General features: G+C 53.6%; 3 protein-coding genes and 1 non-coding gene across 4 annotated transcripts; 3 read left to right on the plus strand and 1 right to left on the minus strand.

Moving 5' to 3' along the window:
• Positions 1–5,337: 5,337 nt before the first annotated feature.
• Positions 5,338–17,902, plus strand: LOC138931510 (TRIO and F-actin-binding protein-like). The gene is made up of 7 exons (XM_070292330.1): positions 5,338–5,456; positions 5,692–5,765; positions 5,880–6,019; positions 6,887–7,026; positions 8,328–8,502; positions 9,584–9,755; positions 15,420–17,902. Exons 1-7 carry the CDS (start codon positions 5,338–5,340, stop codon positions 17,900–17,902), a joined length of 3,303 nt encoding a protein of 1,100 aa, XP_070148431.1.
• Positions 13,750–13,822, minus strand: TRNAG-CCC (transfer RNA glycine (anticodon CCC)). Its single transcript has one exon. It is a non-coding gene; the product is annotated as a tRNA-Gly (tRNA).
• A 5,254-nt stretch (positions 17,903–23,156) lies between the features above and the next one.
• LOC138435240 (TRIO and F-actin-binding protein-like) lies at positions 23,157–31,885 on the plus strand. Its single transcript, XM_069579572.1, has 4 exons — positions 23,157–24,171; positions 27,488–27,565; positions 30,074–30,211; positions 31,826–31,885. The coding sequence occupies exons 1-4, from the start codon at positions 23,767–23,769 to the stop codon at positions 31,883–31,885; spliced, it is 681 nt and encodes a 226-aa protein (XP_069435673.1). The 5' UTR covers positions 23,157–23,766.
• A 2,650-nt stretch (positions 31,886–34,535) lies between these two features.
• Positions 34,536–59,048, plus strand: LOC138436079 (TRIO and F-actin-binding protein-like). The gene is given in 15 exon segments (XM_069581584.1): positions 34,536–34,583; positions 34,585–34,716; positions 39,583–39,639; positions 42,312–42,380; positions 42,505–42,594; positions 42,985–43,094; positions 44,718–45,243; positions 45,881–45,991; positions 51,562–51,709; positions 53,441–53,543; positions 54,343–54,502; positions 54,582–54,695; positions 55,648–55,734; positions 56,536–56,699; positions 58,348–59,048. Coding segments are annotated over 14 exon segments (1,917 nt in total). The 3' UTR covers positions 56,698–56,699; positions 58,348–59,048.
• Positions 59,049–69,388: the final 10,340 nt, after the last annotated feature.

The raw sequence follows: 69,388 nt of genomic DNA on the forward strand, positions 1-69,388 counted from the left end.
GGAAACCCGAGCCGAGGTTAGTACCGCGAGCGGAAAGGTGAGAAGGGAGGGGAGGCTAGTGAGGAAAGGTAAAGGAGTGAGGGACACGGGGAGGGACTGTCTGACTAGCTGGATGGAGAGAGGTCCAGGGATCCATTCTCCGGGTGGGGCATGCATGTCCGCTGAAGGTTTCTAATTGAATCCACACCTAAAGTGCATTTTAGAGAAGGGTTCTTAATTGGTTGGGGGTGGGAGGAGGACGCAGGATCGGTGAAGGGCACGTGTAGTTGAGCACCCCACACTCGCCCGCAGAGAAATATGCAGTGTTCTCGTCTGAGGCTCCTTTATGTGGCGGGATCAGGAAGGAACCGCCCAGACTGGGCAAGACCGATGCGTCCCCCCCACCTTCCACCACTGGGAGCAGGGAAGGACAAGGAGAGATAACGGCCCTGGGTGGATTAGAGACCCCGGGGCTAACCAAGGGCCAGTGGGTGCTTCCTAGCCCCCTCAGTGCCCATCTACTTCCCCAGGTCTGATGGTCAAGGAGCCAGGAATCTTCTCCCTGGTTGCCCCAGGGGAGGATGTGAAATCCCCCAGGTCTCCGCTGAGATTGGCAACTAAGGCCAGATCCCCTGGGACACTTTGGAGGAAACTTGACAGGTATGAGCTGCTGACCTGGGGGCACGGTAAGGTGCATGTGTGCTTGGGGATATGGATTACTCTCACTCCACCCTCCTTGATGGAGGTGTGAAGAGCATCTTCAAGTCACACTCTTCTAGTGGGGCTCCCCTGCCCCCCTGCCAGGGCATGGGGTTGGAGCCCTCAGTGGAGCCCGATGGGGAAAGCCCGGTGCTGCTCACAACTCCAGGGTTTCTCTTTGGCTGAGCTCTGCCAGACTTGCTGTGTGACCTTATGTTGTTCACTTTCATCCCTGATTTTGTCCTCAACTCTGAAAATACCTGGCTGGCCACTTGCCTCTCTTCCCAGGGTTTCCCAGGGGATCTGTGTGAGTGGACAGTGGGATCCAGCGTCCCTCATGCCCACCTCTGAGAGTGCAGGGAGACACACAGCCTGGGTTTGAATCCAGTTCAGCCACTGGGACTTTAAGTGAGTTATGGAATCTCTGTGAGACTTAGCTGCCTCATCTGAAATTGGCATTCATTTTATCTACAATGCATGTTAACTGTAAGTCAAGGGCACTGAAACTTTGGGGTGCATTGGAATCACCTAGGAGACTTGTATAAAATGCATTGTATAAATGCCTTGTGTGTCTTATCTCCAGAGATTCTGAATGGGTGGATCAGGGAAGGAACTGGGAATATGCATTTTATAAGCAGCTCAGCTGAGTCTAATGCAGGGTCCTCAAAATACACTTCGAGCAACACTGCAGTAATGAGTAGAAATCACATGTCAAACGCTTGGCAGAGTGCCTGGTGCTTAGGAGGTGCTTAATGAGTGTTTGTTGAGTGAATAAATGAACAGATGAAAGAATTGATGGATAACCTCATTTCCTTGGTCCTTGACCGTCTGGGATTAAACCAGGGCTGGAGTTCAGGTCAGTTGGTCTTTGCCTCCCCCTGCCATTCTTCCCAGGCTGCACCATCGGATTGAAGAAGCTGCCTTGGCCTGACTCAACTGATATGGAGGGGGTGGCTGGAAATGCCCCCTGCGAACACTTTGAAGCTGATGTGCTGGCCCAGAGCTGCTGTCAGGACTGCTGCCACCCTGAGGAGGCCCAGAGAGCAAGGCACCAGGTGGGTAGGCTTCCCAGAGTGGTTGGGGTGGTTTGGGACAAGGCAGTCTATGATGTGGGTGCTTGGCCAGGCCACTAACTTGCAGCTGAACCCAGACACTGACCTTCCTTGTGGTCAGAACCTCTGTCTTCCCAGTCTGTACAGTGAGGCGGTAGAACCATGCTCATGTTTCCCGAATGCCAGTTGTTCTCCTGCTCTGACCATTTTTTGCCAAGCCTCATAACCTATTTCTTGCTGTGTTGCCGCTTCAGTTGTGTCTAACTCTTTGCGACTCTGTGGACTGTAGCTCGCCAGGCTCTTCTGTCCATGGGGATTTTCCAGGCAAGAATACTGGAGTGGGTTGCCATGCTCTCCTCTAGGGGATCTTCCTGACCCAGGAATCGAGTCTGCGTCTTTTAAGTCTGCATTGGCAGGCGTGTTCTTTACCACTAACGCTACCTGGGAAGCCCATTACTTGCTGTATTATTCTTTAAATCCATGCCCTTTTTTAAACTTATACTAAAACAAAAGTTTACATCACCACCACAGATAGAAAACTAGGATCATGTCCTTCATATAGAAGATCAAAAGGAAAGAAAGGAAAAGGAAAAAGAAAGTCAGAAATGCCATTAAATTCTAACCAGGAAGTATCGTTACAGGCTAAAGGCTCTGAGCTTGGGACTTCCCCAGCAGTCTTGTGGTTAAGACTCTGTGCTTCCACTGCAGAGGGTGCTGGTTTGATCTCTGGTCGGGGAACTAAGATCCCACATGCCAAGTAGGGTGACCAAAATTTTTTTCAAAAAGGGGTTCTGAGCCTGGGTCCTGCTGTCTGTCTGTTAAAAGGGAGATTGGTAGGTGTTAGGTATTATAGATACCCCATACCCACTGAGGGCTTTCTCCTTGAAGGTACTGGAGGAGTGAAAGGGGAGGCACTTTCTCACTTTGTGATGGATGAAGTTTTAGTCTCAGCCCTGGTCTGTGTAAACCTGGGGTTATAAGAAGCATGGGACTGTGACTCTTCAAAAGTGCTTGACGCTGACCTCCTAATGACTCTGCTATTCCCAGTGCCCCTCTTGAGCCTGGTGGCCGTCTCCATGCAAGCATTAGGCTCTGAGAAGTGGTCATTATAAGGGAGTTGCTATTCAGCTTTGGAGCCAGGCAGATCAGAGTTCCAGTCCTAGTTTGCCATTCACCTGCTGTGTGACCATGAGTCATTGACCTCTCTGGTTTCACTCTCCTGATGGGTAAAGTGGGGCAACAAATGCTTTCTCTCAGGGCATCCAGCCCTGCGTAGCCCAAGTCACATGTGGCTAATTCAGTACACACTAGTTTCCTTTCTTCCATCTTCCCAACCAGAAAAATAAACCTGGGAGATTCTTTTCTACCTGTCCTGATACTGCCAAAGATAGCTCCCCGGCCCTCAGCCCCAAGTTCAGGAAGCAGATGCTTGAAAGCCCTCTGAGTCCTTCTCCCCTGCAGATGACCTTCTCCCAGTGGGTGGGGGGATGTCAAACTTGGAACAAGAGAAGGAACCTGGGTTCAGACATGTCTGAGTGCTAGTCTCAGTCCTACCCCTTCCCAGATGAGACCTTGGGCCATCTCGTGTGTTCACATGTATTGAAGAGGTGCTTTTTTTCTTCTTTTACTTTTTTAATTTTATGGATGTACCACATGGCATGTGGGATCTTAGTTCCCTGACCAGGAATCAAAACCTTGCCTCCTGCAGTGAAAGCATGGAGTCTTAACCACTGTACTGCCAGGGAAGTCCTGAAGAGGTGCTTAAAATGTGTCAGGCATTATGCTAGATTTGGGGGAAAAGTGCTAAATAGAACAGACAGAGTTTCTGGTTCATGGGTTTGTAGTCAAGCAAGAGAAATGGAGACAAAGTAATCAGGCAAATAGTTCATGATGGCTGAGATAAATGTTGTAAAGGAACAGCAAGTGGCATGAGGATAAATGGTAGGGTATTGGGGAATGTTACTCCAAGTGAATGATATTTTAGCTGCCTGGTGAGGACTATGAGGGCGTGGCCAGTGAGGTTGGGGGAAGAGGAGGGAAACAGTGTGTGCAAAGGCCCTGAGGCAGAAAGTAGGAGGCACACTTGAGAAGGGAGAGAAGCCCAGGATGGAGAGTGGGGCGGGGAGCTGGTCTCACTAGCCTTGTGGGGACGCCAGACTTTTCCCTGAGAGGCATGGGGAACCACTAAAGATTTTAAACACGGGAGCGATGTGATCAGATTTGCATTTTCCAAGGTCACTCTGACTGCAGGACAGTGAATGGACAGCAGAGTGTGAGTGAGCCAGGTGACCAAAGAGGAAAAGGTGCTATTACTCTCATCAGAGATGACGGAGATTTGGGGATGGAGGCAAATGGACACATTTCAAAACTAACTGAATAGGAGAATGTAAAGGATTTGGCCGCTGAGTAGCGTGAGGGGCCAGAACATGGTTGACTGCTAAGTTTTTTCCTGGGGCAGGATTCCTGGGATAAGAGGTTTGTTTGGAGTTGTTTGGGGTGGTAAGTGCGAGGTGCCTGGGGGACACAGTGAGGATGAGGGGGCTTTACTTACTATAACGAGCTCAGGAACCAGACTCAGCGGAAGATAGAGGCTTTCGAGTCATCAGGATCTAGCGCTGATGAAAGCCCTGCTCACAGATGAACAGGTTCAAACATGTGGAGTCACAAAATCTGTGTGTTAAAAAAGCACCCCCCGGCATGGATGGAGCTGCGCATTCCCCAGCTGAATCCTTAATTACACTGTGGAGCAAACTCATCCCTGAGGGGCCTGATAAATGTATCACTTGGGGTTAGAGCCAGTTCTGACGTCTTCACCTATGTTGGAAAATGCAGGGACTTCCCTGAAAGTTCAGTGGTTAAGACACGGAACTTCCAAGTCAGGAGGCATGGGGTCTGATCCCCGGTGGGGAACTAAAGACCCCATATGCCATGGGGCATGGCCAAAAATAGATACATTAAAATAAAATCGAGAATTTTTTTTAAAGGAAATGCAGAAATGGCCCCAGGCCCCAGAACCCTTTCCCAGAGGTTTACTTCAGCTCCCCTAGGCTGCTAGGCTCTGGATGCCTCTTTGCTGTGCTCTCAGCTGAGTCTCCCAGGCTGAAAGGTGCGGGCGGGCTTATCCCTGGAAGTCACACAGTCTTGACCAGGTCATGGCCAGGTTCTGGATGGAGGAGTGAGGGGCTAAGTGCAAGGGTCTTGCTGTATGTCAGGCTCCACGTATTCCTTTTCAATGTATCTATTCTTAAGTGTATTTAACATATCATTGATTTAACACTGATAAAGTTCCATTGATTGTTTTTACATTGTTTATGATATTAATATGTACAGACCAGGCAGCGTTATAAGCCTTTTACTCATTAACTGATGTAATTCTCATAACACCCCTAGGAGGTGGGTCCATTAATTACCTCCACTTTATAGATGAGCAAACCAGTCTCAGAGAGGGAAGTCACTAGGCCGAGATCACTCAGCTGGGAAGTAGAGGCGCCAGGATTGGGCCTGATGTTTGTCTGAGGCCAGAAACAGAGCACGTGCTGACCCGCCAGACAGGAAATCAGAGCTGGGGACTAGCTGCTGGGCCTACTCGTGCGGGTGAGGGGTAGTGATGGGGCTGGAGGTAAAAGCAGGGAGCAGGTACCAGGACAAACTGGGGGTCCTGGTGGCCCCAGCTGGGCTGGGACCCCTTGACGATGCCCCAAGAGCCACTCCCTCTTCATTCACGTGGTAAGGTCCCCAGGGCAGCCAAGGCGCCAGGCTGGGCTGCAGTTCTGACACCTCCTGCCACCGGGCGCTGATCAGAATCTGGCTCTGGGGCAGGGGGTGAAACTGAACCTAGCCGGGCATTCTCTGGCTCAGCTTGGCTCAGCAGACACTCCAGCCCACTCCTTGGCACTGCCCAGGTCCCCGAGGGGTGGCCTCCCTGGAACCCAGAGACTCTGTGCCCACCCTGGGGCTGTAGCCTCCGCCCTGGTTCTGGGCTCCAGGGTCCCCAGGGAGCCCGTGCCCAGGCCCCCCACCCGCCCCTGCTCTCAGGTGAGCCGCGAGGATCGGGTTCCTGCGGTTTCATATCCTGCATTGTTCTTGGCTGGGCCCCGGCTTATGAAACAGTAATGAGGGGCCCCTGCTCCCACAGCTGGGCCCTCTAAGGTTTCTGCTGCCTTGGCCGCTGCCGCCACGGCCCAGAGTCGGGGCCTGGGAGGGCGGCAGCGCGGGGGCCTGAGCTGGAGCCCCCCGGGGACAAAGGTGCTGACAGCCGACAGCCGCCACCGCCGGAGCCCGCCGCCCAGGTAACCCGAGAGGAGGCGGGGTGCAGAGTGCCGCGGCCGCTGTCTCTCCTACTGAGGGAGGGCCCTGCCACCCCAGGAGATGGGGAAAAATGGGGGGGCCATCCCAGAGGTGAGCAGCCGTTCCCCCCGGGTGAGCCCAGCACCTGCCTCCGCAGGTGTGGCCCTGCTTAAGGCTGGAGGCAGCGAGGAGCCGGTAGTTGGTTCAGGGACCCCATCCCCACTCCTGGGACCTTGACCTTCCAGCCCTGGAGCCCCAGACTCTCCTTTTGGAGGGCGTCTCTCTCCTTTTCTCCAAGGTCTCCTTTCCCATCTCTTCCTCCCTTAGACATTTTCCTACATTCTCTGGTCAACTTGATCCTCCCCCTCCTCCTCGGTCCTCATCCATGTCTCTTGGTGACAGAAGACCCTTTGGGATCCTTTTGTGTGCTTCACATCCTCAGGCACACACTCACACATGTGTGCCAACACACAGAGGCTTGCTTGTGTACACAAATCTAGTGGGTATGTTGATGCCTGTGTTTATAAACACGTATAAACAAACGTATATGCACTCTGCAAACAGACGCCCAACATACCCACTGGCCATGCACACATACGTGCACACGCGAATCCTTGCACACACCGCAGGAATTTACACGAACACATACCTACATACTTGTGCGCATGCACACACCCTGTACCTCTGCCAGTCCCCAGCTTGGGTCCCCAGGGGCGCTTCCAGTCTGACGGACAGCTCTCCTTGAGAAGCGGAGATCCCCGAGGAGCTGTCTGGAGACTTCCACACTGCCTGGTGGGGGGAGGGGCTGCGCAGGGGGAGGGGAGCCTCCACGTGGGCCGTGAGCTGCCTCCTCTCCAACTCTGTCTTAGGAGCCTGGGAGGCCTTTGAGCGCTGAGGTGCCCTACTGCGACCTGCCCCGCCGCCGGCCTGCCCCTGAGGACTCGCTCAGCACCCCGACCTCCAGCTGCCAGTCTGTGGTGGGTCCGGGCCGTAGGCCAGAGCCTGAGAGGTGGGTAGGACCCTGGGGCCTGAGGAGGGGTTCCCGGGGTAGGATGCCCTCACCCCTCCCACCCCGCACCCCTTCATGATGGCAGCCTCTGCCTGTGATGGCTGCTGGCGTGGGTCACATGGTCCGTCCACTTGGCCTGGGCACAGGAGCAGTGGGCACGTTCCTTTGGGGGATGAAGCAGCCGTGTACCCACCCTGCGTGGGCATGGCCCAGAGCCTGCTCACATCTCCTGGTTCCTTTTGCTTTAAAAGATTAAACAGTCTCACACCCAGGGGCACTTGTTATCAGGCACCTATCTGACCATGCACTGCTCCAGGCTGTCTCCACTCTGGGCCTCAGTTGGACTGAAGTCCCTCTTTGGGGCCATGGTGCCTTGGAGGGCATGGCTGAGAGTCTTGAAACCTGAGTTCTAGCTTCAGCTCCCTCCCTGATGGGCTGCGGGAACTTAAAAGCAAGTTTTGGCCTCTTTTTATACCTCAGTTTCCCTGTTTTTTTTTTTTTTTAAAGAGTTATTGAATCACATCAGCATTGTTTTGGGACTGTGTGTTCCTATTTAAAAACAAAACAGTGCTGAATTCAAATGTTTCAGAAAGTCTGGGATAAACAAATTTGAGTATCTTTTTTTGCAGGACTTGTCAGAGGTTTTAGTTTGCTAGCATGCATGTGCTTTTGGGTGGGGAAGGTAGAAGTATGTAATATATTTCAAACTTATTTGATCACAGGCCTCTTTTAAAGGTCGTCACCCTTTTCTGTCTCACAGGCTGATCTGTGGGTCACTCTTTGGGGATAAAGCCAGCTCTAACCTACTGGCTTCTTTAAAGCAGGGCTTTCTTTACAGCCCCCTCCCTGGTATCCATACTGGTGGCCCTGTCACTTCCCCTGGAGCCCTGCTACCTCTCAAAGCCCCGCATTAGCCCAGCACGATTCTGTCTGCTTAGTTTTACCGAGCTTGGGATTCTTTCTTCTGCTCCAGGGACATGGTTAGGGCTGGGGCCACAGCCCTGAGTCACAATGCTTTTCTGCCTTTTCCTAGCTCTGTGACCTTGTCCAGCCCCTTCACTTCTGTGAGCCTCAGTTTCCTCATCTGTAAAATGGGAATCATTACACTCACTTAAAAGGGAGGGTTTTGGAGCTAAATGAGATAGGCCCTGTGAAGGGTGGCGGAGCACAGACAGCCCTTGGTGTTAGCTTTCTCCTCCGCCCAAACATGGGCTGTGTGTGTACCTGAGCGGTGGTGGGGTGTTACTCCTTAACTCCTATTACTTTGAGGGAAAAAGTCATGAGTCTGTCTCCTCTCCCAGGGGCCCGCCAGCAGGGCTCCTGGCAGAGGGCTTCACAGCTGCCTCCAGGAGCCGGGAACCTGAGGCAGCTCCCTACTTCGAGGGCCTGGCCTCCTCCCCGTGTGGCAGCTTCAATGAGAGCCCTGACTCTGGCACCAGTGAAGCCCCTGATGATACCAGCGACTCATCATTGGTGGTGAGATGGGGGCGGGAGGCTAGGGCAAGAGCAGGTGTCAGCCCCCGGCCAGCCCTGGGATCCCGCCCAAGCCTCCAGACAGGGCTGAGCCTCTCACACCAGGGAGGGGAGCCCAGGTCCTCTGCAGACTTAGCCAGCATGTTGCACTGCCCATGGAGGGGCAGGGACTCTGCAGGGCCGGCCAAGTGAGGCTGAAGGTCTGGCTATGACAAGATGGAAGCAGGCATTTCAGCTCCCGGTGAATCACCAACGGGCTCCGGCTGCCAAAATCTCTCAGCTCACAGAGGCTGGGATGTTGGGTGTGGTGCCCAGAGCAAGAGTGAGACTGGCCCTGGGCCCTGCCCTGGTCACACACTGCTCAGCCCCATAACCAGCCCTGGCATAGATCTCGGAGGATCAGAGGAAAGAGAGCAGGCTGGGAGGCCTGGCAAGGGCAGGGTTGGGGGGGGGTGGTGGCCGTTTAGCCAGGAAAAGAGGAGACTCAGGGGAACTTCCTGGGACATTCAACCCTCAAAGGTCTGTCCTGGGCCACAAGAGGCATACTGTCCATGAGAGCATAAGGGAAAGTGAGAAGATTCAGAATAAAACATCCCAGCCCGTGGGCAGTGTCCTGGGAAGTCTTACCACCCCTCTCTGAGGCAGAGACTTTCATGGCCCTGACTTGGGGCAAGAAATCTGAGTCTCAGAGAAGAGAATCGTTTTACTTGAGGCCATACATCTGGGAAGCAGTGGGGCTAGATTTTGAAAACACCTACTTCTCTGGGGACTCTGTAATGTCTCTGGGGTGGGGCCCCTATACTAAGGCCCTGCTATCACGTGGAGTCTGACTCCCCTGGGTACAAGTCTCCTCCCATATAAACCATTTCCCAGCTGTGTGACTTTGGGCAAAGTCTTAGCGCCAGTGGACGTACCTACTGCACAGGGTCGATTGAAGATCCCAGCACAGTCCTGAGTATACAGCAGGTGCTGTTTCAATGTCAGTTCCTTTCCCTTCCATCTACCCATCTCACGCGGGGAGTGCAGGCCCTGGGCTCTCTCTTTTTGCATTCCAAACAGACTTTCTCCTCCCCTTCTCGGGCAGGACTGGGACACTGTTGAGAGACAGGAGGAGGCCCCCAGTGGGGACAACTTCACCGTGATGATCCCACGGAAGTCGCAGGAGGTGCCAAGGGCTGACGGTGTCCGCAAGGCTCCTCCTCTCCTCACCCAGGCCCCTGTGGGAGGAGGAGACACTGCAGGCCGGAAAAAGGAGGGTAAGTACCTTCTGCCAAGCCAGGTTGGTCCCTGTGACCACAGGTGTGGTGATGGCCCGGGAACTTGGAGCCAGATAGCCAGGTTTCTGGTCACATGGTCCCCTGGTTACATCTTATTTTGACAGCTTAGATCAATAACAGTAACAGTTCCCATATAGTTATGGAGCAGACATAATGTGCCATGCAACTTGCTTTAAATACATCATCTCACAACTGGTGGGTCAGGATCTTCAGGTTGCAAGTGACAGAAACTGACTGAGTGAAAGTCTAGGGGAATGACTTCAGATTTGGCTGGATCCAGGTGTTCAGACAGCATCAGAAATCTGGTCTCTGCTCTGCTTACTTCTGTGTTGGCTTCATTCTCAGCCAGATCCTCCCCTGATGATGACATACTGAGCAGCAGCAGTGCCAGGCTGTATCTTAACCTAATTTTCAACTCCCACAGTAAAAGGGTACAGTCTTCCCTATTGATGTAGCTGCGGTCCCAGGAAGGGTTCTCTGTGGACCCAGCATGGTTCTTATGCCCAAACTGGTGACCAGGGATGGGATCAGCCCCCTGTGCAAACCTCATGGTCTGAGAGTCAGGGAGAGGAGATGGCCTGGAGGAAATTAAGGTGATGTTTCCAGAGAGAAACAAAAGATGCTGGTCAGGCCAAGCCCACTGATGCCTGTGACACTGGTCCACCCAGGATGCTGGGCCCTCCATCACTACTCCACTGTGTTGCCTCCAGGCCCGTGTCTTCAGCATCACGAGGATTTGGAGATGTGAGATGGGGCATCCATGTCCTAACCCCACGGGGCAGTCTGGGCTTTCCACGGCCCCTGTAGCATTCAGACATCAAACATATGAGCACTAACTGTGCGTAAGACCTTATGCTGGACGCCTTGGGTGTTCAGGGGGAGATAGACATGGTCTCTGTCCCAGAAAGCTCATCATTCAGTAAAGCAAACAGACAGGAGATCAGAAGCCCAGGACACAGGAAGAGCAGAAACAGCTGCAGGGACAGAGGCAGAGCAGAAAGAGCTGCATTCCACCCAGGGAAGGACTCAGAGGAACACCTTCTGGACGTGGCGCTCTAGCTGAGGAAACTGCTGAGTACAGGCTAGGAGTGACGAGGGAGTATCCTGGTATGCGCAGCTTCAGCAAAGAGGGAGGTGTATAGTTGGGCCAAACCATGCAGGGCCTCGACTCGAGCCAAGGGGTTTGGACTTTCTTCTTCTCTCTCTCTCTTTTTTAAAAGTGTCTCTATGTCCTTTATTTTTTCTTTGTTATTTCTCTGACTGTGTCGGGTCTGAGTTGCAGCATGTGGGTTCTTCATTGCGTTGTCATGCAGGATCTTTCATTGTGGCGCACAGACTCTAGTTGTGGCAAGCAGCTTCAGGAGTTGCGGCATGCAAGCTTAGTTACTCCAAGGCATACGGGATATTCAGTTGCCTGAGCAGGGATCGATCCCCCATCCCCTGCATTGCAAAGCAGATTCTTAACCATTGGATCACCAGAAAAGTCCCTGGACTTTCTCCTCCAAGTAGTAGGGAGCCACAGAAGGTTTCTGAGGAGGGGAGTGATGTCATTGGTCCTGAGCCTTAAAAGAGTTTCACCAGGGCAAGGATGCAAAAGATGTGGGGTGAGGCTGCAGGATGAGAAACCAGGCAAAGACACTGTCACGGCCACTGGAGGAATAACTGGTTCAGGCACAATCACTGGCAGACGCTAAATTCCTGCGTGAAGGGTTGTTGGGGAACAGGATATTCACATGGCCTCAAAGTATCACCCCTCAGGTTACACATCGATTACGAAGGGAAAAGACATCCTTAGGATGGGGAGATCTGGCAGACACCAGCTTAACCAAGTGGTCGCTCAGCATCCTAGCATGGGGCAAACTGGCTGCGTGCCCCTGCCTGGTGCACAGGGGAGGACACAGCATCTTTTCCCAGTTTGGCTGCTAAAAAAAAAAAAAAAAAAAGAATCTATCACCTGCCTCTAATCCCAACAGAACATCAGACAAACCCAAACTGAGGGATATTTTGCAAACTAACTGACAGGATTCTTCATGAAAGACCAAAAAGGACTGAGGAATTGTTCTTGAATAAAAGAGTCAGGGAAGCGAAATGCCATGCGTATCCGGGCTTGGATCTGGGATAGGAAATAAAGAGCTATGAAAGACATTATTGGGATAGAGGGGAAGTTTGAATGTGGATTTTATGTATTGTATCCATGCTGTGCTTCCTGGGTGTGATGGCAGAAGCAGCCTGTCCTCACTCAGGAGGTGCACATGGAAGGGCTCTCTGGTGGCTCAGACAGTAAAGAATCTGCCTGCAGTGCAGGAGACCCAGGTTTGATCCCTGGGTCAGGAAGATCCCCTGGAGAAGGAAATGGCTACCCACTCCAGTATTCTTGCCTGGAGAATTCCATGGACAGAGGAGCCTGGTGGGCTAAAGTCCATGGGGTTGCAACGAATTGGATGTGACTGAGTGACTAACACTTTTCATGGATGGCTTAGAGGTGAATTGTCATGAGGTCTTTTTAAAAAAATTATTTATTTATTTGGCTGCGTGGGTCTTGAAGCACAGAGGATCTTCAGTCTTCACTGCAGCACGCAGGATCCTTCAGTTGTGGCATGTGGGATCTAGTTCCCCGACCAGGGATTGAAGCCAGGGACCCTGCATTGGGAGTTCAGAGTCTTAGCCACTGGACCAGCACAGAAGTCCCTCCTTATGCTTTATGTCCAATCAGCAGCAGTTCTGGTCAGCACCTCCAAAACACATTCCAAAATATGTCTCCTTTTTGCCGTCTCTGCCACTGCTCCCTGATCAAACTAGGGGAGATTGCTGGAGCCTCCTCGAGTCTCTGGTTTTGCCAGGCCCCTTCAGTCCATTCTCCCTCCAGCAGCTGAGCCATCTTTTAAAAACATTCATCAGATCTTGTCAGCACCCCACCCCCACTGCCCTGCCCTCTCAGGCCCTGGGGAGAGGGCTTGTGGAAGAAGTGCCTCCCCAGTGTGAATGGCCTGATCGTGGTGGGATTTTGTACTAGACATCTGCTTTCTTGCTCTTAAACACAGGGTAGGGGGGTGGGGGGTGGGGGAACCCTCACTATGTGACGGCAGTGACTGCCGTCCACCTGGTGGCAAGCTCCCAAATTGCAGCAGGAGGCCACGGCCTGGGAGGAATCAGCCAGGTGCGAGATGCTGGGAATGCTTTGACATCCCTCTAGGGCTCCTCCCAGTTTGCAAACACACTGGATGGAGCAGGCTGTGCCGAGCCCCCGGCTGGCTTAGGGACAAAACACAGATGCCCTGACCATCTGCATAGTCTGCCCCGTGTGCTCAATAAAGGGGCTGCAGGAATGAAGTCAGATCCTGGTTGGGCCAGGCTCAAAGGATGCACTGATGAAGGGAAAGGGAAGGAACTGGGCCTGGGGTGCTAAACCAGCTGTGAGCCTCTGGGAGGGGCAGGAAATGCCGTCTCAGCCAGCACCCAGGCTCTCACCGGGCTGGAAGACTTCACGACGAGGCAGAGCTCGGAGCTGGAAGGTGGTGGTGCAACATTACTGCTCACTTATGGTGTACTAGGCACAGGAGACACAGCTGTAAGTGAAAAGGTGAGACCCCTGCCCACAGGGACCTCGGAGGCCAGAGGAGGTGGGCAGAGCCTTGCTGGCCATGGGAAATGCCTGGGTTTTATTCCAAGTGCAGTTGGGAGCCCCGAAAGTGGTTTGTGTGCTTGTTTTTAAATGTTTTAGAATAGTTGCAAAAATCGTACAGAGAGTTTTGATTATACTCTTCACTCGGGTTCCTCCAGTGTTGACATCTTACATAATTATAGCCCAATCATCAAAATTAAGAAATTAACACTGGTAACAATGTTGTTAACTAAACTACAGACTGTTGTTTTAAATGTTTATGTGTTTATTTGGCCGTGCTGGGTCTTAGTTGCCACATGTGGAATCTTTTAGTTGAGGCATGTGAACTCATCTACAGCACGTGGGATCTAGTTCCCTGACCAGGGATCGAACCTGGGCCCTCTGCATTGGGAGTGTGGAGTCTTAGCCACTGGACCACCAGGGAATTCCCACTGCAGACTTTCTTTGGATTCACCTTTTCCTCAAATGTCTCTTTTCTGTTGCAGGACCCAATCCAGAATCCCACTTTGCATTTAATCATTATGTCTTGTGAACTTTCTCCCCTTTGAGATAGCTCTCAGTCTCCTTGTAAGCTGGGGTGGTCTAGCTAGGTTTGCTCTTTGAAAGGATCTCCCTAGGTAGATGATGACCTTGTGCCCGGAGTGTACATGTTGGAGGACTATTGTAACCATCCAGGTGAAAAAGGAGGGAGGCTGAGAGCGGGGAGGTGGGAAGAGGTAGATGAGAGAAGGTGGCAGATTTGGAATGTCATGGGACGTCAGTCCATCAGGCAACAACAGGCAAAAAAATTTTCTCCTCAGGGGCAGTGCTATGCTGGCTTCCAGGATCCTAGTTCCCTGACCATAGGTGGAACCCGGGCCCTGGCAGTGAAAATGCCGAGTCCCACCCACTGGGCCACCAGGGAATTCCCAGCAATGAAAACTTTAAGTGCCACTCTGTGTGTGGTTCCAGTCCCCTGAAGGGCACTAGAGACTCAGTGTTCAGTGATACCAGCTCAGAGAGCTTGGAGGAGGCAGAAGTTTTGAAGTGGGAGAAGAGGGATTCCTTTTTAGTTTTTTTGGCCAAGCCATGCGGCTTGTGGGATCTCAGTTCCCCCACCAGAGACTGAACCCTGGGCCAAGGCAGTGAATCCCAGCCACTGGGCCACCAGGGAACTTCCCAGAAAAGAGGACTCTGAAGCATGGCCTTTAGTGAAGGCAGTCATGGCCCCGTCAAGCTGAGGCCACAATAGTCTTTACTTCTCTTCTGAAGCACCAACCCAGGGACGTACGTGCACAGGGCTGGTGGCTACCATATGCTTGGGGACCAAGGGACTGAGAGGTGTGGACGGTGAGAGGCACCATCATGCTGCCCCTTCATGGGGATGGGGGTTGTGAGGGTGTCCCTCCCTGAATAGGGAAGTTACGCGAATCCCTTAGACTAAGGCTTCTTCAACTCTGGCGTGTGTGCAGATGGCCTTGGAATCTTATTAAAATGTGGATTCTGATGCAGTGTGCCCGGTGTGGGTGGTGGTGCTGAGAGCCTGCATTTCTAGAGACCCCCTCAGGTGAGGCCATTGCTGCCTGTTCACAAAAAGAAATTTCTAGAGCTATCACACAGGAGTCTCACTGGAAGGGAGGGAGGAAGTTCTGGGAATCCAATTGCAGAAAGTAGAACAGAAATGGAAAGTTGTTGGTAGCTGCTATGAGATCCAGCTCTTCCTCTCTGGGCTCACAGAGGCAGTTTTCAAAACTACTCTTGAAGAGTTTGCTTCTTTTCTGAAGGTCACTATGTGACCTTTGGCTCTACCACCCACCTCACTTTGATGGAGTCTGCCTGGTTTTCAACTTCAAATCCCTGACTTCAGCCTGAGAGGGGCGCCTAAGCCCTCCTGCAGTCTGCTTGCTCCGAGGGGCAGAGGTGTGTGAGGACCTCCAAGGAGATGGTATGGGGTCTGCCCCAGTCATCCATCCTAGGGAAAGGTAGGCTGTGGGAGCCGCCTGGACCTCTCCGCTTGCCTTGAAACTGCCTCCTCTCTCTAGGCTCTGGAGGTGGGAACCGAAGTGCTGGACAGCACTGGGCCAAGCTCCGGGGAGAAAGCGGGTACTTTTCCTTGGAGCGGTCCCGGTCGGCGCCGACCCCTGCCTCCCCCGCGACACCACAGAGCGTTCCGCGAAGTGCCACCTCCCAGGCTTCCTCTCTCCATCGCTCTGCTCCAAGGAACACTGTCCAGGCTGTTTCCCCACAACGCGGGGCCTCCCGAGCCTCCTCTCCCCTCCGAATCATCCAACGGGACAACGCTGGAGCCTCACCTACTCAACAGGATGCCCCCAAGACCTCTTCCATGCAGCGGGACACCCCCAGAGCAACCTCTCCTTCAAGAGGTGCCCCACGAGACAACCTCAGGACCTCATCCAGCCAACAGGACACCCCCAAGACCTCTTCCACACAGCGAGACACCCCCAGAGCAACCTCTCCTTCAAGAGTTTCCCCAAGAGACAACCTCAGAACCTCGTCCAGCCAACAGGACACCCCCAAGACCTCTTCCACGCAGCGAGACACCCCCAGAGCAACCTCTCCTTCAAGAGTTGCCCCAAGAGACAACCTCAGAACCTCGTCCAGCCAACAGGACACCCCCAAGACCTCTTCCACACAGCGAGACACCCCCAGAGCAACCTCTCCTTCAAGAGTTGCCCCACGAGATGACCTCAGAACCTTGTCCACCCAACAGGACACCCCCAAGACCTCTTCCACACAGCGGGACACCCCCAGAGCAACCTCCCCCTCAAGAGCTGCCCCACGAGACAAACTCAGAACCTCGTCCACCCAACAGGACACCCCCAAGACCTCTTCCACACAGCGGAACACCCCCAGAGCAACTTCTCCTTCAAGAGTTGTCCCACAAGTCAGCCCCAGAACCTCATCCACCCAGCGAAATAATCCTTGGGTTTCTTCTCCCCCAAGAGCCACCCAGCAAGACACCTCCAGAGCCTCTTACACCCAACAGGACAACCCTCAAACTCCTGTTCCAACTTGTACTCCCCAGCGGGGCAACCCCAGACCTTCTTGTGCTCCACAGAACACACCTAGAAGCTCTTCTGCCCAAAGGGACAACCCTAAAACCTCTTGTACCCAATGGGACAATCCCAAATCCTCTTCCTCACGGCGGGAAAACCCCGGAAGCACCTCCTGTCAGGGCTGCACCCAACAAGACAATCCCAGAGCATCCTCTCCCGATCGCTCCTCTCAGCGGAACAATCCCCGGAATGCCTCTCCCCACCGTACCAACAAAGACATCCCATGGGCCTCCTTTCCCCTCCGGCCAACGCAGAGCGATGGCCCCCGAACCTCTTCCCCGTCTCGTTCCAAGCAAAGTGAGGTTCCCTGGGCATCCATTGCCCTCCGGCCCACCCAGGGCGACCGGCCTCAGACCTCATCTCCTGCTAGACCAGCTCAGCGGGACTCACCCCAGTCTTCCTCTGGACCCACCCAGCACAACTCACCATTCCGGGCCACTGCCACCTCCCATAACCCAGGCCACCATGGGGCCTCCAGGACCTCCTCGCCTCTGCATCCCACTCCCCGTGGTGCACCCCAGACCTCTTCTGAGCTCCCCCAGCCTCCGTGTGCTGTGTGCATTGGGCACCGGGACGCCCCTAGGGCCTCCTCGCCTCCTCGCTATTTACAGCATGACCCCTTCCCCTTCTTCCCAGACCCCCACACATCTGAGAGTGAATCACCCCACCATGATCCCCCCTATATGCCCCCAGCTGTATGCATTGGACACCGGGATGCCCCCCGGGCTTCCTCACCCCCCCGCCACACCCAGTTTGACCCCTTCCCCTTCCTCCCAGACACATCGGATGCTGAGAACCAGTCCCTGCAGCATGACCCTCCTCAGTTCCCCCCACCTGTGTGTATTGGGTACCGAGATGCACCCCGGGCCTCCTCCCCGCCCCGCCAAGCCCCCGAGCCCTCCCTCTTGTTCCTGGATCTCCCCAGAGCCAGCACAGAGAGCCTGGTCCCCTCCATGGACTCTTTGCGCGAGCCTCCTGCCATCCCCACACCGGTATGCATTGGGCACCGCGACGCACCCTCCTTCTCATCTCCCCCTCGCCAGCCCCCCGAGCCCTCCCTCTTCTTCCAGGACCCTCCTGGGACGAGTATGGAGAGCCTGGCCCCCTCCAGCGACTCTCTGCGTGGCTCCCCAATGCTGCCCCCTCAGGTGTGCATCGGGCACCGGGATGCCCCTCGCGCCTCCTCCCCACCCCGCCACCCTCCCAGTGACCTAGCACTCCTGGCACCCTCTCCTCCTCCGGGCAGCTTGGGGGGCTCCTGGGGTTTGGCACCCCCAGGGGAGATCAGGCACAACTTGGAGAGGGAGGAGTACAGCGTGCTGGCCGATCTGCCCCCACCCAGGAGGCTGGCGCAGAGAGAGCCGGGGCCGCAGGGCAGCAACGGGGGCCGCACCCGCAGCCCCGGCCGCGCAGAGGTGGAGCGCCTCTTCGGGCAAGAGCGCAGGTGAGCCCAGGATGGGGGTGGCCAGGTGGGCTGGGGAGGAGGCTTGGCAACAGGCCAGGTGGAAAGTCTGCAGGCTTAGGTTCCAGATGAGGAAAGGGCTTAGATTCCCCGCCTGCTACTTCCTGGCTGTGTGACCTTGGGCAAGGCACTCCACCTCTCTGTTCCCAAGTGCTAGAGTTGTTTTTGACAATTAAATGATAATACACATAGCCTAGTAGTTAAGAGCAAAGGCCAGGGTCAGGCAGGCTGGGTTCAAATCCTGGGTCACAGCCATTCCCCAACCTATGTGATGCAGCAAAGTGATTTAACCTACTTGAGCCTCAGTTTCCTCATCTGTAAAATTGGGACTTTAATACATTTATTTAAATGAGGTCAAACTCTTCGTTGGAGAGTCACAAGTTTATTTTATTTTTTTCCCACCTTATGTGAGTGGGGAAGAAGAGTCCATTTTTTTTTTTTTTCTGCTTTGACAAACAAGACTCATGGGTCCCATACATTTCAGAAAACAGAGATGTCAATTTAAAAGTATGGCCAGGGGACTTCCCTAGTGGTCCAGTGGCTAAGACTCTGTGCTCCCAATGCAGGGGGCCTGGGTTCGATCCCTGGCCAGGGAACTAGATTCCACCTGCTGCAACTAAGTTCACATGCCACGACTTGGCACAGCCAAATAAATAAATACAAATAAATTTATTTTAAAAATATAGCCAGAGCCATATATCTTAAATAAGAGAACCCGCAGGATGGCAGACTTTTTGGAAGTTCAATGTCCCTTTTCTGGGATACGGTGACAGCACCTGAAGTCCAGGCATCACACGAATCTCCTTGGTCATCGGCTTCATTTACACGGGCATTTAAGACCCAGCAGAGCATCTGCTTTTCCACAACCTCAGGGAGGAGAAACATTCCCTCCGGATCCAGCTGAGATTTTCATCAGCAGTTCCAGCCTCATAGTCTTTAAGGGTCAGGGCTGGAATTAATTAGTTAGGGACCCAACCCCAGTTAGGGTCAAGAGAACCAAAAACATATAGGTCTGAAAGTCTTGAAACTTTCGGTGTAGAAGTCAATAAATTACAGCGTATTTACGGAGACCAAGTTGTACAACTATCAGCACAACCTAATTGTAGAACATTTCTATCGCTGTAAGGAGCCGGTAGTATTCTGCATCCACAGTCCCTCTTTTCGTTGTCCCTTAGACAACATTTTCTCTTAGATTTGAATCTGCATGAAAAATCTTATCTCTTCCTCTTCAGATTTCCTTTCCCAAAAAGTTTTATCCATTTACTACCCAGGTGACAACCTTTGTGGGCTCCAGCCTCAGTTGTAAAATACACTTTTTGTTAGTTTTTTTTTTCTTTCTAGAAAAGTTTTAAGGGTCACAACAAAGTTGAGTGAAAAGTACAGAGATCTCCTGTGTAGGCCCTGTTCCCACAGGTGCACAGCTGCCTCCACTATCAACATCCCCGTGGTCCACTTGTTATGAGCCACAGGCTTACACTAACGCGTTATCACCCAGAGCCCACAGTTCACAGCAGGGTTTACTCTGGCGATGCACAGTCTGAGTTCAGACAAACGTTTAATGGTACGTGTTTACCATCAGAGTATCACAGAGTAGTCTCACTGCCCTGCAAACCCCCTTTGTCTTTGACTTTTTATTATGACTCTTTTTAAAAAAAGATTATTTATTGTTTTAATCATTTGGCCATACCTTATGGCATATGGGATCTTAGTTCCCCCACCAGGGATCAAACCCAGTCCCCTGCATTGGAAGGCTAGAGTCCTAACCACTGGACCACCAGGGAAGTTCCATAACTCTCTTTGGTTTAATGTCAATTTGCATACGTTTGACTTTATCTGGTAACTCAGCAGGGTCTTTAAACCAAAACTGAATTTTCTTTCTTTTTTTTTTTCCTACTGTGGTAACTTTTAGAGAGATAAAAAATTTGTTGCAGAAGTCTGGAATATGTTTATAGTTTGATTAACCATTTAATTGTTTCTACACAGATTCTTCATTTTATTTTGCTCCCTTTGAAGTAGATTATCTTTTTAAAAAGCTTTATTAAGGTGTGATTGATATATAAAAGTTGTATATTTAACATATATGTTTTGGTAAAGTAGATTATTTACCTTTTAACCAACGTTTTACAACTCTACTGAGTAATTAACATTTCCCCTCTTGTATGGTATTTTTTTCCAAGTAGGAAACCATTTGTCCTCTGAAGATAAAATTTGAAAACCTATTTAAGTATCTGTAAGGGACAGGCTGAAATTCATGAATGGGTGGCTATAAAGTGATACTTTTCTCTCATTTATTCATTAATATATTTATCCAGCATCTACTCTAAGCATCATTCTCACTGAGCCTGGAAAATTTTCCTTAAAGGGTTATCACATTAAAGCATTAGGAATTTTGGCTTGACATCTTCATTTCCTACCCTCTTAATGCCTTTGGAATCTTTTTTTTTTTAATTGAAGTATAGTTGCTTTACAATGTGGAATCTCTTGTCTTAGAATCATATAAGCATTTCCCAGTGTCTTAAATTCAAAACAGAGCCTTCACGGAATTTGCTAGACTTGACAGCTGCTGTTCTTTAATACACTGCAAGTGGAAGAGCCCATCCAAGCTTTCAAAGGAAATGTATTTCCTTTGTCACCCTTGGTGCAGCCACACCAACCCTCAGGAACACGTAGTCCAAGGAGACACTGTTGCTTCAGCATCAGAAAGGCTGGGTCTCAGTTGAAGGGTCAGAACCTTCTTGATCTCTCCATCCCACATGGTGGGGGACATCTCAGAAGGAATACTCACTTAACACACTGAAGTTTATATGGAAAATGCCCTCACTCGCGCGAGAACACACATTTGCCTCACCAGCTGCACAGGGTCTTTCCTGCCATTCTCCCCACCTACTCAGCGTTGGGGTTTTCACTTCACAGAGGCTCCTGGTTCTAAGAGAAACTCACTCTAAGGTTCAGATCTCACAGAGCAAGGAAACTCTCTCACTTCAAATTGGATTAAAAATCAAACCTGATTAGGCAGCCTTCAAACTCAGAAACACTCCAGAGTGGGGAACTTCAGTTCCCTGTGAGTCACATGCCAAGAAGTGCTAAAACAGCAAATTAGTTTATGGATCTGATTCTAATGACATTGACAAAAGCCATAACACAGGAGCAAAGCCCAAGCCCATGATTGTTTTATTCTCAAACCTCTATAAAGTTTCAGCCTAGTCTCCAAGCTAGAGGCAGACTCCAGAGCACAGGGCCTTGCTCAGACCTGAGCAGAGATTCCTCTTCCTGTTTTGCTGGCTTGGTCAAGGTCAGCACCTGGTCATCTTTTCCAGGCTCCTCCTGATGTGGTTTAGCCACCAGAGACATAGTTTCATTTGTCAGTTTAAATGAAGTGTGACTTTCAAACCCTCTCGCAATAAATATCCTAAATGTCCAGTGGAGTGGTTAGGTCTTATATATGGGAGGGGAGAGATGTGCCCAGATTCTGTTCAGTGTTCCTACATTTCAACAGAGATGTCATGTTAGATGTTAATAGCCATGGCTACCAATTATTAAGACAGCTAGCTGCAACTAGGGACTTAGGGGTTATCTTTGTTGGATGTGGTGACAATGCCTAGTTTGGGTGTCTTATAAATGACATTTGCATGAATGCTTTTATGTTGGCCTTTCTGCAATTGTGGAGAAGAGGGGATATTTCATTCTTCTGATCTTGCTAAGAGCACTTTTACTGATAGCTAGGATGGCTGCAAACCTTTTAGTAGTAGGGGGAAAACAGGTGGGCCTCAGAAGTCCAAAATTTACCATATGGGCAGGAAGAAGGCAAAAAGAATGGGAGATGGTGGCATATGACATTATGCATCTCTGATCGCCTCCTCATGGCATGCAGGAGATGAGGTGAGATAGTACAAGTGCCTGGAACCCAGGAAGTGCTCCATAAATGTTTACCATTAAGATCATATGTGTGCGCAGTGCTTGGTACACAGTAGGTGCTGAAAAAATCTTAATTCCCACAAGGACCAGTTGAGATGTCTGTGGGTGAGCTGTGGGCCACTCATGGGATAGTGGCCAGAAGGAAGCACTGAGTGAGACAGGAGGGGTCAAGGCCGAGGTGGAGCCCCCTGCTTGTGCTCACCCCTTTTCTCACTTCATCTTCACAACAGCCCCATGAGGCAGGTAGACTACTATCCCCATTTTGCAGAAGGGGAAACTGAGGCCCCAAGAGGCTCCTCCCTCACTCCGGGCCCTTCACCTAGCTTGCAGTAGGTCCCTGAATCTGCCACTGGGGGTGGGAGTGGAGGAGCTAGGGTGCCGGGAGTGGGACAGACCCAAGGGCCCTCAGAGGGGCGGCTGCGTTTGCTCATAGGAAGTCCGAGGCACCGGGGGCCTTCCAGGCCCGGGACGAGGGGCGGTCGCAGTGGCCCAGCCAAGGTCAGAGCCAACTTCTCCGAAGACAGTCCAGCCCTGCCCTCGGCAGGGAGGTGAGCACGGCCAGCCTGCTGGGGGGCCCCTCTACCCCCAAGGGGTGGGCCATTGCTTCTCCTCTCCCCCAGATGCTGGGCGGGGGTCCTGGGAGGGAGGTTCTTTATGATCAAAGTCCCAATCATGGGTGTCCAGCTCCTCTCTCTCCCAAAGAGTCGGCAAAAATGAGGCAGACCCCAGTTCACCCATCTTGAAGACGGCTGTTCCATGCTGCCCTCTTCCTTCATTAGGCATCTACCAAGTTGGGAAGTTTTCAGGGAAACCTCCCATGGGTCAATCCAGCTCTACAGGCTGTCTCTTCCAGGGTGGGGATTTGCGTGTTTAAAGTAGCTCTTAGGTGGCAAGGCCCACCCAGGGATAGGGTGTTGGTGGTGGAGATTCTGGCCCCTGAGAGCCCAGGTTGGAATCAGTATCTTGGGTGGAGGGGTGGTGGGAGAAACTGGAAAGTGAGCAGCTCTTCTTTGTGGAAGTGAGGAAGGTGGGTGAGAGGGAAGGGCTGACACCCCTAGGAAGGGAATTCAGGGGCCCTAGGTATTCTCTGACCTGCTTTAATCCAGCCTGCTGTGAGGAGAGAGCTTGCAACTCCCCTGAGGCCTGGCTAGGACCCCAGCTGCCTGTCCTCCTAGACAGACCCCACCCAGCCAGGGGCCCGGAGCCCCACCCACCCCCTCACCTCATCCTCAGGTAACCAAGCTCCCCGCGAAGCAGGCGGAACCAGCCCGACGTAGCCGCACAGAAGCCCCTCATCCCAGGAGCCCTGAGAGGCGGCCTGAGGGGGACCGGTGGCTCCAGGGGTCCTTGCCGCCCCCGAGGACGTCAGCCAGAACTCCTGAGAGGGAACAGCGGACACAGAGACCCCTGGAACGTGGCCGGGCGGGCCCAAGACAGCCCCTGGGAGGGTGGCGGAGTCAGGAGGAGCCACCAGGATCCCGGGGCCCGCACAGATGCCTGGAGAGAGGCTGGCGCAGCCAGGAGGAGGGCCCGGGCCTGCGAGGCTGGCAAGGACTCGGGGAGTCCAGCCGGGGGCCTGCCAGAGTCCCAGAGGGAGTGTGGAGGGGCCCTCCCAGGGAGTCTGAGAGCTGGAGCCTGCTGGGCAGCCTCTCTGGCCACAGGAGGCAGTCAGAGACCTGGGAGGAGCCCCCGGACAGGTCAGCTCGGCATGGCTGGGGCAGCCTACAGGAGCTGTCCAGTCCTCGCCAGCCTGTGAGCCCCCCAGAGAACTCCAGGGCAGGCCCAGGGGAGTTCTCGAAATCCCAGAGGCCTGAGACGTTACCAGCCGTGGGCAGGGGCGCTGAGGAAGCCTGCCCACACTTGTGTGGCCCCGAGAGGCAAGCTGAGTTTGACTGGAGGGACCTGGTGAGCCTTCTCGGGGTACCCAGGGAGGGGATGTGGAGCCGCCCGGAGGAGCCTACACTCACCTCCCATCTTCCGAGGCTGGACTGGGAGGGCCTCCTGGAGCTCCTGCAGGCCCAGTTGCTCCACAAGGACCCAGCGGGACACTGGGTTGGCCCTGGCCAGGCTTCCCCAGGCACCAAGGATACCCTGGAGCTGGAGCAAGACCGACACAGCCAGCCTGAAGGAGGAGCAGGGGCTGCCCTAGTCAATGGATACGACTCAGGGCAGTGGCCCCAGAGCTCCGCTCAGCCGTCCAGCCCCACCAGCATCTCCACTCAGTGGCCGAAGACCAAAGTGACAAGCGGGCCAGAGTCCTCAGCTACAACTGGTCTGGAGGAGACGGGTCAGTTGGGGAGCAGGAGCCCTGCAGAGGGCCCCAGCTCGCCACGGCGGAAGGTAAGTCAGTCTCATTAACCAGGGACAGCCTGAAAGTCAGCCCCACCCGACACAAGTCTCCCGAAAGGTCATGCCTCAGCTCCTGCACACCATCTACCTCCTGACCAAAACCTGTTCCTACCACCAAACTGCAGTGATAACACCCAGCCCTTTCTTTGAGCATTTACTAGGTGCTAAATCTTGATATGAATGTTTTATGGTATTTTCCTCATTTACTCTCCACAGCAATCTGATGAGAAAGGCAATATTTACAGATAGGGAGTCTGAGACACAGAGAGGTTAAGCCACTCACCCAAGATCACACAGCTAGTAAGGGCTAGGGTAGGGGTGGACCGCAGGTCTGATCTGTGCAGATCACCCTGAGGCCTCCCACAAGATGCTCTGACCAGGGCCTTCTCCCCTTCTGGCCCTACAATACTTGGTTTGTGTTGCTTTCTGGTGGCCTCTACCTGGCCCTGTCTGGGACTGCAGCCAATGTGGTCACGTCCCCTCCCCACGGCACTATTCCAAGTTCCTTAAAATCCAGGACAGCTTCACTTACCCCTCTCTGGCCCCTGCAGCGCCTCTCAGGCCCAGGGAAGGAGTTGTATAAATGCTTATTGGTCTGAGCTCACTGCTGAGACGGCTGCTTCAGTGGGGGCCTGTATGGAAAGCAGGCCCAGTGCCTGGCACATAGTGGATGCCCACCAAGTCCCTGCCTTATCTCTTTGGCCCAGGGGCAGGGTCACAGAGTCAGTGCTGCCCTGAGCGTCTATGTGAAGATGGGAAGGGTCCTAGAGAACAGACCCCCGAAACCTGGCCTCAGCTCACCAGGGACGCAGCATATTTTGATACCCAGCTTCTCTTGGTCCCGGTCTTCGGTAGTATGGGACCAACTGCTCCCCCGACAGGCACCACTGGGGCAATGTGGAGGTTCCTGCTCCTTCATCCAAACTCTCCTCGTCTCCATGATGTGCAGCCCCATGCTGCCTCCCCCATGGATGACAGGGGAGGGTTCACAGTGTGTCGGGCCCGGGGCTGGGGGCTTTACACACTTTGCCATATGTGCCTCAGATAGATACAGTGCCCAGACGCATTCAGCGTTTGCTGTGGGTCACACATATATGTGCTTAGTTGCTCAGCTGCGTCCGACTCTTTGTGACTCCATGGACTGTAGCCCGCCAGGCTCCTCTGTCCATGTGGATTCTGCAGGCAAGAATACTGGAGTGGGTTGCCATGCCCTCCTCCAGGGGATCTTCCCAACTCAGGGATTGAACCCAGGTCTCCCGCACTGCAGGTGGATTCTTTATTGTCTGAGCCACCAGGGAAGCTCATGTATAAGATGAGAGAAATGGGACCAAAGTATTGACTCCAAAGCCCAAGATTGTTTGTTTGTTTTTTTTATAGTTGTTTTAGAGTGTTATGTTAATTTCTACTGTACAACAAAGTGACATAGTTATACTCTTTTTCAAAAGCAAACAACTCACTTAAAAATAATTTTTCTTTCTCTTTTTTTTGGCTGTGCTGAGGCTGTTGCTGCATGGACTTTTCTCTAGTTGCAGAGAGTGGGGGCTAGTCTCTAGCTGCAGTGTGCAGGCTTCGCATTGTGGTGGCGTCTCTTGTGGAACGTGGGCTCCAGGACGTGTGGGCCTCCGTAGTGTCAGCATGTGGCTTCCAGGCTCTAGAGCCCAAGCCCAGTAGTTGTGGTGCACGGGCTTAGTTGCTCTGCAGCATGCGGGATCTCCCTAGATCAGGGATCGGGTCCACGTCTCTTGCATTGGCAGTAGATTCTTTACCCTTGAGCCACCAGGGAAGCCCTCCCTATATACATATATTCATATTCTTTTCCATTCTGGCTTATCAAAAGATCTTCAATACAGTTTTTCTTGTGTTATACAGTAGGACTTTGTTGTTTATTCTATACACAATAATTTGCCTCTGCTAATTCCAAACTGCCAGTCCTGCCCTCCCCACCTCCCTCTCCCCTTGGCAACCACAGATCATGCCAGTGAGCCTGTTTCTGTCTTACAGATATGTTCATTTGTGTCATACTTTAGACTCCACACATAATATCATAATATCATGTATTATCTGTCTTTCTCTTTCTGACCTACTTCGCCTAGTATGATAATGACTAGTTCTATCCACGTTGCTGTAAGTGGTGTTATTTCATTCTTTTTTAATGGCTGAGTAATATTCCATTGGAGAAGGCACTGGCACCCCACTCCAGTACTCTTGCCTGGAAAATCCCATGGATGGAGGAGCCTGGTAGGCTGCGGTCCATGGGGTCGCTAAGAGTCGGACACGACTGAGCAACTTCACTTTCTTTTTTCACTTTCATGCGTTGGAGAAGGCAATGGCAACCCACTCCAGCGCTCTTGCCTGGAGAATCCCAGGAACGGCAGAGCCTGGTGGGCTGCCGTCTATGGGTTCGCACAGAGTCGGACACGACTGAAGCGACTTAGCAGCAATATTCCATTGTGTGTATGTACGTGTATGTTCCTTGTTCAAGTCTCGGATCAGGGGCTCTGTCTGAGATGCTTTTCCTAAATACTCACCCCACCCCTGGGTTGGTGATGTTTCCTTTCTGGGCTTGGTCGTTCTGCTACTCTTCACTGGGTCATGCTCAGTTGTTGCCATCTTCCCTTAAAAAACATGAGCTCCTTGCAGGCAGGAGCTGCACCTACTTTATCTCCATACCTCCAGCCCCTAGCCCAGGGCCTGACACAAAGGAGGAGCTCAGCTCAGTGGCTGGTTGACCAGTGGATATATGGATGCTTGAGGGCCTACAAGAAACACGTGGAGGGTGGGTAGGTCAGGGGGTAGATGATGAATAAATGATGGATGACAGATGTGTGAAAGGGTAACGGATAAATGATATGTGCTGGACAAATGAGAAAGAGATGTCAGATGGATGACAGGTGGGTGGGTGGTTGGATGGATGGGTGATAAATGGAACAGATGATGGGTTCAGGATAGACATCACATGGATGGGTCAATGTTGTAGAATATGCATGATGGATGGTGAATGAATGTTGGCAGATGGGTAGATGGATGTTGGATGGATTAAGGAAAGATACACAGATATAGGATGGATGAATAGATGATGAGTTAATTGAAGATGGATATATTGGGATAACAGATGTTGGATAGATGAGTAGGTAGATGATGTAGAATAGATTTTGGTTGGTGGATGGATATATGGACCAATTGATGTTGGATTCTAGATGGACGTTAGATGGATGGATGATGAATGGATGGATAAGAAGTTGGATAGATGGATAGAACCTGGGAAGGGAAATACCATAATCACAGCTGTGTTCTTTCTTATCTCCAGTTCCAATCAAAGGAGCCTGAGGAATCAGAACGAAGCAGAGGCCAAGACTCACTGACTGATCAGAAGCAGGCCGACTCGGTAGTTGGGTCATTGGGTCATGGGTGTGGGTCATAGGGAGGGGAAGGGAAGGGAAATCAGGTAGGAGGTGGGCTGAGGTCCTGAGATGAGCTCTGGAGTCATCCAGACCAAGGCTGGCTCTGTCCTGGGGTCACTGAGAAGAGGGGCACTAGAGGAGCTGGGCAGCAGGGCTACCTTCTGGCTTGGAGATCTGGGTGGGTGGACAGTCCTGGGGTCAGAAGCCCAGGCCTCTGCTTTCAACTTGCTAGGATGCCCTGAAAAGGTCACTGCCCTTCCCTGGGCAAATGGCAGTTTGACTCTGATAGTCTCGGAAGGCAAGGTCCTCCTGGGTCTGGAGGGCTGGCCACCCTGGGAGAAAGGGTAGGCTCCCAGGAGCTGGAGCCAGAGAGGCACTGAGGAGGGCCAGGGAGGTGCAGAAGTCAGCTGGGCCTGGAGGATCTCCAGGGTCCTGGGCGGGAAAGATGTATGCAAGTGGTGGGACCCGCCAAGGCTGCTGGGAAGCCTGGCTGCAGCTGGAGCACACGCTCTGCCCCGCCCCTCCCCACGACTTGCCAAACAGACTGTTCTCATCACCCTCAGCCTCCAGAGCGGTGAGGTCAGAGCCGAGGGCCTGGGGCAGGGGGAGGCGGGAGAGGGAGACCAGGCTGCTCGGGGCCAATGCTTCTCTAATCCTGTTGTCCTGCTGTTTCTCATGCTGCCTCCTGAAAAGCCGGGTGTGACGGGGTGAGGGGTTGTCTGTCTGGCCTTGCTCCTCGCCTGAGCTGGGGGGATTCTGCCCGACCTGAGGGGTTGTCTCTCTGGCCTTGCTCCTAGCCTGAGCTGGGGGGATTCTGCCCGACCTGAGGGGTTGTCTGTCTGGCCTTGCTCCTAGCCTGAGCTGGGGGGATTCTGCCCGACCTGAGGGGTTGTCTGTCTGGCCTTGCTCCTAGCCTGAGCTGGGGGGATTCTGCCCGACCTCTGACTGTTGGGCAGAGGAGGAAACGAGGGGCAGGGTAGTCATCCTAGATCATATAGCCCACCGGTGGCGGGGCTCAAATTAGGACCCGGGACTCAGAACCCCTCACCCAGGCCTCTCCCTGCTCCCCCCGCAACACCGCTTCCCAGCTCTGCCCTGATTGTCTTCGTCGCCTCGCAGAGTAGAGGCAGCATGCTAACTGCTGAGTGGGCCGTCTGTGAAATGGGAGGTGATGGCGACTGGTCACTAAAGGTGCTTCCAGTTCTCCCAGGGACTCTGGCAGCTTTGCTCTTCCTCTTTCTGTGTTATTTCTTCACATTTCCTGGGGCCAGGGTTTTGCGAACAAAGAGGAAATAGAAATACAGGGGTCCCCCTCGAGGCTCCATGAAATGGGCCTGCCCCAGCAACCCAGGAAACCTCTCAGTCCACCCCCAGGAAGCGTAGACTGGACAGAATGACGACTGCGTCATTCATTCATTCATTCATTCACTCACACACTTAGTGAGCACCTTCTGTATGCCTGGGTGTAGGCCAGAGGTGAGCTGGAGTGCCATTATGGAGCCCATGGTCTAGTGGTCAGGGCTGTGACGGGGATGTGGTGCAGGGTCGGGGCCATCCTTACCCCCAGCATCCTTTGGACCTTGCTTTGATGCTTCATGTCCCACATCCAGAGAATCTCTGGATGCTGGGGACTTGGGTCACCTGGGTTCTGTCCTGCCTGTGCCAGTAACCTCCTCTGTGACTTTGGGCAAATGCCTCTGCTTCATGGAGGCCTCATTTTCCCCAACAAGTGAAGGTGAAAGTCGTTCACTCGTGTCCAACTCTATACAGTCCATGGAATTCTCCAGGCCAGAATACTGGAATGGGTAGCCATTCCCTTCTCCAGGGGATCTTCCCAACCCAGCGATCGAACCCAGGTCTCCTGCATTGCTGGTGGATTCTTTATCAGCTGAGCCACCAGGGAATCCCCAAACAAGGATGACCCCAAAGAGGGTGCACTTGGGGGCTCTGCTGGGTACGACTGTAGATGTCTGGGACTCATTCCTCTTACAAAGCTGAGGAGAGTAGGCAGACGGGGGACTCGGGATTAGGGGACACTTGGGTGACCCCTTGGCTCCAGAGGATTGTTGCCATGGGGAAGAGGGACCCAGAGTTTTTCCATCTTTAGATATTTCAAGAGAAGCTGGAAATATGTAGTTATGTGTTAACCTCTTGATTATTTAACACTGGAACCTAATGCAAAATAATCTGAAAACCCTATGTGGGCTGAACACACATCTGTGGTCTGCATTCGCCTCCCGCTGGCTCCCTGGGGTCCAACTTGAGGGTGGAGAGGTGCACGTTCCCAAGGGTGCTGAGCCCTCAGAGCCCTGCCAATACCACATGGGTGAGCGAGTTCACAAGCTCTTTTCTCGGCAGTTCTGGGATGGAGGAAGATGGCAACTCTGGGCCTTTGAGGTGGGCGTGGCAGCATGGGCAAGGGAGGCTGTCATCAGGGACTCCCCCATCCCACCAAAGGGACCTGGGGGCCAACACTGGACCCTGTTTGACAGGCAGACAAGAGGCCAGCGGAGGGCAAGGCTGGGAGCCCACTCAAGGGCCGACTGGTGACCTCATGGCGGATGCCCGGGGACCGTCCCACGCTGTTCAATCCGTTCCTGCTGTCTCTGGGGGTCCTCAGGTGGCAAAGGGTAGGCTGGCTCCAGTGGGGTGGGAGGGGCAAGGGTGGGAGAGAGAGGGGGAGGGGAGGGAGGAGGCTGATGTTAGGCAGAGAAAAACCAGTAGGGGCTGAGAGGGAGTGATGTGGGACCTGCACTTGAGAAAGGAGAGCTGGAAGCAGAGCCCTGAGCTCCCGTGGTCTCTGCGATGAGGGGCCTGTCCCACCTGCAGGACTGGGCTGGGGCCGCTTTCAGCTTGCAGGGTGAAGGGTGATGGAATAATCCACACAGCTGAAGATCCCAATCAGCATATAGGCCAAGGGGAGCCAGGCTGGGAGGGGGGAAGGGGGAGAGGGAGAGAGGGCCTGTGAGGGGCTCTGGGATTGCAAAGTGTGTCTCAGACCTGGGCCTGAGCCAGTTGCACAAACATCTGGCATTACGTAACCCATCCTCTACCCAGAGAGGGCTGTAAACACTCAGGCCTCTGGTTCGGAGTTTCCTCAAGAGCGAGGAGAGGGGAGGGGAGGCAGCTGAGACTTGCTCTCTCTGGCCCCTGCATTGTGGTGGAGGGAGCAGGCCTGGCCACCTCCAGGGGCCACAGGCTGGCTTGTGGGCTCTCTTCTTTCAGTGACAGGCTGGTTCTTGTACTCTGATAAGCTTGGGGTCTAGCTCTAAGCTGGGCACATTAGATGCTGTAATTAGACAGAGTGTAAACTCAGGGAGGTGAGGTGGACTTGCCCAAGGGTGCATGGCTAGGGTTTAGAGGAGCCAGCCACTTGCTGATTTTCCTCATTTCTTGATGAGAGCATGGCTGCAGCCATACTCACCAAGCCTCAGTTGCCACATCTGTCTAATGGGAAAAAAATATATATATGCTGATGATCAGGGCTGCGGGGAGGACTGGCTCAGAGAGATCAGGATGTACAGAGGTGTGAGGAGGTGGGGTGGGGGGCAGTGTCCAAACACTAACTTTCCCATCTGCTGCTTCTTTTTATTTTTAGTATTTAAAAAATATATATCTTGGCTCAGTTTATTTATTTTTGTTTATTTTTTTGCCACATGGCATGTGGGATCTTAGTTCCCCTACTAGGGATCAAACCTCTGCCCCCTGCAGGGGAAGTGTGGAGTCATAACTACTGGACCACTGGGGAAGTCCCCCATCCACTTCTTAAATTTCCTCTCTGCTGCTCTATGGGGGTTAAGGCACAAAGATAACGAAGCAAACGTGGTTATCTAGGCAGGGTGGTATCTTTAAGCCAGGGGCGGGAATTACCTTATCAGCCTAACTAAAGGTCACTAACACACAGTAGTTTCAGCGGGAGGGAGCAGGTAAGTCCTTGGTGGGAGAGAAGGGAAAGAGAAATGGGGAAATGGACTCTGGGATGCTGCTGGTGATGATAACCAGCATTTATTGTGCACCTACTATGTGCTCGGCTCTGTGTTCAGTGAGTGGCACACCTGATTGCATTGAATCCTCACCCTTGGGTGTAACAGGTATGGTTCACATTGTCCATTTCATAGATGAAGGAATGAAACTCACTTGTTCTAGGTCACACATAGGGGAGAGCTAGGATTTGAAGCTTGCTCTAGCCAACCTCAGAGCCCACCCTGTCCCTACCACCTCTGTGCATCCATGTCTCCTTGCAGAGTCCTTGCAGCTCCGAGAGGCTCCGCAGATTTTCCCCATTGGACAGATACGGCAATTGAGGCTCAATGAACTGGCTCAATGAACTCTTCTCTCATCCAGGGATGAGGAAAATCAGGAGCTGAGAGACAGAACTGCTAGTGGAACCATCCAGACAGTTACTCAGAGCAGCTTTAAACATCTCTCAGGCTGGATAATGAAATCAGTCCAAGGTCAAGAGCCAGGAAACCTAAGGCTTGAGTTCTGGTCTCTGCTCCTAACTGGTGTGGCTTTGGGCCATTGTCTCCCTTCTCTGAGCCTCATATTGTTATCCTCAATAGAAGAATGGTCTGAAACTGGATAACCCCAAAGTTTGGTGGCTCTGTTTAAGAAGTCACTCCTGGGTCCCTAAAGCTGTACCATCCCTCTTACCAGGGCAAGCTGCAGTAAGGGAGTCATTGTTGCTTCACTTGTTCATTCACTCACTGGACCAACATTTGTGAAAAACCTGATATGGGCTGAGGCCCTGGGCTTTACCTGATATAGACGAAAACCACTCTTCCTGCCCACAGGGAGCTCACAGTTTGTAAGGATACTGACATAGACCTGGTCAGGACACAGTGTGGTCATCACTTGAGTTGTAGAGTATACAGATGCAGGGAACTCCAGACAAGGAAATTCTAAGTCTGTGCTGGGGGCACTCTGCCTTCCTTTGGATTGAGACTTGAAGGGTGAGGAGGAATTTTCCAGGCAAACAAACATTTGGAGGGAGGGGAGGGAGAGAGTGAGTGTGTGTGTGTGTTGGGGCATAAGAGGACAGGAAGGGAAGTGTTCCAGACACAGCACAGAACAACATGTGCCAATGGGGAGGCACAGGGGACCTGGCTTATTCTGGGACATCCTGGTGCTTGTGCAGCCCTAGCACGTGAAATGTGTGCGTGTCTAATGATGGACAGCAGGCAGGGGCCATATGATAATGAACACTGACTACAAGAATGCGCCTCTCAGCAGTGGAGAAGTGTTGAAGAACTTTGGGCAGGGGAGTGTTCTAATCACTGTGTTGAGGGTACTGGAAGAGAGTCCCGGGGGGCCAGGAAACCAGCAAGGAGGCTGGTACTGTCAGGTGCCCAGTGCCCATGCCACTGGGCAAGGGTGGTAGCTGAGGTCTTCTGTTTGTTCACTCACTCTCCCAAGGACCAAATAAATACCTGAGTGAGGTACAGGGGTAGGATGAGAACACTGCTCAGCAATGCCAGAAGGCCAGTGTCTAGGAGGACTTATCCATGGTCTCATTTCTCAGGGTGGAGAGAATTCCAGTGGGAAATGCTGGGAAAACTTCAGCTCCCTGGACCTCCACTTCTTTATCTGTGAAATGGGGATAGTAATTATAATCATGACAGAAATAATTTCTGAACCCCAAAGTGAGATGGCAGAATCACTGAGATGGTAGTTATTCTAATCCCCCTATGCCCCTATCTAAGGAGAACTAACTAGGGATAAAGGGGGTGTTCTAGGTGCTTTACTTAAACACTTAATCCTTACAGCAGCCTGTGAGATCATAGCATCATCTCATTTTACAGAAGGTGAAGTTGAGGCACAGAGAGGTTAAGTACTTTGCTTAAGGTAACACAGGGCTTGAGTCACAACGCTCCATAAGCCATTCCATGCACTTAACAACAAATTCCATCACAGTCCCTCCTCAGCAGTAGGCTTAGAGGAGCTCCTGCAGGCAAAGAACCTCTTAAAAACCACCAAGTGCTTTGGGAAAGAGAAACTGTATAGTCCACACCCAAGAACACAAAATGAGGTTCTTAAGCAGAGAAAGACTCCCTGTGAGGAGGGGGCATTTAAATCGGAAGGCCCTATGATTCTAGAACTTACTTTGCGCTTAGATTGTGCTAAGTTGCTTGACTCTTTGTGACGCTATGAACTGTAACCTTTCAGGCTCCTCTGTTCATGGAATTCTCCAGGCAAGAATACTGGAGTGGGTTGCCATGCCCTCCTCCAGGGGATCGTCCCAACCCAGGAATGGAACCCGTGTCTCTTGTGTCTCCTGCGTTGGCAAGCGGGTTCTTTACCACTAGCGCCCACTCTTACTTGTTACGGATCCCCGCCTCTTCTTCCTGTGTGATCTTGGGCAAGTTGGCTCACCTCTCTCAGCCTTCATTTTCTCATTAGTAAAATGGAGGCAAGGACACCCCTTTGTCGGGTCTGTGGTTAAGGACGAAAGTCCATTACATAGGTAATAAGCCGGGCTGGGCGAGTGGGACATGCTGAGTTGGTAGTATTGGGTGCTTTGCCCGCGTCGTCACCAAATCGAGAGGCAGAGCCCTAATGGACCCATCGCTCCCGTCTGGCGCCTGGCGACTGGGTCGGGGGAACCGTTGCTGGGCGACGAGGGTGCCACACCCCGCAGCCCCCACCCCGCACTCCCGCGCAGCGGCCGGACGGAGTCACCTGCACGCTGGGCCCTTCCTTCCTCCCAGCGCGCCCCCGGGGCCTGAGCCCGGCCCGCCTTCCGCTCTCTCCGCCCCCTCCGCTCCCTCCGCCCCCATCAGCCCCGCCGGGGACCGCCCCCGCTCGCCCGTCCCGTCGCAAGAGGCCCCGCCTCCGGGCCTCTCCCGCCCTCCCATTGGCCCGCCCGCGGCCCCCGCCGCTGTTTGTCCCGGCTACCCCGCCGCCCATTGGCCATTCCGGATCCTCCCAGGAAGTTTGAAAAAAAAAAAAAGTTTTATGGGCGGATGGAAGGGGCCGGGGCAGCGCCGGGGAAGGGAAGGGCCGGGAGGAGCGGCGGCTGGCGGCCGAGAGGGGCGGCGGCGGCGGCGGCGGGATTCCCGCTCCGCTGAGCCCGGCCCGAGATCCTTTTCCACCTTCCTGCCTCCTGCTCTCGCCGCCCCTGGGTGCCGACATGACGGTGAGTGCTCCCCCCCCCACGCCGGGGGTGCACCCCTTCTGCACCCCCAGGCCGGGAGGAGAGCGACAGCCAGAGCCGGAGCCGCGCCGCTCCCCTCTGGGCAACCCCCTCCTCACTTCCCCGAGGCGCGAAGAGGTCTCGGCCGGAAGAAGGGTGACCCCGGCTGCACGGGCCCGCTGTCCTGCCTCACCTTCTCCCGGCCTCACCTTTCCGAGCCAGGAGCCTGGGCAACCCCCACCTAGAGAAGATGGGAACTCTCGCTCTCAGGCACCACCCCCTAACTTTTGCGGGTCCAATCTTGGGCAGATTCGGGGTGGCCCTTTCCCTTTCTCTTCTCCAGCTCCCCTCAGTGAAAACCTGATCTGATTCCCCCAAGTTGCGCCAGGTCCTTAAGGGTCTCCCAGGGTTCTGGGTGGCGGGAGGAGCGGAGATGGGCCTGGCCTGGGTCTGGGTCTCGCTGGTGCGGGTCTGGGAAGCCTGTCCGCCCTTGTGGGCGCTGGACGCAGGTTGGCTGGGTGAAAAGGGGCCTCTGGAGCCCATCCTGGGACTTCTGAAGTAGCAGGATACCGTGCTTCCTGGACTTGCCACTTCGCAGTGGCTCTGGGACCTTGGGTGGGGCAGGCCAGCGATTGGGAGTGAGGAATACGGTGGCAGGGATTTGTCTTTCTCTTGGGGATGAGCCATACCCAACCTCTATCAGTACTTGTACCTTAATTATCATATTGCGTCTCTTAGCTGAGTTCACCAATAGCCCCGTTCCGCAGTGTAATAAACTGAGGCTTGGGGAGGGGCGTCAGTGAGTTGCCAGAGGTTACCCTGAGTGTAAGGGAAGGAGTAGCCCTTTTCCAGGTCATTCTGGCCCCTTGACTGTGATGTTCTGGAAGGGAGGGCAGGACTGCTTTTGGTTTCTGGCAGGCGCCTTAGGGAGTCTCTGACAGCCTGGTGAGGAGAGTTGGGGGGAGTTGAGCAGCGTGGGTGTGTGCAGGGCCCCTGCCTCCTAAGTGCGATGACCTGCTCACTGCCTGGACTTCCTCAGCCTCTGCACATCCTGCCACCTCTCTACTGGCCCTTCCTGTTGTCAGCAGCCTCCCCTCCCCTGTCAGGGAGTAGAGAGGGATGTGGGGGGAGGAGCTGAGTCAGTGTCTTCCACCCCACCCCCCCATCCCCGCCTTAGGCTAGTGGAGAATGGTTGCATTGCCTACGGGGTGCCTGCCAGGCCCTGAAACTGGGTGCTGTCACATTACCAGCTTGATCCCTGCAGGTTGATGGTAACTCCGGGTCTAACTGATGAGGACTCTGATGAGTTCACACTGTAGGTAGTGAACTTATGTGCCCTGGGTGACACGGCCGGCCCTGGCTGAGCCAGAATGTGTAACTTGGTCTGTCCCAGTTTTGTCTCAGGATCAGATAAATGTACATAGTTGCCTTTCCTGGGGAAGCACATGCTGAACTTGGGTAAGGCTGCCAGAAGCAACATGTGGGGGCCCGTCCCTGCTGGTGGGAAGAGGCTCCCTGAGGGAAATGACCTCCTGGGACTATAGGACTTTGTCAAATGGAGAGGGATGGGAGGGAAGGTGGGGGTACAGTGTGGACCAAGGCTGGTGGCCGTATTTGGGGAATGAAATGGCGAAAACATAGAAAAAAGGACTTGGGAAGGAGGGCCTTAGAGGCCAGGAAGAGCAGCTTGGGCTTGTTCAGGGGCACTGGGGAGCCATGAAAGGTTATGGAGCAGAGAGGAGGTTCGTAATGACCTTTGACAGTGTTTACCAGATTCACCCTGGCTGCTCTCAGACCTGAGCCCATTCCAGGCTGGTGTCCTGCCCATTGCTTCTTCACATCCTCTTCCTCTCTCGTGGCCCCATCTCCCTGACTTCGACCTCAGAAATCTGAACGAGCAAGTGGCAAAGGTGCTATGAACGTGTAAATGCTTAGAGGCTTCAGGAAGCTGGGCCTGGAGTCAGGCTCTGCTCCACCTCCTTTTGCCTTAGCCGGGTGCAGCCTTGCCCCTGGAGCTTCATCCCCAGCCGCTGCCTGGCATCAAATTATATACCTGCTCACTTGTTTATTGTCTCCAGAGTTCCACCAGGGCAGAGGCTGCATCTCTTGTTCACCACTGATTTCCTGGTGTAGAACAGGGCCTGGTTCAAAAAAATAAGAGAGAGATGAAAGAAGGGAAGAAAGAAATTTGTATGAATGTCCCCTGAGTCCTGAGATCTTGGAGAGGGGTGAACAGCGTGTGTCCCTGATGGAGTTGCTTCTGGTCTAGTCTGTGAGGGATAAGTGAGTGGCTTCAGGATGATCACAGATGCCACAGAAGCCCTGGGAAGTCTGGTGTGGTGTGTACTAGGAAAGGCGCCTCAGAGGTGGCAATGAATCCAGGTCTCAAGGCATGAGAAGGGGTTTGCCAGGTGAAGGAGCTGGAGGAGGCCTTGTATTTCAAGCAGAGGACATAGGTGTGTGTGGAGGGCCCCAGTCCTGGTGTGCTGGGGATCAGAGGGGAAGTGTGATGACATAAAACATGGGGCCCCCTAAGCAGGGGTGAGCCCAGGCTGAGGCTTTTGTTCTGTCCTGAGGCAGCCGGACCTTGTTCTGAAGCCGTCCCTGAGGGTTTGAGGCGGGCCTGTGACACTAGGCCTTTTGGAGTGGGTCCCCTGCCAGAGCGTGCATACAGGGGTCTGTGTCCGTGGTCCAGGCTGGCTTGAGGCAGAGTTGACCTGTGGTCAAAGGAGGGAGGGCTGCTGTAAGGTCCTATTAGTGTTCCGGAAGGAAAAAAAGGGGAAAGGGAGCTTTCTGCAGGTGGAGGGAAGGTATCTGGGGCTGAGGAGCTATGTGTGAAGTTACAAGAGGCAGAGAGTTAGGTTTTCTGACCTTTTGACCTTGGGGGCTTCCCAGGTAACTGCAGGACCCCCCCCGCCAGCAGGTTTAAAAACTCATACTGGTGGCCTTCTCACCCCAAGGTCACCATGCCATCTCATGCCTGATGGTGTGTGTGTGGTATGTGGGTACCAGTATCTCTGTGTGTAGCCCATTCAGTTCTCTCATGGAACTTGGGGGAGGGCAGGAACCCCCCCCCCCCACAATCATTTGCCACATCAAACATCCAGGCTTAGGGAGGGGATGTGACTTAGGAAGGTCACTCTGCTTCCCAGGCAGCCCTCGGGGTCCCAACCTATCATTCCTGCCCTTCCTCAGCCCCTGGAAGCCCATGCCTCTCCCAGCCCCAGCTTGGCTGTCTTGATTAGCTGGGTGGTCAGCTGGTTCTTCCCGAGGAGCTCTCCCCAGGTCTGCACAGTGGTGCCAGCTCTGTGGTCCATCCTAAAAAGCCTGGCTCCTCAGCTGCCAGGAGGTGGGGTGGGAACATCCCCCAAAGCACAGGAATTTAGATCAGGGAGGTAGAGGAGGGTGGATATTTAATCAGCAGGTTTCCCCTGGGGTCACAGCATGCCAGGCCCTCATGTCATGGAAGGCCCCTGTCTGCACATGGACGCAGATGACTTGGTGGCCCTGAGCATGGCTATTGGTCTTCAGTCTGAGCTTGGAACCACCCTGGGTAGCTTCTGGCCCACGTGGGGAACAGGGCGGGGAAGAAAAGAAAGCAGACAGGGCGTACACGCCTGGGGTTTCCCAGGTCTGAGCAGAGCCCATGTCCCTTCCGTCAGACAGGTCTGCGGGGAGGGGCATGATGCAGGGGTTGGGCCGCCAGCCTGCTGAAATCCAGGGGACCCAAGGCCATGGCTGGGGATGGCTCAGGAGGTCCAGGCTGCTGGCTCAAGCCCCTCTCAGGCCTCTTCCTCCACCGGAGGAAGAGGAGAATGGGGCTTCCTTGGAGGAAGGCAGGTCAGGGCAGGTGGCCAGGTCAGGTGGCTCCAGTTTCCAGGTTTCCAACCGTTGTCACCGTCCACCCCACTGAGCCATGCCACCCGCTCCCTCCACGCAACCAGACACCTTGGCCTGGTGGAGCTGTGATGCAGGTGCTGATAGGTGGGCTCAGAGCCATGGCAACAGGTGGCAGCCTCCTCCCTGCCGGCCAGCTTGGCCCACCAGCGAGCAGGAGCTGAGATGGCAGGGGGACCGGGACTTAGACGAGAGAGAGAGGTCTCCCCAGCAGGCCAGGAGGGTCTGAGGATTGGCCTGGCCAGAGAAAATGCCCAGATGAGTAGTTTTGTCCTCTAGGGGCTAGGCGAGGGGGACCTAGCTCCAGGTCCCTATGGAACATGCTACAGCTGGGAGCACCCAGACCCCAGGGCCGTGTCCCCCTGGGCAGCACTCGGCAGGTAGGACTTGCCAGAACTGAGGTACCCTCTCTCTAGCCCTTCCAAGAGCTGGGGGGGGGCAGGGGGGTCTCAGACCACACCCTGGGCCTGGCTCCATCTTTCAGGGTCTCCAGGAGACGAGGAAGGGCAGGACTGGTTGGACCATGGGAGGGTTAGTGGGTTGGGGGTGGGTAAGATCATTAGGGCATTATCTGCCTGGGCCTCAGGGAGAGGAACTGGACAGTTCGCTCAGCCCTGCTGTCTGGCCTGTCCTCTGAGCTCTGTAAGGGTTCCTTGTTTCAGGCAGAGTTTTCTCCCCGCTCTCTCTCCCTCTCCTCCACACTCAGGTGAGGAAGCAGGCTGGCGGGAGGGGAGCTCGGAGGTCTGTGGTGGACGGCCAGTCACCCAGCCCACCTCTCAGAGGTTGCCGGATGTTCAGGAAAGGGACCAAGGCTGCTTCAGTGGCTGGGAGCCTGCCTGGATTTAGGGGGTTATCTGGGTCCTCAACCCTCCTCCCTGGCTTCCCAGGACTCTTATAGGACTTAGAGCAGGTAGGATGAGCGCCTTTGGTTCTCGCTGGGCCTGACTCACCTGCAACCCCCTCTCCCCATAGCCCGATCTGCTAAACTTCAAGAAGGGATGGATGTCTATCTTGGATGAGCCTGGAGAGGTAGGAGGGCTGCGGTGGGGTGGGGTGAGGTGCGGGGTAGGGGGTGGGAAGTGGGGTTGCTGCAGGGCCCTGTAGGGTCCTGGGGGCTGCCCAGGTGGCTGAGCAGCTTCCCTGGCCTGTCCAGCCATTTAGAGACCCTGGCTTCTGGGTGGAGGGGTTAGAGGGTGAGGGCCGGAGTGGGAACCCTGAGGGGGATGTTTCTTGTCCTGCTGGAAAGAAGGCCTTGGGCTGTGAGGTGGGAGGCCAGAGGCTGCTAGTCATCTCAGCTTTGTGAAGCAGCCTGCAGTATGTAAAGGTCACCAGGATGGCAGCCTCTTGGCCCTTCATGCCCTGCACCCCATTCTGTCTCCTCACTAAGAGCCCCTCGGCCCTCCCACCTCTTGATGACCATGGCTGGGTATCTGAGGGTCTGGAATGGAAGGGTTCGCAGAGATCATCCAGCCTGAGATGTATACAGATTCCCAAAGGCTCGGCCATGCAGCAGCTCCCCCCAACCCTGGGTCGGGGGCTCAGAGGACATTCCTTGAAGTCTCACCAACCAGGGGCCCCATTGAGTGAGTCACAGCTTCTTCCAGCCTCAGTGGCCTCATCTGTGAAATGGGCATGCTGGGTAGTGAGAATTCTTTCCAGGCTGGATAACAGAGTCACAGAGGTCAAGCACATAAGATGTTCCACAGAGCCCCCAGTGCCCGCTTGGGCCTCAGCTAATCGCCCTTCCCTTTCTCTACAGTGTGCATCCTTAGAGCCAGAAGGGACAGTAGCTTTTCACCATTCTACCCTTTTGGCTGCCAGGCTGGAGGTGGAGCTGGCCTCCTGCCCACCCGGCCTGGGAGGGGATGTCTCCCTGCCCGGGTCCTGCATGCGCCCGCAGCTTGGGTCTGCATGCAGCCCGCATGCCATGGAGGGCTTGGAGCCAAAGGGAATCTCATTGTATTCCCTACCCACATGTTTTATTCCCTCTAGCCCACAACCTTCTGAACCCGCTGCCTGCTTGCCAGCCCCCTGGTGGCTGGGCTCCAGGCTCACACAACAAGGCCGGGCATCCCGCCAGTGACCCTTCCCAGCCTCCCCACCCAGGGTCTCTGGAGGGCAGAGATTATGAGCCCCACCCAGAACTGGCCATTACTCATTCTCTTTCACAGGGTTTTGGAATGTCCGAGCTGGAAGGGCCCTGGGAGTTCAGCCAGCCCAACCCCTTGGTGCACAGACAGGAGACAGGCCCACAAGAGCTTTGATCTCTTCCAGGCCCAGCAGCACCTTGGGCAAACCCAGGCCTAGAACTTGGGGTGCCTGAGGCCCACAGAGTTCCAGCCAGCTGCCATCCCAGGCAGTCGTAGACCAAGCCTGGAAGGGCCTAAGAGATCTTTTGGCCCTGAACCCCTGCCCCACTTTACAGAGAAACAGTTGTCCTGTATAGCAGCTCGGGTCACTCAGAAGAGCAGCGTGGTTCTAAGAGGGCCAGTCTCTCAGAATAGTCCCCAGCGTCCTGGCGCCTGACCACACGCCAGGTGCCATGAGAGACATTTCGGGGAGGGTTAGGAATTTCTGACCTCACCAGGAGGCTTAGGGACTACTCAGCCCTACTTTACAAGTCAGAAAACTGAAGCTCAGAGAGGTTGAGACACTTGACTAAAGACACGCAGCTAGCAAGGGATAAAATAGTTGTTACCCTGGTATCTTGGATGCTAAAGTCCTATTTCTCATGGGAGGCTAGTGTGGAAAGAAGTAGAAAGTATCCTGGCATATCCTTGAAAACTTAACCATCTTCTTGAGGAAAGAAAACCAAGTACTTGAAGTATTAACAATCAGAGCTTGGTGATGCGGGGGAGCTGCGGAGGACCTGGGCTGACCCTGGCAATGGGTGGATCTTGACTGGCATTCCAGTGAGTGGCCAGAAGCCTGGACGTGAGCTGAGCTTGGCACTTTCATATCAGGCTGTTCTGATGCCCCCACCCCTCTCCTATGTGTCCTGCCAACCTAACCCCATCTGCAGCAGAGAGAAGCATTGCAGAAAGGTACCCACATCATAAATGTACAGATAATGCATTCTCATAGCGGCACATATATGTAACCAGCACCTAGGTCAAGAAACAGAATATGACCAGCTCTCAGACACTTCTCCTTGGGCCCCCTTCTGGTCCTGCTCTCTGGGAGACTTGTCCTCGGCTGTTGGGGTGATCGATCCAGGAGTAGCATATGGAAGAAGACTTTTGAAGTCCTGGCCCCTGGCTTGCTAGGCAAATGGCCTTACACAGGTCACAATCCCTTCCTGGACTGCACTGGGCAGGATTTGCATATAGGAGCCTTGATGATCTTGGCCGAAAGGATCAGGAGGCCTATGGAATTATCAACAAATCAGGGAAGGGCTCTCAGAAAGAAAGGGAGGGTGTGGTTAGTGAGAAGGCAACCCATTTCACAGATGCTGCTCCCGAGGCTCAGAGAGGGAATGGAGGGGCTAACTACAGATGTGGATTTTGTGACTCTGCACTGTCCTCTGACCCCTGCCCCTCAGCCCAGCTGGTGAGGGTGCCAGGCACCTGCTGCAAGCAGAACAGTTGACCTGGCAGCACCCAAGATGCCTGTGGAATGATGCGCGCGTGCACACACACACACACACACACACACTCATTCCATGCCCCCGACCCTTACCCACCGCCATCTCTCCTTCGCAGTGGAAGAAGCACTGGTTTGTGCTGACCGACTCAAGCCTCAAGTACTACCGGGATTCCACAGCTGAGGAGGTGAGACAATGAAGTGGGAGGGCTCCTTCCCCCATCAGGTTCCAGGGGACCCCTGGTTGGGGGTCAGGGGGTTCAGGGAGAGATCACTGGAGTCCATGGACCATCATGAGCCCTCCTGCTGCAGGCAGATGAGCTGGATGGCGAGATCGACCTGCGCTCCTGCACGGACGTCACCGAGTACGCAGTGCAGCGCAACTATGGCTTCCAGATCCACGTGAGCCTGCGGGCAGTTGGGGGTGGTATCCCTGGAGGGCCCCCCAGAGGAGGTGTAGGGGTGGAGTGTGGCTCACCAGACTGGCTCCCATCACTCATTTCCCCAGAGACCTTTTCCTCAGAGCCAGTGGGAAGCTCTGCTGCCGACACTGAGCTTGTCTGGGGCAATCCCAGGCATCACTGGCAAGCCGATTCGAATGTTGGAGAGACTGTGGAGGGGACGGGGCTCTTCCGAGGCGAGGAGGGGAGGGTGTTCATCCTTTGCTCACCTCCAGACTCAAGACCTGAGATACCAGCCCCTGGGAGGGAAGGGTACCTCCCTGGGGCCCAGAGTGGGGAGGGAGCAAGGAAGCTGACCAGGTGGTAACCTACCTGTGGGGTGGACTTGCAGACCAAAGACGCTGTCTATACCTTGTCGGCCATGACCTCGGGCATCCGGAGGAACTGGATCGAGGCTCTGAGGAAGACTGTGCGTCCCACCTCAGCCCCAGATGTCACCAAGTATGTGCTGGGCTGGACCGGGGCCTTTGGGGAGGCGCTTACCATCCCCCCCGCCCTGCATCCTGAGTGGGTAGCCAGTGCTCACCTGAGGGCCCTGGGCCTCAGTTTCTCTGCCAGCAAAATAGGGAGGGGGAGGGGGCAGTGGGTATCTGTGGCACTCATCCAGAAATACCCTGAGGTTTGGAGGTTGACTCTCATCTCACCCTGAAAGGGTGGTAAGAGGCCTCATTTCTTTGGAGAAGTGCCGCTGAGTCCAGGGGCCTGTGAGGTGGCTGATTGTCTGTGTGCCTAGGGGGCTGTGTCTGAGCCTGTGTCAGGGAGAGGGGATGGCTGCTTAGTCTGGGTGGGGACTCACTCCCTGTGGAGGTCGCTGTGGGGAGAGGGGCGGGAGGGTTCAGTGACCTGGTGGTAGAGCCCCCACACAGGATAAACCCCAGATGTGGGACTTGCCTGGCAGTCCAGTGGTTAGGACTCTGTGCTTCCACTGCAGGGGGCCATGGGTTCTATCCCTGGTGAGGGAGCTAAAAATCTCCCATGCCACGCAGCACGGCCCAAAAGTAAATAAAAATAAATTTAAGTAAGCATCTTTTTAAACAAACAAACAAAAAGCCCAGGTGCCTGTGGGGGTCAAAACTCTGGCTGTTGGGCAACAGAAACTGAAGCGTGGTATTGAGGGGGCACGGAGTGTGTGTCCGCCTGCCCGGCCGCACCCTGGCTGGCAACCTTAGGCCAGTTGCTGTCTAGACTGAGTTTCCTATTCCTCACCTGTCACACCAGGTGTAGTGTGAGGTATGCACAGAGGCGCTTTATAAGCTTTTGCCCACTGTGCAGCTGGGCTATGATTTACTGTATGGGCTTCGCTGCTGTAGCAAAGAAACCCCAACCACAGGTTCATGCAAGGGAGAGGTTTATACTGCAGCCCAGACCTGGTGGGGCCGCTATGCAGCCCTTAGCCCCGAGCCTTGCCTCTGGGCCAGAACACTGCTCACATTCTCACGGGTCCAGGCCAGGAGCCAGGCCAGGGCACGCCTGGTCCTTTGAAGGGTGCTGCTTCTCACTGGCACTGGGCAGAGAAGTCACATGGCCACCTGTAGCGGCAAGGGACACTTTAGTTTCTGGCCAGGTGACCACGTACCCAGTGTTGCTATGGAAGAAGAGGGGAGCTGACGGTTGTTATGTGTCTCCACAGTTTGTGCCTGTGCAGCCAGAGGCCACTGTTCACCTCACCTGCAGTGACCCTGGCATCTCCCCTATTCCACTGTGAGCCTCTTGAACCCAGGGCCTTGTCTCCCAGCACTCCCTTCACACTAATGCTGCCACCACCATTCCTTCCTGGTTGCTTGGAACACATTCACTCATCTAGTCTTCACGTCTCTCCTGTAAGAGGCATCGACCCATATTACAGATGAGATGACTGAGGCTTAGAGAGGGCGGCCAGGTTCCCTAGAAGCGGCGGAGCTGGGATGATTCCCAGGATCTGTTAATGATGGAGCAGTTGTTCTCACCTGCTTCCTCCACTGGGGTCTGTCCCCAGGCCCTGACGCACGGGTCACACTCCAGAAGTGCTTGCTTTGGGACCGAACAGGCCAGGTCCCACCTGACGTGGCTCTGCTGGCCCCCTAGGCTCTCGGACTGCAACAAGGAGAACACGCTGCACAGCTACGGCACCCCAAAGGGCTCCCTGAAGGCAGGGGAGCAGCGGGTGGGCTCTGAGGTCATCAGCCGGGGCGGCCCCCGGAAGGCAGACGGGCAGCGGCAGTCACTGGACTACGTGGAGCTCTCCCCGCTGACTCAGGGCTCCCCGCAGCGGGCCCGCACGCTGGCCCGCGCCCTCGACCGCCCGGCCAAGCAGGAGGAGCTGGAGCGGGACCTGGCCCAACGCTCTGAGGAGCGACGCAAGTGGTTCGAGGCCACGGACAGCCGGGCCACAGAGACACCGGCAGGCGAGGGTCCGCGCCGGGTCCTGGGCGCCCCCCTGACCGAGGACCAGCAGAGCCGGCTCAGCGAGGAGATTGAGAAGAAGTGGCAGGAGCTGGAGAAGCTGCCCCTTCGGGAGAACAAGCGGGTGCCTCTTACCGCCCTGCTCAACCAAGGCCGCGGGGAGCGCCGGGGGGCCCCGAGCGACAGCCACGAGGCGCTGGAGAAGGAGGTAGGCGGGCACGGCTGCCCTCTGGAAGCCGCCTCACCCCACCAGCGCCCTTAACATCCCTGCACTCATGCTAAAGCATTAGTTCTTGCATACCTACAGTGATTGGGGAGCTCACCCCCGAGCCACTGACACTTCAGCTGCCTTGTAAACTGGAGGCTTCCTTCCTGGACCTTGGAGATCTTTTGTTTTTGTTTTCCCCATCTTTATTCTATCCTCAGCAATCCCAGAGAAGGGAAGGGGGAAGAGAAGGGAGCAACCATTTATTGAACACCTTTTGCATACCGAGCCTTGTACGAGGCCCTCCTTACACTGGTTCATGCAGTCCTCACCTGGTCACATGGCAGCTTCATGGTCCCATAGGGTGTACCGCCTCACTGTTTCACTGATGGGAAACTGAAGCTCCAAGAAGTTTCCTCCCACCTATATAATAGGTAAATATCTGTGACCGTGGTGTTCTGCTCCCAGCCCTATTGAGCCTTCTTCTCGGCTAGCGCTCTCCTGGGTCCCTGACTTGGCCATCCAGGAAGTATCTGGAACATCCCCCTTGCTTGTGTGTCCACACCAGGGCCACTTCATCCCGCCAGCTCCATTCCCCCTTCAAGACCCTCACTGACCTTGCCTCCCCCCATCCCCGTAGGTCCAGTCCCTTCGTGCCCAGCTGGAGGCATGGCGTCTCCAAGGGGAGGCTCCTCAGGGTGCACCCAAGTCCCAGGAGGACGGCCACATACCCCCCGGCTACATCTCACAGGTAAGGCCGTGGAGCTGTTGTGTTGGGGGGTGGGGACAGGTTTCCGGTTGCCATGTTTTGAGAAAACAGCTGATATTCTGGGAGCCCTTCCTGTACCAGAGCGGAACCCGGGTGAGGCCTTTGGTGTGCACCATCTCACTTGATCTCCCCAGAGGGTGGACGTGAGGACTGTGCCCATTTTGCAGACAAGGCCACTGAGCCATGAGAGGGTATGTGACTTGCCTGAGGTCAACCGGCCTGCAGATGTCAGAGGTGGGATTTGAACTTGGGTCCAGCTGACTGCAGAGCCCATGCGTGAGCCCCCATGTGACCTTCTGTACTTAGACTCCCTTTCTCTGTACTGCTCTGGGGAAGAGGGGCCTGATGGAGCATGGGACCCCCAGTGGGCAGGCTCCTGGGAAAGTGAAAATCGCTCAGTTATGTCTGACTCTTTGCAACCCGCTGGACTATACAGTCCATGGAATTCTCTAGGCCAGAATACTTTAGTGGGTAGCCATTCCCTTCTCCAGGGGATCTTCCCAACCCAGGGATCGAACCCAGGTCTTCCACATTGCAGGCGGATTCTTTACCAGCTGAGCCACCAGGGAAGGCTAGGCCCCTGGGAATCGCTCCCTAAACACTGGGAAATCCTGCCAGGCGGAGGCCCCGCGCAAGGTGGTCTGCAGGACATGGGTGCCTCCAGTGGCCCTCGGGTGACGCACGGCCTGCCTGGGACAGCGACTCTCAGCAAGGGTTGATTTTGTTCCCCTGGGGACATTTTGGCCGTGTCCAGAGACACTTTTGATTGTCATGTCTGGGACAACTAGTTCTCCAGAAAAAATACGTGTGCATGTACACACTGACACACTTATATATGTTTATTGTAAATTTTACTGATATAGAGCATGTTTAGTGTGCAACTTACGAATAAAAAAATACGTCATGCTTCTATTGTGAATTCTATATTGCAAATTGATTTTTCTCAGAGTACTTTTGTCGATTTCTCCAAATGCTCGTATCCACAGCAAACTGACAAATGAGCGTCGTTCTAACATGAATGTTGGTTGGCATTTTTGTGCGTGTGAATGAGTAAGACAGCCAGATATATGCCTAAACTTTACTTGGTCAATGTCATGAGCAACTTCTTTGCTGAACTGAAGGATACTTTACTGTTGAGACTATTTGTAAATATTCTTTTAAGGACATTTCTTAGGTTTTTGTTCTGTGTACAATGTGGCAGTCAGAGCTAGCATACATTTTGAAGTTTAATCTGTACTGTGAGCGTTAATAGCTTTTTCTCATCGTTTGGTTAAGTCTGGACAATGAACAAAACAGTAAATCAAGCTCTGATTTGTAATGTTTACCAGTTTCCATGGTGTAAATATTCCTGCAATGGCTGATGTCCCTGAACAGAGTTGGGAAACTGTGTGCCGACCATCATGTGGCATTTCCACCCTGCAGACACAGGACATGTAAATAACCTCAGAGCATAGCTAATAATAAAATGCAGTGAGATAATTAGGAGGTAATGAATCTTGCGTATCAGCTTTGTTTTTTTAACACTTCTTTGTTTTTGGCTGCGTTGGGTGTTAGCTGCTGCTTTCAGTCTCTTCATTGCTGTGTGCCAGCTTCTCTCTTGTTGGAACGCACAGCTTAGCTGTCCCTCAGCATGTAGGATCTTAGTTCCTCTACCAGGGACCAAACCCGTGTTCCCTGCATTGGAAGGCAGATTCCCTGGACTGCCAAGGAAGTCCCTCAGCCTTGTTTTACCTAATTATAAGTTTATATAATTTCTAATAACAGCTATGCTAAATAGCTGCACCACAGAATTCCTAAAAATTTGACAATTGCTGTTCCCCAGCTAGCACACCCTTGCCTGAAGCAAAAAAAAAAAAAAGACGGCTGGGGTCCCAGGCTTTGGGCAGGGAGGCCTTCTAGAGGTTCCGAGGGAGCAGGAGTTGGGGCTGAGGTAGGAGGTGGGGGGCTGCTAAGTGTTTATCAAGGAGACTCCCACTGCCAAGCTGAGAAGCTTAGATCACAACCCACACACCTAAGGAGGTTTGGGGTCTGGGACGCGACATCAGGAAGGTGGGGTTAGTGTGCAGAGTCTGGGAGAGGTTGCAGCCATCACTAGCACCCGAGCTAGGACGATGCTGAAGGAGAGGGGAGCGAAGAGGTGGGAGGGGAGCTTCAGGCTGGCCCACTGCCTCGAGGAGGCAGAGAGGAGCTGGCCGGGAGCTGGGGCCGCCATGCAAGGCCAGGGGCCATCTGGGGCTGAGTGGTTCTGGAACATTCAGCTAAAGGGAGACCAGGGCTGAGGGGAGTTGGCAGTGTATTGTGGAGGGTGAGCTTGGGGATCACGTGGGGAGGGGGAAAGGGAGGGCCCAATTATTGTCAGGGCTCCCTGGAGGCCAGAGGAAGGTGGGGCATCTCTAGATAGGGTGGGGGCCAGCACCACCACCTGAGGCCTCCGGGGACCTCAGAGATGCCTCCCCTACCCACTCCAGAGGGCTTCAGACTGAGCTTGGTGGACCCCTTGGACACCCCAGAGGCTGCCTTTTTTGGGTGGATGAGGTCCATCCACAGTTGTTGGTCCCGGAGCAGCACTGTCTTTGACTATTAGAACCTGCATTAGTTTCCCTTTGCAGGAAGGTTTCTGTCACTAAAATGAAGTTGGAAAAGCAGTGCTCTGACTTCTCAGGGTACAGACGGGGAAACGGAGACCCAGAGAGGAGGCGAGTCCTCCAAGCTGGCAGCAGACCTGTGTCTGCAGTCCTGGCTTCCTGGTCTCCAGGCGCCCGCTGGGCTCCCCAAGGCTGTCAGCGTTTCATCCTGTTAGATTGGGATGGACAGGGGTAGCAGGTGGAATGGGGGGTGAGAAGGGCATAATGGGGAAACAGCCCAAGACAGGGTAGGGGAGGATACTGGAAAAGAGGAGCTGAACCATCTGTGTCCCCTCAGGCCCCAGGGGAGGCAGCTGGAAAGTCAATGGACCCTAGTGAGGTGACAGCGGGGTAGGGATTCCCAAGCCTGATATCTCAGGCCGAGGGGATGCCCCGCTTCCAGCTTGTGGGGTTTGCCACCGCAGGACAGCAGCCAGGGAACCTGGGGCTTCAGTGCCTACTGCTGTAGGGGCCACGGGCGCTTCTTTACCTACTTTGATCCACGTCAGTTGTGGCAGCCAACACACTTGGGCCCTCAGAAAGGCAGGTCAGAGGGAGCAGTGCCTGGCCTTCTAGGAGCCCCTCCTCGTGGGCTAGTGCCCACCTCCTGACATCAGCCTCTGGACGCCCTATTGGCTGCCAGGTCTGCCGGCCTGATGTGGCTCTTTAAGAACAGCAGTCCCATCTCCTGTAAGGCTCCTGTCTCTACAGGTGTGTGATCTCTACAATGGATGCTGACTTAGCTCAGGGAGCCTTGCGAGTTGGTCTCATGGGGTCTGTTTTACAGATGAGGAGATTGAGGCTGAGAGAGGCGAATGGGCTTGTTCAGGTTCACTCCGTGGTACAGCCAGGACTAGGACCCAGTCTGTGGAACTCCCAAGGCCATGTTCTATTCCACCTGAGGGGACACACAGAGGACAGGCACAGAGGCTCAGTGAGACAGGTGTCCCCTGCCCACAGTTTGGAACACCTGGATCCCAGAGACCTGGCCCATGCAGCCCCCCAGATGTGGCTGCTGGTGAGGTGGGGGTCATCCTCTGTCCCCAGCTGTGAGGTACCCTGTGCCTTGGGGGAGGACTCAGCCTCTTATCTGCATTGGGTCTCTTATCTGTGCCCCCCATTTCTCCCTTGGCTCTTCCCCTTCCCTGTTGAATGATCTTAACCATATATTAATCATGTAAGAAATTTGTTTACATTTTCAAAAATAATTTCAAACCAAAGGTTAGAAACAAATGTGTGAACTCTCCTTCCCCTGCCTGCTCCCACCCCCAGGGGTTACCTTGGTTACCTTGGTTACCTGTATAGTTTTCTGTTGCAGCTGTGATGAATTGCCAGAAACACAAGTAACACACATTAATCATGTCAGTTCTGTAGAAGTCTGACGTGGGTCTCCCCAGGCTATTAATAAAATCCAGGCATCCATGGGATCTCGTTCCTTTCCGTAGGCTCCGGGGAGGCTCCGTCTCCTCACCTTTTCTAGCGTCCATCAGTCGCCTGCATTCCTTGGCTCATGGCCCCTTCCATCATCTTCAGAACTCATGCGGGAGAGTCCTGTCCTTCTCACTTCCCACTGGGCTCCTGCGTTAGTCCCCTCTCCCTCTCCCTGCTCTCCTGCCTCCTCTTCCACATCCAAGGACCCTGTGATTGCTTTCGGCCCAGAGGATAATCCAGGATAATCTCCCTATTTTAAGGTCAGCTGATTAGCAATCTCTAGTCTCCTGGGCTGTATAAGGTAACACATTTGCTGGTTCTCGGAGTAGGGCGTGGACATCTTTGGAGGGTCATCCACTCTACTTTCCAGGGTAGCCTTCTATACCTTTCTCTGTGTCATTATGCACAGGTACTCAGACCTACAGCTCTTAAGCGTTTTTGGTCCGTGAATGGGGTCACATCACGTGTATCATCAGAAACCAGCTTTCATGACCTAACTTTTGAGACACCTTTCCACAGCAGTCTGCGTGGGCAGCTCTGTCTTTTAACAGCTGCCCGGATCCTTTGTAAAGTGCAATCCCATAACTTATTTAAGGGCTTCCGTGTTAGGTACTTAGCTTGTTTCCAGTTTTTGTCTGTTACCAACTTGGCCACAGGCAATACCCTTGTCTAAGAGTCTTTGTACATGTGTGACTTTCTGTGGGGTCATTCCTAGGAGTGGACCTGCCAGGTTAAAGGGTCATTAAAATTTGATGACACCACCCAACTGTCCTCCACACACCCAGTTGCAGCTGACTCTCCCAGCAGTGGGTATTATCAGTCATTTAAAAACTTGCCGGTCTTGTCTACACAGCCCCATTTTGTGCTAAGTCATCAATTTCAGTTTGCTTACTCAGCATCTGCCACAAGTCAGGCCTGGTCTAGACCCCAGGGACTCTGAGCTGTATCAGATCTTTGTTTGGGGGTTGGGGGGGCGGAATTTATAATCTGGCAGAAGCAGAGCCTTTAAAAACAGGGGGGAGGCTCACCAGAGTCAGAGCTTGGAGGATATTTAAGCCAGGCTGCAGGCCAAGTGGATTACCCGGGAAGAGAAAGTTGTAAAAGAAAGTTCCAGGCAGTGGGAATAACATGAGCTAAAGCTCAGAGGTGTGAACATGCCATGAGCTGTTTTGTTTTGTTTCTTTTTTAAGTAGCTATAATGTTCCTTGGTTGGGGAGGGCTTAGGCTGAGACCATCAGGGTTGGCAGACACTGGAGCAGGGACTTGCTCTGTGGAATGGGAAGCCCAGAAGGGTTTGAAGCAGAATGACAGGCTGGGGATTGTGGCTGGCAGGGAGCAGGGGCAGATACAGGCTGATGATGCCAGGGTCTTGAGGGGGAGGTGGTGAGGCCTGGACCAGGGCAGGCCTGCCCCTGAGGCTTCTTGCCTCAGGCTGGGAAAGGGGCACTACCTGGGCCATGGGGGCAGCCCCGTGACAGCCTGGCCTCCCACCTGCAGGAGGCGTGTGAGCGCAGCCTGGCAGAGATGGAGTCTTCGCACCAGCAGGTGATGCAGGAGCTACAGCGGCACCACGAGCGGGAGCTGCAGCGGCTGCAGCAGGAGAAGGAGTGGCTTCTGGCTGAGGAGACGGCGGCCACGGCCTCGGGTGAGGATCCCGGGCAGGAGCGGCATAGCAGGGCCCGGCCCCATGAGCCTCCAAGCTGTGGCTCCTCTTGGCTGCAGGTCTTCAAATAAGAGATGAGGGTCTGGTGCCAAACTTGGGGTGAGGAGTCAGGAGCCCCTAGATATGGCATCTAACCCTGCTTGCAAAGGGGAAACTAAGGCAGTAATTGATTTCCCCCTACACACAGACCATGAGTTAGGGTTAGAGTCTTTTCCCTCAAGGGCCTGTGGCTACTGAGAGGTCCACCTCAAGCCACATACACACACACACTGAGCTGCAGTGTGTATTTGTCTTCCACAGCCAAAAATCCGTGCCATGTGCTGGGGAGAGACTGGTCAGCCACAGACCCTGCTCTTGTATGAGTGCCGCCTCACTGGGCCAGTGGGCTGGACCCAGGGGAGAGCAAGGAAAGGTGTCGGCATTTAACCAAACCCTGTTACACACATGAGCAACCTTAGTCCTTGCAGTGCCCCAGGGAGTGAACCCATTTCACAGATGAGGAAACTGGGGCTCAGAAGTTAGCAACTTATCCCAGATGACATAGCTTGGAGGTATCAGAAGATGGAGCTGGAGCACAGAGCACTCTGACTACAAAGCCATGCTCTAAACCCTTCCCTCTGCTCTTCCAAGTCAGAAACAGGTATACCCAAGATTCTGGCCAGCTCTCCCTCTCTGTCCCCTGCAGACCTGCTGTGTGTGTCTGGCACATCCTAGACACTTCCATGGGCTTTGCAGAATAATAGAAATGATGAAAGAGGTCATGTGATTTGGAACTTGCCACCTACAAGTGTTCAAGCACTCAAACTGAGGGCCCCTCGTCCCAAACCCTGGGGTCAGTGTGTTTTGCATTTTAGGAAGATAACCCAGGATATCCTCCCCCAGCAGAGTCTGGGTTTCACTTTGAAATCTAGCACTAAGATTTTGCAGTGAAATTTCTGTGTTGCTCTTAAGTGGGATAATAATGACCGGAAATAGCCTTGGGTCTGTTCAGGTTGGGGATTGCACCGAAAAAGTTATGAAACACTTTCAGTGTTCAGAGCTTTTGGATTTTGGAATTATGGATAAGACTATGAATGAGGACTTGTTTAATCCTCACAACAACACTGTGTGAGTGTGGAGAGAGACTCAGTCCTTGGGGGCTTGCAGACTGAAAATAAACCAGTGGGGGCCAGTGTCTGAGTACTGCCTCTGTGCCAGACATTGTTCTGTTCTGATGCTCTACGCACATCTCCCAGTGACCCATGAGGAAAGGTTTTTTGTTATCCTTGTTTTCCAGATAAGGATTCAAGGCACAGAGGCTTTAGGTCCCTTGCACAAAGTCACACAAATTTGTACCGGCCACAGAGCCAGTGTTCTTGACTACTAGGCCGGGCCAGGCAGATGGACCTTGTTGAAGAATCTTCTAGGCTCTGCAGGGAGGACTGTATGTAGTCTTATACAGAAATCATGAATAACAAGAGGTACTGGCGGTCAGACACTGAAGTATCTCCCCTGTAGAGTCCTTCAGACAGGTTCTGTCATCTTCCTGTGGTAGACAGGCTCAGAGAGGTTGAGCAGCTTACCCAGGGCCACTCAGTCCATGACACAGCCCAGCCCAGCACTCTTTGCTTACCACTCTCTGCTCCTGTCTCCATGCGGAGTCCCAGAGGAAGTGGAACTCGTTGCCCCTGACCCTTCCCCAATCTCCCTTCTACCTCTCTGCCCTGCTTCCAGCCATTGAAGCCATGAAGAAAGCCTACCAGGAGGAGCTGAGCCGGGAGCTGAACAAGACACGGACTCTCCAGCAGGGTCCAGACGGCCTCCGGAAGCAGCACCAGTAAGAGGGCGATGGGGCCTTGCAGCCTGGGGGCAGGGCCTCCCTCTGAGCCAGGGGGCCCAGCCGTCCACTCTGCTGGTTATGAGTGAGGGACCTGTGCTGAGACCCCTGGGCAGGGGACCATGTCAGTTTGCCCCGAGCTGAGATTCCTGTTCCAGTCATGTGGCATAGGGAACAGAAGCGGTAGGACCCCCCACACCAATGTGCACAACTGTTCTCAGGCCCCTTCTTGTCTATCCAGTCCCAGTCTCCACCCTCTCTTCCCCTCTTTAGTGTCCCCTGGAGCTGGGCTTAGGGTCTTCCCTGGTGGGTCAGATAGTAAAGAATCTGCCCGCAATGCTGGAGACCCATGTTCAGTTCTTGGGTCAGGAAGATCCCCCTGGGGGAGGGCATGGCAACCCACTCCAGTATTCTTGCCTGGAGAATCCCATGGACAGAGGAGCCCTGTGGCTACAGTCCATGGGGTCACAAGAGTCGCACACGACTGAGTGACTAATGTGCACACGCAGAGTGGGGCTACAGTAGAAGCCGGTAGGTGTCCTTCCCTGTCAGAGCACAGCTCTGGAATGCTGGGGCTACGGAGGCGTTAAGAGATGGGCTTCTCCAGCCCACCCCCCTCACAGAGGAGGTGCCTGCAACCCAGAGAGGCTGATATACCAGTTCACAGCCCGGCAGTGGGCCGAAGGCAAAACCAGGGCAAGAATCAGGAGTCCTGAGCTGCTTCAAGTCTGCATGACCTGACCCGGCTTGGCCAAGGGCCAGAGAACCCGGGCCATCCTCCCTGCCTCTACCCTGGCAGGTCAGACGTGGAGGCGCTGAAGCGGGAGCTGCAGGTGCTATCAGAGCAGTACTCGCAGAAGTGCCTGGAGATCGGGGCCCTGACGCGGCAGGCTGAGGAGCGCGAACACACACTGCGGCGCTGCCAACAGGAGGGCCAGGAGCTGCTGCGCCACAACCAGGTGGGCCTTAGCCCCCTGGGGGGGCCGGGGCGTGGGCATCCTGCCCCGCCCCCCACTGACCATCCTCCACCCCTCCCAGGAGCTGCACACCCGCCTGTCCGAGGAGATTGACCGGCTGCGCAGTTTCATCGCCTCTCAGGGGACAGGCAACGGCTGTGGTCGCAGCAGCGAGCGGAGCTCCTGTGAGCTGGAGGTGCGCCCACACCCCCCCACCCTGTGCCAGGCCTCCTAGCTGGGGCGTGGGGCCTGGGCCTGGGGAGGGTACCTGGACAGGCTGGGTCTGCCCTGCAGTGGGGAGGGGACAGGGCAGCTCGGAAGGAGGCCTACTGTGCACCCAGCACTCCTGGGCGAGCTGGGTGAAAGCTCTCCACCTGAGTCCTACCACCTACCTGCTGTGTGACCGTGGCAAGTCACCTCACCTTTCTGAGTCCTAGTGGCTCATCTGTAAAATGGAGCTAGCCCCTCCCTTACTGAGAGAAGCCGAAATGAGAAAATGTATATGTGATCCCAGGATCACCCTCGTCTTTGGTTGTGTTTAACAAAAATCTGTACACAGCTTTACTCTCTGCCTGGCATTTCTATAAGCCCTTATATCTGCTAAATCATTGAAGCTTCTAGCAGTTTTATGAAAAAGATGCTGTTGCTCTCCCCATTTTACAGTTGAGGAAACTGAGACACAGGAAGGTCAAGTACCTTGCCCAGGGTCACATGGCTTGTCATTGTGGGAGCTGAGATTTGAACCAGGCAGCCTGGCTCCAGAGCCTTAAGCTTTTAAGTCTCCCTCACCCTGGCTGAACCTGTCTCTTTCTCGGTCAGGTCAAAATAGGGGTTAATGAGGAAGCCCAGCAGTAGGGCCATACTGTGGCTTCTTTTCATGATCTTTGCCCTCAAGTTGAGGGCCTGGTGCTGTTTGTGACCACAGCAGGGATGACCATAAGATATCCACTCGCATGGTATAGATGGGCTGAGAGAGCAAGGAGAAGTCAGAGAGGCCTTCCTGGAGGAGTCTTCCCCCAGGGACCCTGGTGTAGGTTAGGAGCTGCCTTCTAGGGGCCCAAAGCAGAGAGAAGTCAGGCTTTGGGGTGTGGTGGGCCAGGGTAGCTCTGGACTCTGGCTGCAGGTCAGCCTGGAACCTGTGACCTCAGGTGCTGCTGCGAGTGAAGGAGAATGAGCTGCTGTATCTGAAGAAGGAGGTGCAGTGCCTCCGAGATGAGCTCCAGATGATGCAGAAGGTGAGTCCTGGCCTGCTGAGGTGGGGTGCCAGAGGGGTGGGGAGCCCCTGGATCCAGCTGTGCCCTCATCCTGTGCCTGTTCTGTGCCGGCCGCTCCTGGCCTCATCAGGCCCTCCCTGTGCCTCCTCCATGTAGGGGTCAGTATTCCCATTTACAGACAAAGAAACTGAGGCTAAGAAAGGGTAAGTGATTTGCTCCTGGCCACCCTTGTTTTTATTGGGTTGGCCCAAAAGTTCTTTTGGGTTTTCCCATAACATCTTGCGGAAGGGACCCGAACGAACTTTTTGGCCAACCCAGTATTTAATCAGGAAATATTTATTGAATACCTACTATGTGCTCGGCACTATACTGGGTGCTGGGTAACTCGCTGTGGGCCAGACCAAAATCCCTGTCCTTCCAGTGTGGAGTATGCATTCCCAGAAACCTGTGTTTCTGGGAGCTAGGGGGCTGAGATTTGGGGCCCAATCTGACTCACCCTTGGTGCCGTGTCCATGTGTCTTTGACAACCCTTTGTGTGTTGGTGGTTCTGGGAGACTCCTGGAAGGGGCCTAAGCCCTAGGCCAGGCTGACCTGCCCTCCCAGCCACTCACTTGCATGTGTGGCCTCGGACAGAAGCTTCACCACCCTGACTCTTGGCTCTCATCTGAAATGGGATGAAAATGATGCTGAAACCGAGTGGGGGAGCCTTCTGGGGAGGCCACCTAGAGGGAGAAAACCAACCTGGGGGCTTGGAGGGGCCTGGCTGTTTGTGCCGGCAGGAGGGAGGGCTCCCTGCCCTTACAGTGCCTCCCCGGTCCCCAGGACAAGCGCTTCACCTCGGGAAAGTACCAGGACGTGTACGTGGAGCTGAACCACATCAAGACGCGGTCGGAGCGGGAGATTGAGCAGCTGAAAGAGCACCTGCGCCTCGCCATGGCTGCCCTGCAGGAGAAGGAGGCTGTGCGCAATAGCCTGGCCGAGTAGAGGTGGGCCCCGCAGGGTGGGCACCGCAGGGCGGGCAGGGGGAGGCCATCACGGGCGCCGGGCCTGGAGGTGTGACCTCAAGGCTCACCTGCACCTGAAAGCCTGCACCGCCCTTGGAGCCAGGGCACTTCCTCCTCCCAGCCTCCATTTCCCTGTCTGGATTGGGGGACAGTGATGCTGGCAACTCAGGGCCGTCCCAGGGATACATCAGACTCGCCCAGAGGCTGCTATGTTAGCTGAAGCGCGTTTCCTTCAGAGGTGGGCCAGCCAGTTCAAGTCTGTGATTATCGGCCCTGTCCCCGCCATGTGACAGTGGAAGCTTCTTAACACAGAGCCACAGCTGCAGCCCTGCACCGTCCACGCCCCTCCTCAGGGCTGGCAGTGCCCTAACTGATCCGCCTGGGCTTGGGTGGCAGATCCGGTGTGGGTGTGCCTACCTCCTCATCAGACCCAGCAGCACAGCTTGCTAGTGTGTGTGCTAATCGCCCACAGGTTCCTTCCTCTGAGCTTCACACCCCAGACATCACTGGAGGCCGTGTTCTGTCCCACTCAGTCTCACAGTCATCCTTTAGCAGGGTCTGAGACTTTTCTTTTTTTGGTTGCATTGGGTCTTAGTTATAGCATGTCAGATCTAGTTCCCTGACCAGGGATTGAACCCAGGCTCCCTCCATTGGGAGCACAGACTCTTAGCCACTGGACCACCTGGGAGATCCCTCTGAGCTATTTTTATGATGCTTTTCCTCCTGCCCTATCTACCTGGAGCTTCCTCTTTCTAACACGACCTTGGGGACTTCCTAAGGCACTCAGGAGAGGCCACCTTGCAGGCCAGGCATGGGGAGAGGCCCAGAGGAGCAGGTCTGGCCCAGCCTTTGGGGTCGAGAGGCTTTAGAAGGACCTGCTGGTCACACTTCCCTGGCCTTAGCCAGATTCCCTTGCTCTGTTTATTAAATTGAAGTGTAGTTGATTTACAGTGTTTACAGTGTTACAATTTACAATGTTGTTTTAGTTTCTGGTGTATAGCAGAGTGACGCAGTTATATATACTGGGTTGGCCAAAAAATTTGCATTTTTCTATAAAGTGTTATGGAACAAACTTTTTGGCCAACCCAATAGAAATACAGATACATTCTTTTTCAGAATTTTTTTCATTATATTTTAAGACATTGAATATAGTTTCCTGTGCTATACAGTAGGACTTTATTATTTACCTATTTTATATATAGTAGTTTATATCTGCTAATCCCAAACTCCTAGTTTATTCCTCCCCCACCCCCATTTTCCACTTTGGTAACCATAAGTTTGTTTTCTGTGTCTGTGAGTCTGTTTCTGTTTTGTAAATAAATTCCTTTGTATCTCTTTTAGATTCCACATACAAGTGATATCATATGATATTTGTCTTTCTCTATCTGACTTATTCCACTTAGTGTGATAATCTGTAGGCACATCCATGTTGCTGCAAATGGCATTATTTCATTCTTTTTTATGGCTGAATAATATTCCATTGTATTAATATATGTATACTTTATCCATTCACCTGTCGATGGACACTTAGGTTGCCTCCATGTCTTGGCTGTTGTAAATAGTGCTGCTGAGAACTTTGGGGTGCATGTTTTTTTTCTAATTAGCAGATTCCCCCACTCTTGTCTTCTAGGTCCTCGTGGTCCAGCCCGCTGCAGCCCCCCCAGTCCAAGGGGACCAATTGCCTTCCTTCCCTGCTGGACGGACGTCAGAAGCCAAGCTTTCTTCCCACCCTCTGTGGGCTCACACCCACGTGCACTCACACCCACCACACACATGCACACACACACATACACACACACATACACATGTACACTTTCTGCGTATCTGAGCGCGCCCCTAGCACTGGGTCTTACCTTGCACCTTCTTCAGGATTTTATATGTGAAGAGATTTTTATATAGATTTTTTTTTCCTTTTTTTTTCCCCAAAAACACTTTATACTTTTTAAAGAGCAATTCCTGGTGGCACATGCCTCCAGCACCAGCCCCCACTCTGTCCCCAGCCACCTGCTTGGGCTTCTGGGCCTGTCTCCCCGTCTGGGGTCTAGCAGAGGCCTGGCAGTAGCTGTGGCAGGGTGGACTCGGTAGGAGAGGCAGGGAGCCGGCCACCCTCTTCCTACCCTACCTCCCACTAACTACTTCCTGCCCTGGGGGGGACCTACTCCTGGGACTCTGGACAGAGGGACAGATGGACAGAGGGAGCCGGCAGCTGTCCCCACAGCCCTGCCCCCTCCTCTGAGGGGGTGCTGGGCATGGATCTGTGGGAGCTGCCCCATGCAGGCATTTCTCTCCTGCTCCGTGAGCCTTCTTAACTTAATAAAATGTTTTGGCAGCTCTGGTGTCCTGGATGGCCTACACAGGGTGGGTGGCAGAGGTTGGGGGTTCTTTTTTTTTTTTAATTAGAGGATAATTACTTTACAATATCGTGATGGTTTCTGCCATATATCATCATGAATCAGCCATAGGTACATGGGGATATATAGGTATATCTATCCTATATGTAGTCCGCCAGACTCCTCCATCCATGGGATTCTGTAGGCAAGAATACTGGAGTGGGTTGCCATGCCCTCCTCCTGGGGATCTTCTTGATCCAGGTATTGAACCCTTTGTCTCTTACATCTGCATTGGCAGGCAGGTTCTTTACTACTAGCACTATCTGGGAAACCCACGTAGGTGTATATATATATATATATATATATATAGAGAGAGAGAGAGAGAGAAAGGCATCCCATATGTCCCCTCCCTCTTGAACCCCACTCCCACCTTCCTCCCCATCTGGTCCCTCTAGGTTGTCCCAGAGCACCACCTTAGGTTCCCTGCATCATACAGAACACTGTCTCTAAGGTCGGGGTTTCTTAGAGTGGCTTCACCATCCATGCCCTCCAGCACTCCACCCTTTCTGGAGGAGTAGCATGTGGGCTTCTGAGGGTGGGGTTGAGGATCTGGTTTCTCCACCAGACTTTGCAGCTCCATATGGGGTTTGCAGGCCAGCAGGAGCAGCTGTGATACCTGGGAGCTTGTGAGAAACCCCAAATCCAGGCTCCGCCCTGACCTCCTGAGTCAAAATCTGCACTTTAACATGCCCCCCACGCCCCGCCCAGGGATCAGGGGCATCTCACTTTGAGAAGCCCTGAGTGGGTGCTGGGCCAGCCTTGGAGGAAGGACCAGGACCTGAGGCTTTGCCCATGACTGACCTTGGTCAAGCCATGCCCCTCTCTAAGCCTTAATTTGATTCTCCATCAAATGGGTATCTTTCAACCCCAGTCCCATGTTGACGCTGTGCCCAGAGGTTTTGTCCAGCCTGGCAGGCTTAGGGGCAGGGAAGTAGAAGCAGTCACCCCAGGCCACTACGCTGGGGGCCTCATCTTTGTTGGCTGTTGTGTTGATCGTGGATGGCCCCACCTGGGGCTGGGAAGAGGCCCCCTTTCTGTGATGCCGTCGGTCCAGCCTGGGCTGTCCAATTTGCAGGGCTGTGGCGAAGGTGATGAGACAAGCCAGCCTCACCCCCTGTAGCTATTCCCATCAGCCCTTGGGGCACCTCTGTGCTGAGCACTGGGTGTGTAGAGTTGAACAAGAACTGGCCCTGCCCCCAACCGAGGCCACAAAAACAGGTCCCATAGGGTTGGGTTCTAGAAGGCTGTGGGAACCCAGGGGAGACCCCCAGCCCACAGGTGGAAGAGGGTTTTTGGGGTGGCTTTGGAATATGACTTTTCTAGATGGAAAAATGGGTCCATGGAGTCACAAGAGTCAGACTCAACTGAGCGACTGAAAAGATGAAAAAATCAGGAAGGCTTTCCAATTCCAAGGGGAAAACATGAGCAAATGCCCTGTGAACCTCCCTAGTGTGTTCAGGGAGCAAGCTTGTGGGGTGTGAGGGAAATGTGTCCCATTCCCTTGTAGTGATGGGTTTAGGAATGGGCATGGGATACAGTTCCAGCCAATGAGATGGCCCAGGAAAGTCTTGATTGGGGTGGAGGGATGGAGCAGATCATCCTCAGAGGTCTTCCTTACTCTTAGGAGCACAAGGAAGGGAGGCCTCTCTCTCCTGACCTTCGGACAGTGCTGGGTGAAGTCCCCATGTTGCCACCATTTTGCCTCATTAATATGCTAAAGATGGTGGAGCAGAAAGAAGAACCAGAATCCCCGAGCCATTAAATCACCCAGGCTTGGTGCTACCTTGATTCAGGACTTCCCGTCTCATGGGGTAAGGAGCATGCCATGGGCAGCCCCGGTAACCAGGTAGTTGAGTCCAGGGCCCTGCCCATCCTCACCAGGCCCAGTTACCCCAGACCAGCCCCTCCTGGACATCATTCTAGGCCATCCCCTGCCTCTGTGACTCTCTCAGTCCAACTTGGGCTGCCCATGTGGCACCTGGGCTGTGGCAACACCCTCCCCACCAGCTCCCTGCCACCCCACCCTCTCCACAGGCAGGGCTTCCCAGGCAAACTAAAAAATCAGGCCAACCTATCAACAGGTGCCCCACCTCAGCCGTTGAAAAACAATGAGATATCCCTCCCCACCCCACCCCACTAGAATAGCTCAAATCAACAGAACTAACAATACCAAGTGTCTTGAGGATCCGAAAAACTGGAATTCTCACGCAGGGCTGGTGGGAGTATTCTAGGTACCAGCACTATAAGGAACTGGTGGCAGTTTCTTATAAAGTTAAACACACACCGACCTGTGACCTCGCATTTCCACTCCTGCATGTACACTCAAGAGAAATGAGTGCTGAGGTCTACAAAATAACTAGTACAATAATATTCATGTGAACATTACTCATGGTAGCCCAAATCTGAAGACAGGACTCATGTCCGTCAACAGTAGATTGAATAAATGGTGGCATATTCATACATTAGAATACAATAGGGAAATAGGAAAGAATTACTGCTACATGCAACTGCACGATGAGTCTTCCAGACATAATGTTAAGTGAAAGAAGCCAGCCACGAAAAGGCCCACACTGGAACTTCTTTGGTGGTCCAGGGGCTGACTGCAAGCTCCCAAGCAGGGGGCCCAGGTTTGACCCCTGAAGAGGGAACTAGATCCCACATATTGCAACTTAAAAAAAAAAAAGATCCCACATGCTGCAATGAAGATAGAAGATCCTGCACGCTGCACTGACTTGACACAGTCAAATACTTTTTTTCAAAGAAGGTCCATGTTGTACAAGTCATTTATAGAAGTTCAAGAACAGGCAAACCTGTCACTATGGAGATAGTCATCAGAACAGTGGGTACCTCTGGGTTCCTGGTATGGTTGAGTACAGGGACTAGTGGTAGGCGCAAGGGAAACTTCTGGGGTGCCAAAAGTGTTCCATATCTTGACCAGGGAGGTCACATGTAAAAACCTACCATGTTGCACGCAATGATTTGTGCATTTGACTACATGAATCATGTCTAATTTTTTAAGAAATCCAAGTTTCTAGCAGGTGCCCAGGTGAAGCTCCTAGGAAAACCACAATAACCTGTCACACCAGGAATTTGGCCAAAGCCACATGGTTTGGCTGCTAGGTCTGGTCTCCTCAGGCAGCCAAGCGTGTGCTGTGGAAAGCGCACAGGGCAGGGTATCAGACACACCTGTCTGGGTTCAAACCCCATCTGCTGCCTCCAGCAGGCTACATGAACTTCACGAAGTCACATCCCTCTCTGGGTTTATTTCCCCACCTCTCTTTTTCCCCTTAGAACAGGGGTCCCCACCTCCTAGGCCATAGACCTTTTAGGAATGTGGCTGCGCACCAGGAGGTGAGCGGCAGGAAAGCCAGCGAAGCTTCCATCTGTGTTTACAGCCACTCACCATCACTTGCGTTACCACCTGAGCTCCACCTGCTCAACAAATTCAGTCGGTGGAATGCACTTTAACCAACTCCCATGTCCTTGGAAAAATTGTCTTCCGACAAAACTGATCCCTGTTGTCAAAAAACTTGAGGACCCCTGCCCTAGGCCTGCAAGCCCAGTGTTTTTATTTATTTACTTAGGCAGAGTCTCTCAGCTTGTGGGATCTTAGTTCCTTGAACAGGGATCGAACCTGAATGCCCAGCAGTGGAAGCGAAGAGTCCTAACCACTGCACCACCAGGGAAGTCCCTGTTTCCCCATCCTCTTAAGTGGAGATGATAATGCCTGCCACAGAGAGTTATTCAGGTATTGAATTACCCACTGTTTCAATGATCTATTGCTATGTAACCAACTACTATAAACTTAATGGTTGAGAGTTTTATTATTACCACACTTGGTCCTGTGGATAGACTGGGCTCGGCTGGGCAGTCCTCTTGCTGTCTGTTTTGAAGTCGCTTGTCAGTAGTGGCAGGGCTTGAGTTACCGAACGGTCACCTGGGTTGGCCATCGTAGATGGCTTCTTCGCTCATATCTGGGCTTCAGCTGGGATGGTGGTGATAGCAGAGGCCGTTGGACATCTCTCTTTCTTTCTCCATGTGGTCACTTCATATGGCTAGCTTGGGCTTCCTCACGGCACAGCAGTCTCCGGGCAGTCTGTAGTCTGACTGCTTACATGGTGGTTTACTTCCCTAGAGAGTTTCAGATGATACCAGAAGCATCTACATGCCTCTTAGGACTTAGGCTTGGAAGTGCTGTGACACTGCTTCCATCACATTTGTCAAAAACAAGTCACAGGGCCAGCCCAGATTCAAGGGAGGGGGACAACAGCAGGGCACGAGTGCTGGGGGTTGGTCCATGGGGAGCCGGCTTTTTCCTCTGTGTTCCTGCTTCTCTACCTAACTCTCTAGCTCCTCTTTCTCAGTTTCCTTTGTGGAATTTTCTTCTGCTATCAGCCCTCTAATGCTGGGGTTCCCCAGTGTCTGACCTCAGCTCTCCTACACGTTTCTCCTGTGACAAGCTTGCTCTCTGTCTTTGATCTCTGCTGCTACTGCTAAGTCACTTCAGTCGTGTCCAACTCTGCGACCCCATAGATGGCAGCCCACCAGGCTCCCCCGTCCCTGGGATTCTCGAGGCAAGAACACTGGAGTGGGTTGCCATTTCCTTCTCCAGGGCATGAATGTGAAAAGTGAATGTGAAGTCGCTCAGTCATGCCCGACTCTGTGTGACCCCATGGTCTGCAGCCTACCAGGCTCCTCAGTCCATGGGATTTTCCAGGCAAGAGTACTGGAGTGGGGTGCCATAGTCCTTGGCTTTTGTCTGTCTCCAGTCCAGACCTTTCTCAGAAACTCCAGACCTGGGCAGCCTCAACCTCAGGGCTGCTATCAAAGTCCTGTCTTCCCTCCAACCCACTCCTCTTCAGTCAATTACAAGAATGTGCAGTCAGCACAGAGGCTGCAGCAAATCCAGCCTGGGAGGTCAAGGGAGGCTTCCTGGAGGAGGTGGCCCTGAAGCTAAGCCAGAACTAGCTAGGAGAATGTATTCCAGGTCGAATGAACACCATGTTCAAAGGCACTAGATGGGAGAAGAAGGTCTATACATATATATGGGTCACTTTGCTATACAACAGAGATTGGTACAACATTGTAAATCAATTATACTTCAATAAAAATAAATAAACAAAAATTTGAAAGGCACTTGATGGGTCTTCCCTAGTGGTTCAGTAGTTGAGAATCTGCCTTCCAGTGCAGGGAACATGGGTTCAATCCCTGGTTGGGAAACTAAGATCCCGTGTGCTGCATGGCATGGGCAAAAAAATAAAAGATACCAGATGGAAAGAAAAGTCCATTCAGGGACAGAGCAGCTGGATGTGGATTGAGGTTGGCATGTATAGAGGGATCCAAAATGAGGCTGCAGGAACAAGCCAGACCTGGAATTCAAACTGCAAGGAGGGTGGGTAGCATGGGTCCAAGCTCTAGCTGCATTCTTACCCAGTGGGAAGCCACTGGGGAGTTCTAAGTGGGCACTGCCCTCGTTCAGGATGAGGGTCTGGGCAAAGATGGGAGTGTGCACAACCCCTTCAGCACACAGGGTTGGTGAAGGCTCTGAGTTGGCCTTAGGGGTGGCATGTAGTGGGGGTTGGAGGGGAGGACAGGACCCAGGGAAGAGCAGTAGGTAGGTTCCCAACAGCCCCAGGGAGTGAATGCTTTGAGAAGGGACCGGCTGACGGGCTGGGAGAAAAGGCCCACCAAGGGCCTGTTGGATTTCCTCAGGCCAAGGAGGGTGGGGAGCTGTGTGGGGGACAGGGGCTATGGGGAGAGGACAAAGTTTTGTCACTTCCTTACCACCTTCACTTTTTACACCTTGTCAGACTTTATTCTGCCCCTCAGCTCCAGGGACCCGCAGCTCCTCTGGGAAGAGCAGGGCAGTGTTGCCTCAGAAGGCGCTGGTGACGCAGCCCTTCCCTTCCGCCTCCTCTGATGCCTGTGGAGGCAGGATGAGGAGCGAGGAAGAGCTCAGGTTGGCGGCGGGGAGTAAGGGGCCCAGAGGGTCCTTCAACCGTATCCTAGCTCCTAGGCAAACTTGGGCAAGTTATATAAATTTTCTGTGCCTCAGTTTCCTGATATGTAAAATGGGAATAGTAGTACATCCCTCTGAGGAATGTTGTGAAGCTCAAAAATGAGCCAAAAGATATAACATGGTGAGAAAAGTGCCTGGGATCTAGTAAAATCCAATAAAAATGTTATTATTGCCGTGATTGTTATTGTAATGGGGTGGTTATAAGGATTAAATGAAATGATGGAAGTAAAATGCATGGCATGGGGCCCACAATACAGTATTTCAAAACAGGAACTATTATTTTATATTTTTAGTCAGAGGTTAGCCGACTGCCCCTGCCCCTTGCCATTTCCAGGAGATCTGGTTGAACTTGGTCCAAACCCCAATTCCATGGCCTGCGAGAATCCAGGCCTCTTTATCCCATCTGGCAGGTTCCCACTTATCACTTGTCAGGGCATCCTGAGACTTCTCTTTAGGGGGGTGTGGTGGGGATCTGTTGCCATGTCAGCCACGCCCTTCAGGGGCTCTGATAAATCCTCTGGAAAAGAGTCCTGTTAGCAAGCTCTCACCATCTCATCCCCGCGCCCTCTTGATCCCAAGTAGGGGCACCTGGCATTCTGGGAGGAGCCCACTTGGCCGTGGGGAACTGGCTGCTCCTTCTGCTTATCTTTGTCTCCAAGCCCATGATTCATTCTGCATCCTCCCCCGTCCCAACGACTGGGACCTGAGTCACCCTCTTCCCTGGTCCCCAGCCTCTGGTTTTTCCCTTCCCACCCAATCCACACACCACCAGCGTGGGTTTTCTGAACAGAGATCTCCCTTTGTGAAACCCTGCCCTGAGCCCCTGCTGTCCTTAGGATTGAGTCTCGGCACATGCGCCCCTACCATGGCTTCCTCTCCCTGCCCCTTCAGGACCCCTGGGCTCTGGGTTTCCACTCCACAAAGGCACCAGCAGTTCTCAAGTGTGCCCACCCAGACACCTGTCTGTCCTCACCCTTCTCCTCCATTTGCACCTGCCACTTCCTGCCCTTCCCTTGGTAGGCCCCTGGCAGAGTCAGGATGCAGATTAGTCATCACTTGCCACCTCCAAGAAGCCCACCCAGATTCCCTCGAATGGACCTTGATGCCTGCTCTGGCTTCCACAGCCTTTCCACCTGACATGTTCTCTCTGCATGGCTCACTCAGTCTGGGAGCCCTCTGAAGCCAGGGGCCAGCTCTCACTCCTGTTTCCCCAGCACCCACCACAGAACACCTAGAGTCTCAGTTGGATTCTCGTTTGTTGATTTACTCCCTGACTGACTGACTGGAAATGAATGACTACCCAGTCAGGCACCCTCCAGACAGGGCACAGACACAGCCTCAGCCTCACTCCCATGCCGAATGGCAAAGGGTGAAGTCTCCCCATAAACCAGCTGGGAAGCTCAGCAACCAGCCGGAGGCGCTGGGAGCTAATGGCAGTTTCCTTTACATGAAAGAGCCCAGGTTGTAACCGTGAGTCAGCCTGTCATCCCAGCGTCCCCTTCTGGCTTTTATGAGGGCCCCTTGGGCTCTGAGGCCCAGGGAAGGAGGAGCTCACATTGAGGGAGCATCTGCTGTGAGTGGATTTTCAGACAACACCTCTGTGATGTGTTGTCCCCATTTGCAGAGCAGGAAGCTGAGGCTCAGAGAGGGGACAGGACTCACCAAGGTCAATGACTTAGTGTGTCACATTATAGCGTGTCTGGCTCTAGAGCCCAAATCTTCTTACTCAGGCTACCTGCCGAAGAGAAAAATATCTACCTTTTGTGGAGCGCTAACTGTGTGCCAGGTTCTAGAATAAGCATTTGCATTCATCATCTCTTTTAATCCCCAGAACAGCCAGTGAGGGAGGTGCATAGTCACCTCCATTTTATTTTTTGTGTGTTTTGTTTTTTTTTGTTTCTTTCTGTAAAAATTTTTTTCTGTTTTTGTTTTGTTGTTGTTGTTACCTCCACTTTATAGGTGAGGGGCAGGGACCCAGCAGCGCAGGAATCAGAGAGCTCGGGTCCAGGTCAGTGGGTCTCTTAGCACAGGGGTCTTCCCAGGCTGACCCAGGGAAACCACCCACAGACCACATGCTTTGGGTCTCTTGCTTGGGACTTAGGTTTGCAGGGAGGTAGGGGTTCACCTCTGTTGGGCTAACTTGATGAGCCACCTCCACACTCCTGCCTCAGTTTCCCCAGTTATGCAGATCAAGAGAACTTCCTCCCAAGTGGGCTAGGAAGGCTAGGGCCTCTGGGAAGGGCAGGAAGGGGCCTGCATTGTTGTCCCTTCACCATCCCGCAGCTACAGCATCACCCCATGTCAGTGAAAGTGAAAGGGTTAGCTGCTCAGTCATGTCCGACTCTGCAACCCCATGGACTGTAGCCCGCCAGGCTCCTCTGTCCATGGAATTCTCCAGGCAAGAATACTGGAGTGGGTAGTCATTCCCTTCTCCAGGGGATCTTCTCAACCCAGAGATTGAACTTGAGTCTCCTGCCTTGCAGGCAGATTCTTTACCGTCTGAGCCACCAGGGAAGAGATCTGGGTTGGGTGGCTGCCAAACACTTTCTTCTCAAAGCTCCTGAGCTGTTGCAGTGCTGCTCCCTGCCTGGACCTCCAACCCCATTCTGAACCCCCACACCAGACCCTTCCTGGCTCTGGGCACGCTGGACCCAGCTGGCCACTCTCCAAGCGCCCTTGCATTTCCTTGAGATCATGGCTCACTGAGATCAGTGGCCGTCTCTGTGTCTCCATCTCCACCATCAGGGTAAGGCGTGGAGCCTGCGTCCCAAAGATGCTCATGTGGTGTGGCCACCCATGGGTCCTGCCACCTCAGCGAGGCATCTCTAGCTTCAAGAGATGGGGGCAGCTGGCCAAGTGGGCATGAAAGGTGACTCATGGTGGACATACCTCACCGGCAGTGAGACGTTGCTGCATTGTTGAGGAGGAGCTGAGGGGATCCTGCTGGGAGACCTTCATCTGGGACCCAGCCGGCTGGGACCCTCAGGACTCCAGGAGATTCTCATATTCTCCCATTTCCTTAGGAAGACAGGTTTGGAGGTACCTCTGACTCCATACTCAGGGTCTCCCCATAACCCAGGCCCCAACCTCAGGCATCCTCTCACCCCTTCACTGATCCATTTATTAAGTCGAAGTCTGTGCCTGTACAAGGACATTCATTGCCACCCTGGGAATAGGAAGTGGTTAATAAATTCCCCACCACATGCGTCAAGCAGTTATAAAAAGCAGTGAGGGGACTTCCTTGGTGGTCCAGTGGTAAAGAATCAGCCTGCAAATGCAGGGGACACAGGTTCAATCCCTGGTCTGGGAAGATTCCACATGCTGTGGGTCACCTAAGCCCATGAGCCACAACTACTGAGCCTGTGCTCTGGAACCCTCGAGCCAAAACTGCCGAAGCCCAGGTGCCCTGGAACCTGTGCTCTGCAAAAAGAGCTGCTACCTCCGTGAGAAGCCCAAGCACCGCAACGAGAGAGTGGCCCCCACTTGCTGCAACTAGAGAAAGCCCATGCAGCGACGAAGATCCAATGCAGCCAAATTAATTAATTAAAAATTTTTTATTAATTTGGTGGCACTGTGCAGCATGTGGGATCTTAGTTCCCCCACCAGGGGTTGAACTCGGGCCTCTGGCATTTAGAGCACGAAGTCTTAACCCCTGGACCATCAAGCAAGTCCCCTAATTAATTAATTAATTTTTTAAAAGCAGTGAGGAAGTTCTTATATGCTGATGTGGAGAGTCTCCAAGATGTGAAGTAAGGAAATCAACAGGCAAATCCAGGTGTGGGGTGTGCCATTGTTTATGTAAAAGAAAGAAAATACAACAGGTATGATTGGCATGTGTACTTAGAGATGCTTAGAACCTCTCTGGAAGGAGACACACTCATGTGCCACATGGAGAGGGAAAACCCAGGGGGAATATGGCCCTGGCCCTGCAAAAGCCTGGAGCAGTGGTTGCCTTGGGAGGGGTCCGGAAGGGTGGGTGACAGGGGAAGGGACTCTTATTTTGAAGTTGTAGGCTGTCCTGAGTTTTCCCAGGTGCAGTGATAGCTATTCCCAAATAAATAAAAGCTTAAGTAATAAAATAAGGGACTTCCATGGTGGTCCAGTGGCTAAGACTCTGCACTCCCAAAGCAGGGGGCCTGGGTTCGATCCCTAATCAGGGAACTAGATCCCACATGCCACAACGAAAGATCCCATGTGTCGCAACTAAGACCTGGTGTATAGTAAAAAATAAATAAAAGAGCTCCAAAGAGCACACTACGGGA

The sequence above is a fragment of the Ovis canadensis genome, chromosome 3, assembly GCF_042477335.2.
Source record: "Ovis canadensis isolate MfBH-ARS-UI-01 breed Bighorn chromosome 3, ARS-UI_OviCan_v2, whole genome shotgun sequence".
NCBI classification, from domain to species: Eukaryota; Metazoa; Chordata; class Mammalia; order Artiodactyla; family Bovidae; genus Ovis; species Ovis canadensis.

What these genes read in the sequence shown, in the direction of transcription:
- LOC138931510 (XM_070292330.1), top strand. Translation starts at nt 5,338, where the DNA reads ATGGGGCTGGAGGTAAAAGCAGGGAGCAGGTACCAGGACAAACTGGGG. An exon ending in ACTCCCTCTTCATTCACGTG is followed by an intron (nt 5,457 to 5,691) that starts GTAAGGTCCCCA and finishes CTGGGGCTGTAG; the next exon opens with CCTCCGCCCTGGTTCTGGGC. An exon ending in CGTAGGCCAGAGCCTGAGAG is followed by an intron (nt 7,027 to 8,327) that starts GTGGGTAGGACC and finishes CTCCTCTCCCAG; the next exon opens with GGGCCCGCCAGCAGGGCTCC.
- LOC138435240 (XM_069579572.1), top strand. Translation starts at nt 23,767, where the DNA reads ATGTGGAGCCGCCCGGAGGAGCCTACACTCACCTCCCATCTTCCGAGG. An exon ending in ATCAGAAGCAGGCCGACTCG is followed by an intron (nt 27,566 to 30,073) that starts GTAGTTGGGTCA and finishes CCTGTTTGACAG; the next exon opens with GCAGACAAGAGGCCAGCGGA. An exon ending in GGGTCCTCAGGTGGCAAAGG is followed by an intron (nt 30,212 to 31,825) that starts GTAGGCTGGCTC and finishes GTCTCCTTGCAG; the next exon opens with AGTCCTTGCAGCTCCGAGAG.